The sequence below is a fragment of the Triticum aestivum genome, chromosome 5A (genome assembly GCF_018294505.1).
Source record: "Triticum aestivum cultivar Chinese Spring chromosome 5A, IWGSC CS RefSeq v2.1, whole genome shotgun sequence".
Taxonomy (NCBI): Eukaryota; Viridiplantae; Streptophyta; class Magnoliopsida; order Poales; family Poaceae; genus Triticum; species Triticum aestivum.
In genome coordinates, this window is record NC_057806.1 from 269,205,330 (window position 1) to 269,277,418 (window position 72,089).

The window sequence follows — 72,089 nt, forward strand, 5'->3', positions numbered from 1 at the left end:
CCGAGAATCATAAAGAGGTTTTGGAAGTTTAAGTCTATGACGAATCGGGGACTCCGAGCGCTCCTCACACAGAGTGGTTCGAATCTGACTTGATCAAATTTTGTGATGCAGCATGAATAGAGTTTGAGACGAGAAAAGCATATATAGCTAGAGGAGGTTCTTAGGCATTCTTGTCCATCCACTTGGCAAAAGAAAATAAAACCAAACAATCAAAACAACAAGTGGATGTCCTCGAATGAGTAAAATATGCAACCAGCATGCTCACACAATAAGATGGCAAATGAAATATGTGACAAGGCATGCACAACCAATTCTAGCAACTATCAAGCAATTTGCGATGACTAGGTCATCTATATATGAGTATATTGACTTAGGAGTCAAGTGAGAACACTTGATCATAGGTCATACTCATCGTTTAAGCTCAAGTGGGGTTACCACTTTTACATAAAGCATTGTTGTGTTCACATCTTTAGAGTTGCTTTAGCTCAAGTCTTAGAGTAAAGCTCCCCCTAGATGTGATACCCCCCTAAGAGGGATGAACTAACCTTGGGTTTTGTCGATGATGACTTCATGTAGATGTTGAAGATGTGGATGCTCAATGTTGATGTAGATCACTTGGAGCTATCCATTTGAGTGAATTGCACTTTCAATACCTACATGGGTTAGTCCCACAAGGAACAAACAAGGATATCCATAGACATAGAGTGATGCACACACAAGATGGTGTCCATGAAAACTTTTAGGTTACCTTGTCCCTTGTCTTACCAACAAGAGGGTTTGTGACTCCTTGAACTAGTGCAGGATGTGGAAGTTGATTGCACTTGTTCTTGCCAAAATGATAAGAGTGAAGTATGTTGGCGGAGTCACCCTCAAGAACTCTCTAGTTCTTCTTCTTTTGGATCCACATCATCTTGATGGGAATCCTTGGAGTTGTAGTCGTACTTGATGAAGTGGAACTTGAAGTAGGCTTGGGAATCCACTTGACTAAGGTCTTAGGAGCTTCTTCAAATGCGTCAATTTCCTCTTGAAGCTTGTCCTTGCCTTTTTGCTTGTAGTCTTGTGGTGGAAGATCATCTTGAGCTTGTGTCCCCTTGAAAGAAGTATCATACTTCTCTTGTTGAGGAACAAACTTTGTCTTGGGGTATTGATCTTCTTCCCACTCAACTCCATTGGCATTGAACTTTCGTTCAAAACCAACACCTTGATTCTTCCGGTGCATTCCTTGCTTGCGCACAATTTCCTCGAATTACTTGCTCCCGGCAAGGCTTTTGTACACTCCTTTCTCTATAATTCCCTTCAATATGCTATTTTCTTGCTCAAGTGTAACTTGGCTAAGAGAGTCATTAGTGGAATCAAGAGAACTACTAGAAGCAACAATATTGGATTTAGCATGATCATTGTTACTGCTAGAGGAAGAATCTTTCTTGTTCTTGTTACTAGACTTGACTTGAGGCATGTAAGTGGATAAGAGTAAACGCTTGGCAATGTAAGAAGAACTTTTCTTGCGGAGATCATCATTGATTGCTTTTAAGAACTCATGCTCTTGCTCAAGATTGAGCTTTTCAAAATGTAATTTCTCATGAGCTCTTAAAAGTTCTCGATGATCTTCGAAGATAGTTTCATGAGCTAACTTAAGAGTGTTTAGTTCTTTAGTTAGAGCCTCAATCTTTTCCTTATCATTGTCATTCGTTTTATCTTGATTAGCATGATTAATTGACATTTCATCATAGTATTCATCACTAGAGTTGTCAACAAGCAAATCATCACCTAACAAGTCATCTTCATCACTATTGAAATCAACATACTCGGGGTGTGTTACCTTAGGACCTTTGGCCATGAAGCATCTTCCAATTCCTTCATTTGGTGAGTCAAATATGTCGTAGGAGTTGGTTGACACAAGTGCTAGACCGGCAACACCTTCATCTTGAGTATCTTCGGAGTCGGAGTGATAACTTCTCTCGGACTGGCTGTCGGAGTCGGAGCATGATACCCATTCACCAACATGAGCTTGATGTCTTCGTCTTGTGTAGCTCCTTGATGATTTTTCCTTCCTTTCCGAATCCTTGCTTCTCCGTGAGTATCTTCGTTCATAACGATCATCTCTACTCCTTCTCTCTATTGGTGGTGATTATTTGCTTCTTCTTTTTGGAGAATATTCTCTTCTCTTGTAGGGAGTCGTACACTCATTGGAATAGTGTCCGGGTCTTCCACAACTATAGCAGTTTCGCTCTCGACTAGAAGATCTTTTGTCATTGTAGGACCTTGACTTGAAGCTTCTATCTTTGCTTCTACTCTTGTAGAACTTGTTGAAGTTCTTCACCATTAAGCTCAATTCTTCATTGAAGTTTTGTTTCTCACTTGATGATGTAGGGGCTTCACATGAGGCTTTATAGGCACCACTTGATTTGTTGTGAAGTTCCTCTTTATCCTTAAGTGACATCTCATGAGCAACAATTCTTCCAATCACCTCCGTTGGCTTGAGATCTTTGTAATTGGGCATCATTTGGATCAATGTGCACACGGTATCATATTTTCCATCCAAGGCTCTTAGAATCTTCTTGATGATGAATCTATCGGTCATCTCTTCACTTCCTAAGCCGGCAATCTCATTTGTGATGAGAGCAAGCCTAGAGTACATTTTAGCGACACCTTCACCATCCTTCATCTTGAACTTGTCAAGTTGACTTTGAAGCACATCCAACTTGGATTCCTTGACGGAGTCGGTACCTTCGTGCATATCAATCAAAGTGTCCCAAATTTCCTTCGCATTCTCAAGACGGCTGATTTTGTTGAATTCTTCGGGGCACAATCCGTTGAAGAGAATATCACAAGCTTGAGCATTGTATTGCAACATCTTCAACTCATCCGCGGTAGCTTCACGGTTTGGTTCTTTCCCATCAAAGAAGTCACCTTGCAAACCAACACACACAATAGCCCAAACGGCGGGGTTATGTCCAAGAATATGCATTTTCATTTTATGCTTCCAACTAGCAAAATTAGTACCATCATAGTAGGGACCTCTACGGTGATAATTTCCCTCGCTGGACGCCATACTCTCCTAGGTTGTGAAACCAAGGCTATGACTACCAAAAGCTATGGAGATCAAAGCAAATGGAGACCAAAGCTCTGATACCACTTATAGGATCGAAAGTATGTCTAGAGGGGGGGGGGTTATTAGACTACTTGACCAAATAAAAACTTAACCTTTTCCCAATTTTAGTTCTTGGCAGATTTTAGCTATTTTAGGACAAGTCAAGCAATCATCACACAATTCTAGCAAGCATGCAAAGAGTATATTGGCAGCGGAAAGTAAAGCATGCAACTTGCAAGAATGTAAAGGGAAGGGTTTGGAGAATTCAAACGCAATTGGAGACACGGATGTTTTTCCCGTGGTTCGGATAGGTGGTGCTATCCTACATCCACGTTGATGGAGACTTCAACCCACAAGGGTAATGGTTGCGAGAGTCCACGGAGGGCTCCACCCATAAAGGGTAACGGTTGCGCGAGTCCACACAAGGCTCCACCCACGAAGGGTCCACGAAGAAGCAACCACCCACAAAGGGTCCACGAAGAAGCAACCTTGTCTATCCCACCATGGCCATCGCCCACACAGGACTTGCCTCACTAGCGGTAGATCTTCATGAAGTAGGCGATCTCCTTGCCCTTACAAACTCCTTGGTTCAACTCCACAATCTTGTCGGAGTCTCCCAAGTGACACCTAGCCAATCTAGGAGACACCACTCTCCAAGAAGTAACAAATGGTGTGTAGGTAATGAACTCCTTGCTCTTGTGCTTCAAATGATAGTCTCCCCAACACTCAACTCTCTCTCATAGGATTTGGATTTTGTGGAAAGAAGATTTGAGTGGAAAGCAACTTGGAAAGGCTAGAGATCAAGATTCATATGGTAGGAATGGAATATCTTGGTCTCAACACATGAGTAGGTGGTTCTCTCTCAGAACATATGAGTTGGAATGGTGTATGTGTTTTGATGGATCTCTCTTCGAATGAAGAGGAGGTGGAGGGGCATATATAGCCTCCACAGAAAATCCAACCGTTACACACAGTTTTCCAATCTCGGTGGGACCGAATCAACAAACTCGGTCGGACCGAAAATGTAAACCTAGTGACCGTTAGAGATTTTCGGTGGGACTGACATGCAACTCGGTAGTACCGATATGGTTAGGGTTTGGGCATAACGTAATCTTGGTGAGACCGATTACACAAACTCGGTGAGACCGAATTTGGTAATTAGCTAACCAGAGAGTTGGTCAGGCAAACTCGGTGGGACCGATTTGCTCTTTCGGTGAGACCGAAAAGTTACAAAGGGGAAACACTGAATTTACATTGCAATCTTGGTGGGACTGATTCGCTCTTTCGGTGGGACCGAAAAGTTACGAAAGGGAAACAGAGAGTTTGCAATCCCATCTCGGTGAGACCGAGATCGGTAGAACCGAATTGCTAGGGTTTGGCAGTGGCTTATGACAAGAGAAACTCGGTGGCGCCGGATAGGAAGAATCAGTAGGACCGAGTTTGGCTTAGGGTTTAGGTCATATGTGGATATGGGAAAGTAGTTGAGGGTTTTGGAGCATATCACTAAGCACATGAAGCAAGAGGCTCATTAAGCAACACCTCATCCCTCCCTGATAGTATTGGCTTTTCCTAAAGACTCAATGTGATCTTGGATCACTAAAATATAAAATGAAGAGTCTTGAGCTTTTGAGCTTGAGCCAATCCTTTGTCCTTAGCATTTTGAGGGTTCCACTTTCACATCCATGCCATACCAATCATTGAGCTTTCCTGAAATAATCATCTTGGAATAGCATTAGCTCAATGAGCTATATGTTGTTATGAATTACCAAAACCACCTAGGGATAGTTGCACTTTCACCAGGGGGCCCACACCCTTCTCACGAGGGTGGGGCCCCCCCTAGGGCGCGCCCCCCCTAGGGCGCGCCCCCCTACCTCGTGGGCCCCCTGGATGCCCTCCGACGCCAACTCCAACTCTATATATTTGCTTTCAGAGAGAAAAAATCAGAGAGAAGAAATCATCGCGTTTTACGATACGGAGCCGCCGTCAAGCCCTAAAACCTCTCGGGAGGGCTGATCTGGAGTCCGTTCGGGGCTCCGAAGAGGGGGATTCGTCGCCGTCATCATCATCAACCATCCTCCATCACCAATTTCATGATGCTCACCGCCGTGCGTGAGTAATTCCATCGTAGGCTTGCTGGACAGTGATGGGTTGGATGAGATTTATCATGTAATCGAGTTAGTTTTGTTAGGGTTTGATCCCTAGTATCCACTATGTTCTGAGATTGATGTTGCTATGACTTTGCTATGCTTAATGCTTGTCACTAGGGCCCGAGTGCCATGATTTCAGATCTGAACCTATTATGTTTTCATGAATATATGTGAGTTATTGATCCTATCTTGCAAGCCTATAGTCACCTACTATGTGTTATGATCCGGCAACCCCGAAGTGACAATAATCAGGACCACTCCCGGTGATGACCATAGTTTGAGGAGTTCATGTATTCACTATGTGCTAATGCTTTGTTCCGGTTCTCTATTAAAAGGAGGCCTTAATATCCCTTAGTTTCCAATAGGACCCCGCTGCCACGGGAGGGTAGGACAAAAGATGTCATGCAAGTTCTTTTCCATAAGCACGTATGACTATATACGGAATACATGCCTACATTACATTGACGAATTGGAGCTAGTTCTGTGTCACCTTATGTTATGACTGTTACATGATAAACCGCATCCAGCATAATTATCCATCACTGATCCGGTGCCTACGAGTTTTCCATATACTGGTTCTCTCTTATTTACTTTTCCGCTACTACTGTTACAATCACTACAAAATACCAAAAATATTTACTTTTGCTTGCACTACTCTTTTGTTACCATTACCACCACTATCATATTACTGTGCTACTAAACACTTTGCTGCAGATACTAAGTTTCCAGGTGTGGTTGAATTGACAACTCAGCTGCTAATACTTGAGAATATTCTTTGGCTCCCCTTGTGTCGAATCAATAAATTTGGGTTGAATACTCTACCCTCGAAAGCTATTGCGATCCCCTATACTTGTGGGTTATCAGGACATCTTGAGTATCTAGTACTTGGAGTATCTTAAGTATCTCATCACTCTAAATTAATGTTGTTCGGTTGATAATTACCTTAATTGGGATTGAGTTGGAGGAACCTTCTCAATGATGTTTCAACTACCATGATAGTTAAATTAAAATCTATTCCTTTGTTGTAGGGAAAAATTGGCTTTTCACAAAAACTATAACCATAGAGCTTTCCACCAGCCAAATATGCATGTAGTGATAGCATTATTCTGTTCTTGCTCTACTGTGTTACTTTGCCAGCATATTCCATGTGCTGACCCGTTTTCGGGCTGCAACGTATTATGTTGTAGACTTTTCAGACGAGGAGTAAGGTTCATTAGGTCGTTGCCGTGCAGCTCGACTATGCCGTTGGAGTTGATGGACTCACTTTATCTTCCAAGCCTTCCGCTGTTATCGTATTAGATGGCCTTAAGCCATATTTATTGTAATAAGTTCTCTTTGGAGACATTCGATGTAATAAGTGTGTGATTGCTACTCTATTATAAATCCTCGAGTACTGTGTATGTCAGCATTACCGATCCAGGGATGACACTGAAGCACAGAGACTTGACCGTTTGAGGTCAGGTCGCTACAAGATGGTATCAGAGCACACGCTGAGTGTAGGACACGACCACTAAGCTAAAACCATAGATCACTATTCTCTTCTCATTTCTGACTCCTCTCATTTTCCACTCTTTAGGATGGCGGATGCAAGGAACAAATTTGCACAACCGGATGAAGAAGCACCTTTTGGACGACACTTGAAGGAAGTCACTAGGTACCTGAACATAGGAATACCAAGCTTCATCGGGACCTACAATGCCACTTTACCAGAAGAGGAGCGATGGATGATTCAAGTTCATGTTCCAGGAAGAACCTTCACGCCAGTCACTAAACCCATAGAGTTTTCCTTCGATGCACCAACCTGGAGTTTAGGAAAGAGTATGGCAGGTCACATCACCATGGGACGCATTGGAGAAGTTTACCAAAAGGAGCTTAAGGATACTATCTACCAGATCTGTGGGCACTGAGATGAGCAATGGGAGATGATCAGCACCAGGAAGGATAGATCAATTGCAGCTTTCATCCAGGAACTAAACCAGCACATTCGACGCCAGGAGAACCAGATGTGCGCAGGCATGATAGATCTGAAGAAGGCAATGACTAGGATCGCGGAACTGGAGGAAGAACTCAAGGCTACACATGAAGATTATGAGGAGGAAATCGTCGTACCAGTGAAGAAGAATGACGATCTGATTAAAAAGATCGGAATATTCATGGGAGACCCCACACCAGTAGAAGAAGACGAAGAACCCAAGGAGATTCGCCCGGAAGACTACATCATCATCGACGGCACCGACTCTGACCTTAGCGATGATGACTTTGAAGACGAAGCAGGAGCGGATATCATGGAGTCTGCAATCGAGGAATATTTTTAGTAGACCACCACATCAGTAGTAGTATTCCACCATGTAAATAGTATAGTCCGAGCACTTTTACGATAGTTAGACCGATTGTATGCCTTGCTTGATTGAGTGAGTGAAATGTTTGTGTTTGTCTCATGTGCATATGGGTAGTGCTTTCTCATTAGACCTCATTCTATTCTAATCTCTCCCCTCTAAACCCATCAGATGCCTCTGAGACGTGACCCCGGATTTGCTTTCCCACCGGAGCTCACTCAGTTGATCCAGCAACAGAATACCCTGATGCAGTTGTTAGTTCAGAACCAAGGCAAAAACAACAACAACAATAACAATCCACCACCACCACCAGTGGACAACTTAGCCGTTTTCTGAGGTTGCAGCCACCGGTGTTTTCCAGTAGCACCGAGCGTATAGTAGCAGATGATTGGCTCCGCAGGATCGAAAGGGAGTTAACCACTGCAGGATGTACTGATGCTGAGAAGGTGTGTTTTGCCGCACATCAGTTAGATGGACCAGCAGCATCATGGTGGGAGAATTACACCGTCACCTACCCTATAGCCACGGTGACATGGGACCAATTTCAGCAAGCCTTTCGTATAGCCCATGTCTCAACTGGAGCCATGAATTTGAAGAAGTGTGAGTTTTGCAACTTACGCCAGGGGAATCGTACTGTGGCTCAGTACGTGGATGAGTTTAGCAAGTTATCTCGCTATGCCCCTAATGATGTGGCCACAGATGCCGCAAAGCAGCAGAAGTTTATGGAAGGGCTGAATGATGAGATGAGTATGCAGTTGATGGTGACAACATTCACCAACTACCAGGAGTTGGTAGATAAGGCTCTTATGATTGAAGGGAAGCAGCAGCAGATTGAGAGCCATAAGAGGAAGTATGGACAAGGGAGGTATAACTCGGGAGCTCAGTAGAAGCCTCGTCTAACCCCGAACTCGGGAGGACTTGTTCATAACCATGGAAGCCACACCCATAATGGAGGAAGTAACCATAATCATAGTGGCCCTAGGAATGGGAATGGGAATGGAGCAAGCAACAATCAGAACCGCCCCAATCCAGCCACACCTACCAAGAGAGACCTAAGCCACATTACTTGTTTCAAGTGCGGGAAGACTGGACACTATGCCATGGAGTGCCCTGAAGGGAAGAATGGAAACAGAAATGGGAGTGCTGGGAAGAAGCCCAATCCATTCAACAAAGGACAAGTGAACCACGTTAACATGGAGGAGCTTGAAGAGCAGCCAGACGCGGTTATACGTAAGTTTTTGGTTAAGTCATTTACCGATCTTGTTCTTTTTGATACTGGTGCATCACATTCATACATATAAAGGGAATTTGTGGATAAGTTTAAACTACCAACCCAAACCCTTAGGACCCCTCTGTTAGTAAGCTCACCTGGAGCAGAGTATATGGCTAGTCGATGGTGCGACCAGATACCCTTAACCATTGGCAACCATGTTTTTCCGTCCGACCTAATTATCTTGGAGTCACAAGGATTGGATGTGATATTAGGAATGGACTGGATGTCAAAGTACGGAGGAAGCATTGACTGTGTTAGTAAGTCAATTTGTCTCACCACCCCGGAGGGAAAAAGGATCAAGTATGTATCAAGGCATGCACCAAGAAGTAGCCAAGTAAATACCCTCACGGGAGTTGTTCAGGAGGAAGTGCCTATAGTAAAGGATTACCCGAATGTTTTCCCAAAGGAGTTACCAGGCATGCCACCGGACCGAGATATTGAGTTTTTGATAGAGCTATTACCAGGCACAGGGCCGATATCCAAGAGACCCTATAGGATGCCCGCGAATGATTTGGAGGAGATTAAGAAACATATCAAGGAGTTATTGGAGAAAGGTTACATTCGACGGAGTTCATCACCATGGGGAGCCCCAGTGCTTTTGGTTGAGAAGAAGGATAAATCCCTAAGAATGGTTGTTGATTATCGAGCCTTGAATGAAGTGACGATTAAGAACAAGTACCCATTGCCGATGATCAATGATCTGTTTGATCAGTTGCAAAGAGATAAGGTGTTTTCGAAGATCGATCTGCGATCAGGATATCATCAGTTGAAGATACGAGAGAAGGATATACCAAAGACAGCCTTCACCACACGGTACGGGCTATACGAATATACGGTCATGTCATTTGGACTGACTAACGCCCTTGCCTATTTCATGAGCATGATGAACAAAGTATTCATGGAATATTTGGATAAGTTTGTTATGGTGTTCATTGATGATATAATGGTATATTCGAAGAATGAAGAGGAACACAAGGAACATTTGCGTTTAGTTCTCGAGAAACTCAGGGAACATCAGTTGTATGCCAAGTTCGGCAAATGCGAGTTTTGGTTGAAGGAAGTCGGATTCCTTGGACACGTTATATCAGGAGAAGGTATAGCAGTAGACCCCACCAAGGTTCAGTCAGTCACTGAATGGTTGGCACCCACTTCAGTTAGCGAGATCCGCAGTTTTCTTGGACTCGCAGGATACTGTCGGAGATTCATTGAGAATTTTTCCAAGATTGCGAAGCCAATGACGGAGTTATCGAAGAAGGATATCGCCGAGTATGTGGCCGTATGTGATGTATGTCAGAGAGTGAAGGCAGAGTAAGCCAGCAGGATTGCTACAGCCTATGCCGATACCCGAATGGAAGTGGGATAAACTTGGCATGGATTTTATCACCGGATTACCCAGGACCAAATGAGGATATGATTCTATATGGGTAGTAGTTGACCGTTTGACCAAAGTGGCCCACTTTATCCCAGTGAAAACAACTTATACCAGTGCAAAGTTGGCCAAGATATATATAACCAGGATCGTATGTCTGCATGGAGTTCCAAGGACTATCATATCAGATAGAGGAACCCATTTTACTTCAAAGTTTTGGCATCAGCTGCACCAGACTTTGGGAACAAGGTTGGAGTTCAGTACAACATTCCACCCGCAGACCGATGGACAGACCGAGAGAGTTAACCAGATTCTGGAGGATATGTTGAGAGCCTGTGCGCTAGATTATGGGTCTAGTTGGGATGACAGTTTGCCTTACGCGGAGTTCTCATACAACAATAGTTATCAAGACAGTTTGAAAATGGCACCATTTGAAGATCTATACGGCCGAAGGTGCAGAACACCGTTGATGTGGGATGAAGTTGGAGACCGACAGTTGTTTAGACCAGACTTGATCAAAGAGTCTGAGGAGAAGGTTAAACTGATTCGGGATAGACTGAAGATAGCTCAGTCCAGACAGAAGAGTTATGCAGATTCGAAACGCAAGGAGGTAACCTATGAAATTGGAGACATAGCATATCTGCGAGTATCACCTTTGCGAGGAGTGAAACATTTTGGAGTTAAGGGAAAGTTAGCCTCGAGATTTGTAGGACTGTATCATGTTTTGGAACGGATGGGAGAAGTTGCCTACAAGTTGGAGTTACCTGAAGGACTGTCAGGAGTCCACGATGTGTTTCACGTTTCTCAGTTGAAGAAGTGCCATGCTGAGATGGCCGACATACCGCTAAGAGATACCGTACCCTTGGAGGCGATTCAGTTGGACAATGACTTAACTTATAAGGAGAAACCAGTCAAGATTTTGGAGTTTGCGAGTCGAGTCACCCGCAACAAGGTTATTAAGTTTTGCAAAGTTCAGTGGAGCCACCATACCGAGGACGAAGCCACGTGGGAACGAGAGGTGATCTTCGCAAAGACCACCCACACCTATTTTCTAGCCAACCCGAATCTCGAGGGCGAGATTCATCTTAAGGGGGGTAGGTTTGCAACATCCCAAATTTTCAATTTGGAATGTTATACATAGATCATTCTTGCATATCACATTTTATTGCATTTCGTCTCGCGATCCTCGAAACCCTAAGCAACTCAAGGACCCTCGGAGAGTGATGAGGACATCAATACAATTGTTACACCCACAGCCCCTGCTGCTATACATACTGGACCAATTACTAGAGCTCGTGCACGCCAACTAAATTATCAGGTACTTTCGTTTCTTGGTAATGATTCTAATGTTCATGAGAATATGATGCTGCCTAAATTGGATACATTTGTTTTGCTTACAAATGAAGGGCCTAGCTTGGAGAAGGATGAACATTGGAGCAAGAACAAGCATGGAGATGATGGCATGCGCAAGGGGAACAAGAACGGAGTTACAAGTGATGATTTCAGGACTTTGAAGCCACCATAATGTGTGCATGAAGCCTTGGACGAAATATACAAGATGCCACTTCATAAATTTCGTTCCGAGGCTATTTTAGGTGCTGCGTCACCTTATTATTGGGCCAGGCCCATGTAATTTCGAAATACATAAGTATAGGCTATTTTTAGAGTCCGTATGTGTGGGGAAACAAGAGATAGGGTTGATTTCGGACCCCTCCACCAAGGGCCACGAAATTCCCCCCTCTTCCTCCATATATACAGCCCTTAGGGCATCGTTTAGACTTTGGGTTTTGTTTAGATTAAAAGTTCGCCATAGCTGCAACTTCGCGTACTTCGTTTGTGTTCAACAACCAGACAAAGGCGTCACAGAACCCCACCTTGATCAATAAAGCTTTCATCTTATATTCGCAATATCCAGATTGCAATCTCAGTTTCTTGCTTGTTCTTCGTTTGCTCGCAGGAAACAGACCCTCGTGGTCAGGTTGATCGTGCTCCGGCGTGGTCAATAACCTCTCGGAGTTGGTTTAGCGATTGCTAAGGCGCGACGTCCTCGCACGTTCGTAGTCGGATCGTCAAAGTCGACTTCCACCAAAGCGAAATCCACCATCTCATCGAAAGACGGGACACCTTTGCCTCTATCAAGTGGTATCAGATTTCCAGGTTGCTCGGTGAGATTTTACAGTTTTTCGTAGTTTAGATCGAGTCTGTTCTTCATACCTACAGTCCACGAAAAAGCCACAAAAAAATTAGGGTTAGTTCATCATATCCGAACCAATCTGAGCCTTTGCATAATCTTTTTAGGGTTTTGCTTTGTTGAATTTGCGGTTGCATCGTCGTGTCTAGTTGCTGGTCTTAGAGTCTAGTCTTTTAGAGTTTCGAGTTCTGGTCATAAGTTGTCACGCCGCCGCCGCACCATCATCATCGCCCCTGCCATCTACCACCACCGCTCCGAATCCGTATCCATATACCACCACCAATCCGTGTCCATATACCACCACCGATCCATATCCATATACTACCACCGCTACCACCACCGCTGCCATATACCACCACCATATATCCACCACCAATCCGAGTTCCTTGCTTATTAGGGTTGTTTTCGAGATCCATCTAGATTCTGATTCGTGTTTCCTTGCCGGAGTAGGTTTCGGAAAAAAAAAGAGTCGGGTAGCCACGCTCCGTTTAGGCCCAAAATTTTTCGAAAACGCATTTTTCGAAAAAATTTCTGGCTATCCTATTTTTAGGTGTTTCTGAGTGTTTTGAGACAGGTGCCATTATAGGAAGTTTTTTTTGACCCGTTTCCAGTTTTTGGGTCCGGGCAGTCGAAAAAAAAAAATTGGTCGAAAAATTTCGTGCCCATCCTGTCAGTTTGAGCTAGGAAGAGTTTTGAGACACTCGCCATTATAGTGATTTTTCGCAAAAAAAAAGCAGCGCAAAAAAAAAGAGCGCAAAAAAAAAGAGCGAAAAAAAATTCAGAGTGTGCTTTTCCCTTGTTTACGTGCCGCGCCGTGATTTTGTTGGTGTTCTAGGCTCGCGTCTCTAGCACAGTCTAGCCTAGGACCAGCACAGTACCGTCGTTGAGCGTTTATTCAACTTTGCATCTCTGAATTGATTATTGCTGACCCTTTTTGCTACCATAGTATAAGCCTTCCCAGCTCCACATACATCTACGTCGTGCGTTTGACTCTCCCTGGTAATCGCTCTATCCAAGCTTTGAGAGTTTTGACTACAACGGTTGCCGATCACCGCCTGTTGCTGGGTAAGAACTGGTAAGAATTTGAGTTTTGCTTGACGGATTTGTGACACCCACCACCACCACTTGTTCGTAGTCTGTAGGATCATATTCTTGTGTGTTTCTATTGCTGCTAACCATGCCAGGATCACAAGCCGACGAGATTGACTGGGAGAATTTATCGAACAAGGAGCTTCATGATAAGTTTCAGCAAATGATGACTGAACAGGTGCAAGATGTGCTGAACAATTTTGAAGAGGCCATGGAGAAGATCACTGGCCTTGAGAAGACGTTCGAAACAAAGCTCGATAACAGATTTAATGAATTGCTCGCGCGTCTTCCACCACCACCACCCGCTGCACCTAACGCACCTCTCCAACAACAACAACAACGTCTACCTCCACGTCGCGAAATAGACCTTCGCCGAGCGAGCCGTGTTCCTCTTGCGTTTGGCCAAACTGTTGGTGCTGCTGTTGATACTTCTGTGGCTCCTGCTACTGCTGTTGCTCGTACCCAGGAGGATGATGAGTATGCGGGCGATTATGAGGATGAGGTTGATCAAAATCAGATCTACGAGCAGCCACCAGCACCACCACCAGCAGGTCGACCTCAGGTATATATTCGTAATGGTAGGCCTGCACCACCACCTCAGGTACGAGATGATGTCCATATTCCTAAACTGAAATTGAATATTCCACCATTTGAGGGTAGATATGTTCCTGATATATATCTTACTTGGGAGTTAGAAACTGAACAACGATTTACATGTTTACAATATCCTGAGGAGAGACGAGTTGCTGCTGCTGTTTGTGCTTTCACTAGTTTTGCATGTGTATGGTGGTCTGAACATTGTAGATTATATCCTATTCCAACTACTTGGGCTGCTTTGAAAACTGCTATGCGTACGCGTTGGGTTCCACCATATTATCAACGTGAATTGCTTCAAAAATTGCAGCGTTTAAGACAAGGGAAAAATTCTGTAGAAGAATATTATCAGGAATTACAAACTGGCATGATTAGATGTGGTATTGTTGAGGAGAATGAAGCTATGCTTGCACGTTTTCTGGGTGGATTAAATAGAGAGATTCAGACCATTCTAGACTATAAGGAGTATACTAATATCACTCGTTTATTCCATCTTGCTTGTAAAGCTGAACGTGAAGTGCAGGATCGACAAGCATTGGGGCGAACTAACTTTTCTGCAGGCCGACCTTCATCATGGACACCACGTGCATCTTCTACTTCAACTGCACCAGCACCTCCATCCGGTGCCACCTCCAGCCGTGATACAAGAAAACAGGCACAACCACCATTATCTTCCAAGAGCGCACCTGCGGGTCCTGCACAGCGTTCTTCTTCTTCCATGGCATCAACAGGGCACACAAGTGATATTATTTGTCGTCGTTGTAAGGGAGGAGGTCATTATGCGAGGGAATGCAAATCTCCGCGTGTGATGATTGCTACCGCGGATGGTGGATATGAGTCCGCTAGTGACTATGATGAGGAGACATTGGCTCTTATTACACGTGAAGAACATGGTGGAGATGATTCTGATCATGAGACGCAATACATGGCTCCTGAAGACGCTGACAGGTATGAATGTTTAGTTGCTCAACGTGTTTTGAGTGTGCAGGTCACACAAGCTGAGCAAAATCAGAGGCACAATTTGTTCCATACCAAGGGAGTTGTGAAGGAACGTTCTGTGCGCGTCATAATAGACGGAGGGAGCTGCAACAACTTGGCTAGCATGGAGATGGTGGAGAAGCTTTCTCTCACCACAAGACCACATCCACATCCTTACTACATCCAATGGTTCAACAACAGCGGCAAGGTTAAGGTAACACGTACTGTTCGTGTGCATTTTAGTATCTCTACATATGCTGATTATGTTGATTGTGATGTGGTACCTATGCAAGCATGTTCCTTATTACTTGGTAGACCATGGCAATTTGATAAAAATTCTGTACACCATGGTAGAAACAATCACTATACTCTTGTTCATAAGGATAAAAATATTACTTTGCTTCCTATGACTCCTGATTCCATTTTGAAAGATGATATTAATAGAGCTAATAAAGCAAAACAGGAGACGAATAAGAGTGAAAATCAGATTGTGGCAAAAGAATTTGAGCAACAAATGAAGCCTAATAATAAACCATCTAGTGTTGCTTCTGAAATTAAATTGAAAAGTGCATGTTTATTTGCCACCAAATCTGATATTGATGAGCTAGATTTCAGCAAATCTGTTTGCTATGCTTTTGTGTGCAAAGAGGCATTATTTTCATTCGAGGACGTGCCTTCCTCTTTGCCTCCTGCTGTCACTAACATTTTGCAGGAGTTTGCTGACGTCTTTCCACAAGACGTGCCACCGGGATTACCGCCTATTCGAGGGATTGAGCATCAGATTGACTTAATTCCCGGTGCTTCACTGCCAAACCGTGCACCATACCGTACCAATCCAGAGGAGACGAAGGAGATTATGCGTCAAGTACAAGAGCTTCTCGACAAAGGTTATATACGCGAATCCCTTAGTCCTTGTGCTGTTCCTATTATTCTAGTGCCGAAAAAGGATGGTACATCACGTATGTGTGTTGATTGTAGAGGCATTAATAATATTACTATTCGTTATCGTCATCCTATTCCTAGGCTAGATGATATGCTTGATGAATTGAGTGGCTCTACAATATTCTCCAAAGTTGATTTGCGTAGTGGCTACCATCAAATTCGTATGAAATTGGGAGATGAATGGAAAACAGCATTTAAAACTAAGTTTGGATTATATGAGTGGTTAGTCATGCCTTTTGGGTTAACTAATGCACCTAGTACTTTCATGAGATTAATGAACGAAGTTTTACGTGCTTTCATTGGACGATTTGTGGTAGTTTACTTTGATGACATATTGATTTATAGCAGATCTTTGGAAGAACATTTGGAACATTTACGTGCTGTTTTTATTGCTCTACGTGATGCACGTTTGTTTGGTAACCTTGGGAAGTGCACCTTTTGCACCGACCGAGTATCTTTTCTTGGCTATGTTGTTACTCCACAGGGAATTGAAGTTGATAAAGCCAAGATTGAAGCTATTGAGAGTTGGCCGCAGCCCAAAACGGTCACACAAGTGAGGAGTTTTCTTGGCCTCGCTGGATTCTATAGGCGTTTTGTGAGAGATTTCAGCACCATTGCTGCACCTCTCAATGAGCTTACAAAGAAAGATGTGCCTTTTCTTTGGGGTACCGCACAGGAAGAAGCCTTCACGGTATTGAAAGATAAGTTGACACATGCTCCTTTACTCCAACTTCCTGATTTTAATAAGACTTTTGAGCTTGAATGTGATGCTAGTGGAATTGGATTAGGAGGTGTGTTATTACAAGATGGCAAACCTGTTGCATACTTTTCTGAAAAATTGAGTGGGCCTAGTCTGAATTATTCTACTTATGATAAAGAATTATATGCTCTTGTTCGGACTTTAGAAACATGGCAACATTATTTATGGCCCAAAGAATTTGTTATACATTCTGATCATGAATCTTTGAAACATATTAAAAGTCAAGCTAAACTGAATCGTAGACATGCTAAATGGGTTGAATTCATTGAGACTTTCCCTTATGTCATTAAACACAAGAAGGGAAAAGAAAATGTTATTGCTGATGCATTGTCTCGTCGCTATACTATGCTTTCACAACTTGACTTCAAAATATTTGGTTTGGAGACCATCAAAGATCAATATGTGCATGATGCTGATTTTAAAGATGTAATGCAGAATTGTAAAGAAGGAAGAATGTGGAACAAGTTTGTTGTTAACGATGGATTTGTGTTTCGTGCTAACAAGCTATGCATTCCAGCTAGCTCCGTTCGTCTTTTGTTGTTGCAGGAGGCGCATGGAGGAGGATTAATGGGACACTTTGGCGTGAAGAAGACGGAGGACGTACTTGCTACACATTTCTTTTGGCCAAAGATGAGACGGGATGTTGAGCGTTTTATTGCTCGCTGCACTACATGTCAAAAAGCTAAGTCACGACTCAATCCTCATGGTTTATATATGCCTTTGCCTGTACCTACTGTTCCTTGGGAGGATATATCTATGGACTTTGTTTTAGGTTTACCTCGAACAAAGAAGGGGAGGGATAGCATATTTGTTGTCGTGGATAGATTCTCGAAAATGGCACACTTTATACCATGTCATAAAAGTGATGATGCTGTTAATGTTGCTGATTTGTTCTTTCGTGAAATTATTCGCTTGCATGGTGTGCCAAATACTATTGTTTCAGATCGTGATACTAAATTTCTTAGCCACTTTTGGAGATGTTTATGGGCTAAGTTGGGGACTAAACTGCTTTTTAGTACTACTTGTCACCCCCAAACTGATGGACAAACTGAAGTAGTCAATAGAACGTTGTCTACTATGCTTAGGGCTGTTTTGAAGAATAATAAGAAAATGTGGGAGGAATGCTTGCCTCATATTGAATTTGCTTATAATCGTTCATTGCATTCTACTACTAAGATGTGCCCTTTTGAAGTTGTGTATGGTTTCCTACCTCGTGCACCTATTGATTTGTTGCCTCTTCCATCTTCGGAGAAGGTTAATTTTGATGCTAAACAACGTGCTGAATTGATTTTAAAAATGCATGAGTTAACTAAGGAAAACATTGAGCGCATGAATGCTAAATATAAACTTGCTGGAGATAAGGGTAGAAAACATGTTGTGTTTGCACCTGGAGATCTTGTTTGGTTACATTTGCGTAAGGATAGATTTCCTGATTTGCGCAAATCAAAGTTAATGCCACGTGCTGATGGTCCCTTTAAGGTGTTAGAGAAAATAAATGATAATGCATATAAACTTGAGCTGCCTGCAGATTTTGGGGTTAGTCCCACTTTTAACATTGCAGATTTGAAGCCTTATTTGGGTGAGGAAGATGAACTTCCGTCGAGGACGACTTCATTTCAAGAAGGGGAGGATGATGAGGACATCAATACAATTGTTACACCCACAACCCCTGCTGCTATACATACTGGACCAATTACTAGAGCTCGTGCACGCCAACTAAATTATCAGGTACTTTCGTTTCTTGGTAATGATTCTAATGTTCATGAGAATATGATGCTGCCTAAATTGGATACATTTGTTTTGCTTACAAATGAAGGGCCTAGCTTGGAGAAGGATGAACATTGGAGCAAGAACAAGCATGGAGATGATGGCATGCGCAAGGGGAACAAGAACGGAGTTACAAGTGATGATTTCAGGACTTTGAAGCCACCATAATGTGTGCATGAAGCCTTGGACGAAATATACAAGATGCCACTTCATAAATTTCGTTCCCGAGGCTATTTTAGGTGCTGCGTCACCTTATTATTGGGCCAGGCCCATGTAATTTCGAAATACATAAGTATAGGCTATTTTTAGAGTCCGTATGTGTGGGGAAACAAGAGATAGGGTTGATTTCGGACCCCTCCACCAAGGGCCACGAAATTCCCCCCTCTTCCTCCATATATACAGCCCTTAGGGCATCGTTTAGACTTTGGGTTTTGTTTAGATTAAAAGTTCGCCATAGCTGCAACTTCGCGTACTTCGTTTGTGTTCAACAACCAGACAAAGGCGTCACAGAACCCCACCTTGATCAATAAAGCTTTCATCTTATATTCGCAATATCCAGATTGCAATCTCAGTTTCTTGCTTGTTCTTCGTTTGCTCGCAGGAAACAGACCCTCGTGGTCAGGTTGATCGTGCTCCGGCGTGGTCAATAACCTCTCGGAGTTGGTTTAGCAATTGCTAAGGCGCGACGTCCTCGCACGTTCGTAGTCGGATCGTCAAAGTCGACTTCCACCAAAGCGAAATCCACCATCTCATCGAAAGACGGGACACCTTTGCCTCTATCAGAGAGAGTTGGGGATTTTCCCGGTTTGCAAATTTGATTTTATCAAATTTTGAAACGAGGATTTTTGATTTTAATTATTTTTCTCTCCGAAAGTATTTCATAATAAAAATATATGAGAGGAGATAATACGAATTCTCCAAAATAATTGAAATATTGGAGGAAAAATATTTAAAATCAAATGTTTGTTTTATTTGGATTTTATTTGCAATTTTGTTTGCATTAGAAAAAAATTGCACGTTTTTAAAATTGCATTTTAGGGCCAAGAAAATGTCCATTCCTTTTTAAATATTTCATTTAGATGGTGAAAATTTGTTTTGACATTTTTAGATTTTTATTTTATTTTCTAGGATTTTTTTAGTTTCGGCGGAATTTATTTAAAAAAGAAAAAAAAAGTTCGCAGGCTAACTGGGCCGAAGCCCAGCCGCCGGCCCGCCTCTCCCGCGCACCGTCTCCTTCCAGGAGACCGGCCATGCCGCCGCCGCCCTAACTCGGAGGAGTCCGAGTCGGACTCCATCCCCGCCGCCCATTGCCCCCTCCCCAAGGCACCCCCTCTCACCTTTATATACGCCCCCCCGCCGTCACCACCACCCACCACCACCGCCTCGCCCTGCAGCCCAAGCCGTCGCAACCGCCACCCAAGCCGCCGCACCGCCGCCGCCTGCCGCTGCCACCGCCTCGCCCGCTACCGCGCCTCGCCGTCGCCGCCGTGCCTCGCTGGACCGACGAGGTAGCCACCGTTTTTTAAAATAAAACCGATCCGTTTTTTTAAGAAAACCCTAACTTGTTTTTTTAGGTTCGTCGGTTTTTCTTTTTAGCAGACGTTCGTACGTATGTTCATTTTAACAAACAGTTTTCGCCCGTTAGTTACAGATAACGAACGCTCGTTCGTTAGCCTGTTCATCAGTTTTCTTTTATCGGATTTTTTCCGCGGTTATTTCTGATCGCGATTTCTGATCTGATTTTCGTTCTAGTTTATCTTTTCGCTCGTTAGTCGAAATCAGGCGATTCAAGCGCCTAGATCTTCGTCTCGAGACCCTCTTTCCGCTTAACCAACTTGCACAAGTTTTTGCTACTGTAAGATTTGACCTAGGTCCAGATTAGTAAACGGATCTTGTTTCTTTCGCCGTTTGAGTTTCGTCGCTCCGTTTGATTTGATTCTTTTTGCAAACCGGAGTTCTTAAGTTGAACTTTCTGGTTAGATCTTCTTATTTGAGTTTTACCCGTGCTTCTTTGCTTGATTGCTTATGTATGCTATTGTTTGTTTGCGATATAATTCCCGGAGTGTGAAGCGTGCTATTTGGAGTCTCTAGGTTACGCGGATCGTCAGCAAGGCAAGTAACACTTTGATAATACCCCTTTATCATCCAGTTTTTATGCATTAGTTCCAATCCACAAACATTGCATGGTTAGGATGTCATTAACATGTGGGTTGGGAAGTAGTTGATGAGGTAGAACCTATTACCCTGTTACATTCAAACCCTTGGGAGTTACTTCTACGTATTGCTTATATTGCTATGCTATGCTCGTAGACGAGGTTTGGGTGAGTGAAATCCATGACAGATATGAGATTGATAATTAATGGTTGGCAACTTAAATACGCATCTGGGTGGATTGAGGCACCTGGAGTACCCAGTGTTGCCTGTATTTTTGGAAATCCCGGAGTACCCGTGTGATCTTCCTATGGACCGCCACCCAGACTCAAAGGGAACTGAGATTATTCATGCTAGAAACTTCCGTGTGCAACCACAAGCTATTATGGGCTCTATCATAGTTGAGTAAGTTACGTGAAGCTCTTGAAGAGGTGGATCAACAGGTAGTGGGTTGTAGGTTTGGTATGGTCTGCCCGGAGTAGAGAGTTAATATTTCTGAAAGACTGTGTCTCGGTCATCCGTTTCTCAAACACCATGTAGTGCGAGAAATCCAACGGAGACGATCGAGTCTTGTGGGGAAAAGTGCGCAAACCTCTGCAGAGTGTACAAACTAATTATGGTTAGCCGTGTCCCCGGTTATGGACATCTTGAGTATCTAGTACTTGAAGTATCTTAAGTATCTCATCACTCTAAATTAATGTTGTTGGGTTGATAATTACCTTAATTGGGATTGAATTGGAGGAACCTTCACAATGATGTTTCAACTACCATGATAGTTAAATTAAAATCTATTTCTTTGTTGTAGGGAAAAATTGGCTTTTCGTAAAAACTATAACCATAGAGCTTTCCACCAGCCAAATATGCATGTAGTGATAGCATTATTCTGTTCTTGCTCTACTGTGTTACTTTGCGAGCATATTCCATGTGCTGACCCGTTTTCGGGCTGCAACGTATTATGTTGCAGACTTTTCAGACGAGGAGTAAGGTTCGTTAGGCCATTGCCGTGCAGCTCAGCTATGACGTTGGAGTTGATGCCAGGAATCTCACGCGTTGAATTTCTCGTCTGAGGCTGAGATTGCGGGACTGTTTGGATGGAGTCCTAATAGGCAGCTCTTTACTCAGGCAACGTTCCTAACCTCACGCCTCCATCCAACATCTGAGATTGGTGCCTGAGGCCCTGTTTGGTTCGGCTATGGATTTCTAAAAATAGCTGTAAAAAATCTGTTGTGAAAAAATAACTGTGAAAAATCTGATGTGAAAAAGATGTAGGTCATTTGACAAATTAGCTGATACAACTTTTTCAAAATTTGGTCCACAGCGAAATCAGATTTTGGAAAGCACGTCCTGAGCTGCTTCAGCTTTTGATTCAGATGTTGGCAGCGGATTTCTGGAATCGGGTTCTGCTGAGTTCGTCCTTTGGTTCAATCCATCAATAAAAGCTGAATCAAACAAAGCATGAGTCACGTAGATTTTTATGGAAGCCAATAAAAGCTGAATCAAACAAAGTATGAGTCACGCAGATTTTTATGGAAGCCAACCAAACAGCCCCTACTGCCTCCAACCAAACAGGCCGTAGGACCTGCCCTGCCCAGCCCGGATCGGCCCGGCCTTTTGCAAGCGGAAGCACCCGACACCTCTATTGACCCACCTGCCTCCTCGACCTCGCCTCGCCCTCCTCCTCGTCGCTCCCCCCCCCCCCCCCCCCCCCCCCGCGTCGCGCCCTCACCTCGCCGCGACAACCGCTAACGCCGCCGCGCAAAACCCCGTCCCACTCCCCAGCGCCCCAACCCCTATCCACCCCAACCAGATCGATCGGCGGCACTTTCTGCTCCCAATCCCGCGGCATCGCCCCTGAGACTCCCACCGCTGAAGCCCACACCGAGTTCCTCCTCCTCCTCCTCGTCTGCCGCTGCCGTCGCCTCCCGCCGAAGGACGCATGCTACGGGGCTCGGTTCTCGCGTACTTTCTCCGCTGATCCCGTCTGCTGCTCCTGGACTGGCGCGGACCTCCGGAAGGGACGCGATCCCTTTTGCTGGTAAGGAAGCCCTAGCTTGCTCAGATTATCGCGTGTTTTGTCTTCGCGCAGCGAGCAATTGAATCCAGCCAGATCCCTTTCTTCAAGATCGGTCTCAGTTGACCCTATTCTCATCGCTAGGACTGTCAAGGCCCCATCGCCCATGTATTTCGGCCCCTGAACTAATACTACTTTGAGATCCTGAACAATACCACTAGCACCAGTTTATTCTCCCCATGCCCCTGTGCCGGGGTGGGGATCGTTTATCAGTGTTCGAAGAGGCGGATGCCTAGGCGTGGGCAACACCCTCCTGCCTAGGTACCTAGTGCTGGCGTGTCTTCTGACTAGCGCCGTGGTGAATCATGGTACTTTGCCAGCTTGTTTTGCTACATGTGGGATCATTGATACTTCAGTTCAAAACTTAATAGGAACTATTTAGTTTTGATGGGGAAAAGTAGGGGTCAGAGTGACTTACCATTGTCTGGTCAAGTGAGTTTTCGGTAATATGTGAAATGGTGCTTCCTGTTTTGGTGTTTTTCCTTTGAACCAGTAATCAAAAGGAACTCTATATGTCTGTGATTTTTATAGCAGTAAATTCAGTGAATTGATTTGTGTAACTTCGAGATTTTGCATCTCAATTATAACTGTTGCTAGATGCTGCATTTTCTTTTGCTCCAAAATTGCCCAATGTTATGTCAACCTGCCCTGTCAGGAAGCTTTATTAGCATACTGGAGATTATGCAATCTCAAATTCTTTATAAAATATCCAGCATCGATTCATCCATGGTTAAATTGAAATAATTTATCGCTGGTTTTGTATGTTAGGCTACTGCAGTTTTTGATACATATCCACCTTTCAATGCATCGTGTCGGGAGTGCTGGAAACACAGCTGGTTCAAGTCGACCGAGAAAGGAGAAGCGCTTCACATATGTGCTCAATGATGCTGATAATAAAAAGGTCAGCCCCGCTTCAGTATTAACTAGTTGTTCTTAGGTATTGTAGTTAGCTTGAAACAGTTCTTGCTACACCCAAAAGTCCTCATGCATTTCCTTCTGCTTGTTTTTCAGCATTGTGCTGGAATCAACTGCTTGTCGTACCTGAATGCTTCTGCTTCTGGTACAAGTGATTATCTTTTTACTGGGAGTCGCGATGGTACCTTGAAGAGATGGGAATACCAAAATGGGGACGCAAACTTTTCAGCAACCTTTGAGTCACATGTTGATTGGGTATGTTTTTCTATGTACTCCTGCTCCAGCTGATTTTACATTTTGAAACCGCGGTATTGTCTCTATTTGAATTGCCATTGGATCATTTTCTTTTGTAATTTATTAGCTCAAGAGCATCAAACTAGATTTCAACATCAAATAGAGGGTGTTGTCATTACATTTTGTTAACATATTTATAGTTCGGTACAATCAATTCATTTCGGTTGTTCTTCCATCTTTGCCTTTTTTGGATATATTTTTTATTGTGCTGTTCGAGTCTGAAATTCTGTGTATCCTTTGTAAATGGGTGGGAGGCCATCCGGAGTTCTGGACAATACTTGGGAGCAGGGCCAGTCCTGTAACCTTTGCATATTTGCTAAATTATTTGTTACTTGTATCCACGTGAAACAAGATGGGCTGGATGGAAGATTCTCCTAGTCCTACATAGTTTTATTGTCCAATTATGAAAGTTAGGCAGTAGATTCTGTTAGTGGATGGAGAAATAAATCCGTCAGGACTTTGAACTGATACTTGCTTCCTGCTTACATGTGTTGACTCTCTTGTATCACTGCTGAAGTATTGCCTTGTTTTACAAGCTGCTATCTTTATTGTGCAGGTTAACGATGCCATTATTGTTGGCCAAAATCTTGTTTCCTGTTCCTCAGACACCACATTAAAGGTTTGTTGTTTCAGTGGCCCCTGTTTTTAGATATTTTTTGTCGTGCCTGCATGCCTTTTTGTTTCCTTTTTTTTTGGTTGCCTAACCAATATATGTTTGTGTGGCTATTTTTTCACAGCGTTATAAAATAAATTTGGCAGGCATGTTTCAGAAACCCCAAACTAAGCCCCAATACTTATTTTTTACAGGTGTGGAATTGCTTAGCAGATGGTGCTTGTACCAAGACTCTCCGCCAGCATTCTGATTATGTGATATGTCTTGCTGCGGCTGAAAAGAATGTATACATTGCCAGACCTATGACTATGTGGAAGTATTAGTTCTATATCTACTATATTTTATATGCTTTTTGTGCCTTCATTGTAGAGCAATATTGTAGCCTCTGGTGGCCTTGGTGGTGAGGTCTTCATATGGGATCTTGATGCTGCTATTGCACCTATAGCCAAATCTGTAGATGCAAAAGAGGATGAGGTTCCTAACGGAAACTCTGGACCTGCTTTGTCAACCTTGTGCAATGTAAATTCTAGTGGCAACATTGTTTCTACCAACGGAAAATCACATGGGTACTGTCCAATTGCTGCCAAAGGTCATAAGGATTCAGTTTATGCATTGGATATGAATGATACAGGGACATTGCTTGTCTCTGGTGGTACTGAAAAGGTATTGCACTATTCATTTTCAAGAGCAAGCATGTGATCCTTTAACTGCCATTTTATTTGGACCTTTTCTTATAGACTTCCTACTGGTTTGATATAGGTTGTTCGTGTTTGGGATCCCAGGACAGGTTCTAAGAACATGAAATTGAGAGGGCACACTGACAATATCAGGGCTTTGCTTATTGATTCCACTGGAAGGTTTGTGTTTAGGCATCATCAAAGTTCTCTCATAGATTCATCTAAGATAATGCATTGTCTGCAGATGAGTGGTTATGATGACATTAGATGTTTCAAAAGTGAATCATAGAACAGCTCAGACAATATTGTACCCATTTATGTGTTCCATATATACAACTTTGTAGACCATAAATTATCATCTGTACATGTTCCTGGCCTAGCATTTTTAGTTTCCTATAGTTGCAGTCAACAACAAGCCCTTTATATTTTGGAGAAAGGTTACTGCTGAATCATTATCTTTTGCAAATAATTATCCACTATCTTTTAAGTTGCATTAGTCACGTGATCAGTAGTTCAAAAGCCGTAACTTCACCACTGAAATCGATTGACTGCCCAAAGGGGACATTAATTGGCATGGTCATCATGCTGGTTACCATCCTAGTGGCAATGGTCAATGTCAGCCACTTCTATGTGTTATTAGTTGATGAGATGGAAATAACTCACATGGCAAAAAAACTGACTAGGATGCAGATGTTTGTTTGTGGGAGCTGATGTGTCATATTTGAAAGGAACATGTGGTTTTTGATGATTAAATTACCGATTTTGGCTGCAAGGTTTAAAAAATGGTGTTGACCAACACTAGATAATGTTGACAGGCTTTGTGGAACTTTGTTGAATCCCATCTATTTTCATTAGAAGTTTGAAACTAGTTAACACTGTATAACATATTTTTCCAGGTATTGTCTATCAGGCTCGTCTGACTCAATGATAAGGTAAATACAAAGTTCATATTTTCTGTATTTGGTCATGATGCCAAGTAGGGATGCAGGCGGATGCGTCCGTGAACGTCCACATGAATATTATTAACACATCACGATTATTAAAGTAACAGTGCATTAACTAATTTCCGGCATCGCGGACAATCACTGCGTCGCGGGCATGTTAGCCTGCATGCATAGATTCTGCAAATAATTTTTTGCATCTTGTCTAAATATGTTCATACTTTGCAGACTATGGGATCTAGGACAGCAACGCTGTGTGCATTCTTATGCCGTTCACACTGATTCGGTTTGGGCGCTCGCAAGCACCCCTTCATTTGGTCATGTTTATAGTGGTGGAAGAGATCAGTCCGTGAGTAAAATATCTCATTTTGTTGAATAATGCCTACAGTTCTAAATCCTGAACTTCTCTGTTTTCCGTTGGTACAGGTGTACCTGACAGACCTCTCCACACGAGAGAGTGTCTTACTATGCACAAATGAACACCCAATCCTACAGTTGTCCTTGCAAGATGATACAATATGGGTTGCAACAACTGATTCTTCTGTTTATGGATGGCCAGCTGAAGGGCAAACCCCACAAAAGGTTTTTCAAAAGGGAGGCTCATTCTTAGCTGGGAATTTGTCATTCTCAAGAGCAAGAGCTTCTTTAGAAGGATCAGCACCTGTAAGCATGACAGTTGCCATCTTTTCATCTGTTACGTTATTTTATCAGACACGTTATGTTCTGGCTTCTGAGCAGTGACGTCACATTTCTGAGATGCGCCATAATAATAAGTTAATAACTCATTATTTCCGAGACATGCAATCTGTGATGATAGTTTCATCTCCTATGGCTGACTAGTAATCGTGTACCTGCAATGCACGTTGCTATTATTTTGGATATTGGTTGCACGTTGATACTAGGTAGGATATTAACTGCGCGTTAATTACGTGGTTAGCACTCACCTAGATATTATGTATGATATTAATTGAATGCTAAACATGTTTGAGTGCTCAACGTTGGAGTAATCTAGGTTGTTTGATTGGCATGGTTTGATGGTCGAGATTAGTTGGATCTGCCCCTTTGAATCTTTATATTTGTATAGTTGGAGGACTTGTTTCAATAGAAACTATTTACATGTCTGTTAACTTTGGGGCAAATTATTCAAGATCTATGGCCATGTAATATTAACTTTGAGGTCTTGTTTTTCCCATGTTAACCAGCTATCTGTTTTTTCTCAGAGATGATGGCAAATAAACACTGGGTTTTTTTTTGCTACGTAATTTCTATGTTTATATTCTACTTTGGGCACTATTCAAAATTAATGCCAGATACACGTCAGTTTTTTTTAGCCTTTTGTCTTATATTATGTGCTTATGATATCAATGTTTCATTGATCTACTCAACTCTATACCTGTTTTTGCTTGACTGATCAGCAACAGTTACTTTTACTCGGTCATCTTGCACAGGTGTACATGTTAATAACTTCTATTTTCTAAACCACTCTAGGTGCCTGTATACAAAGAGCCATCTTTCACTATTCCTGGAGTTCCAGCTATAGTTCAACATGAGATCATGAATAATAGAAGGCATGTCCTGACAAAGGTGATTATAAGATATTTTCAAATTTGTCTTTGTTGTTATCAAACGCAACAAGTGGCATCATCCACCTTCATCCTATTTTACAGGATACTGTTGGTTCTGTTAAATTATGGGAGATTACTCGAGGAGCTGTTATCGAAGATTTTGGCAAGGTTCCTATTCCCTCTCGATGACTTGAGTGCACTTTTCCTCATGGATAATATACAAATGTTAAGAGCTAGCAGCATTGCTAGGTCGTATCCAAATTTGAGAAGCTCACAGTTCATATGGATCTCTTTGAACAAATTGGAAGGTTTGCTAGAATGTTAAGCCACTTCATTTTGCTTGCAGGTTTCGTTTGATGATAAGAAAAAGGAGTTATTTGAGATGGTATGACTGCCATTTTTTGTTTATGTTTTATTTAAAGATGCTCTTCATATTGCTATGTCACATCCTTCTCTATTTTAGGTTAGCATACCTGCATGGTTCACCATGGACGCTCGATTGGGGTGCCTGTCTGTTCACCTGGATACTCCACAATGCTTTTCTGCAGAAATATATGCGGTTGATTTGAATGTTACTGGAGCACAGGAAGATCTTAAGGTTTGCACGAAAACATATCATAATGCGGACTATGGTTATTTTTTGTTTTAAGCTTACTGTTCAGAAATTAGTTGGATCAGTAGTTCATCTATGTTCTTGAGTTGCAACGGAAATATCTTGTTATTAATATTTGTCATTTCATTTTTACTGTAAACCTTTCATTACACATATTAAAGAAATTCACTTTGCCATAGTATGGGCCACTAGCAAGTCATCTTCTGAACAGTTGTCCAAAAATTGTGCAGATTAATTTGGCTCATGAAACTCTTCGTGGTTTGTTAGTTCATTGGAGTAAACGAAGGCCGAAACCAGGCCCACACAGCTTGTCCAATGGTGATTCTTCAATAGGGAAAGATGTATCATTGAAAAACTTACCACATCCAAGATCCGACGTCGACGATGGAAGCGAAAACCATGCAAATAATGTGCTTCCCTCGTTTGAGTTCTCCACGGTTTCGCCTCCATCAATTATCACGGAAAGTTCTAGTGGAGGGCCTTGGAGAAAAAGAATTACCGATTTGGATGGAACCGAGGATGATTTGCCATGGTGGTGTGTGGACTGTGCTGAGAACGGCCGATTTCCAAAAGAGAACACAAAGTAATTTATCATCTCAACATGTTTTTATCCCGAGACGATATTTTTATTTTATATCTTTGAAACATGTTTCCCGTCCTTGGATATAGCTACCTTAGTAATTGGAGTAGCAAAGCATTTTAGAAGGCGAAACACTTTATTGCAGTAGTTTGCAAGCCCGTGTTATTGTGATGATGCTTAACTTTTAAATTGTTGCAAGTTTTTTGTTCTGGCCATTTTCTTATGACCTTCCAAGTCTTGAACCCAGTCAGTCATGGTATGTTTCCATACATATATTTTTCATGTAGCAGTGACAATGAATTTTGGAACTAAAACGATGATATATGATTTTGGTGTGGAGTGATTATCCATCCTTGAGCTCAAATATGCTAGTATGATTTTACTGTTTATTTATCCTTGAACTTCCGTGAAGCTGTATTACCTTCCCCAGACCCCACCTGGTGTGGGAGCTTCTAGCACTGGGTCTGTCTTTTTTTATTTCCTTCAGTTAATGATGTGATTATTTGTTCTGCAATATACCCTAATTGGGAGAACCACTTGCAGACTGAAAATTCGATCTCTCAGTAAATATGTTCCTGACACTGCTTCTCCTTTTGAAATGTAGGTGTGGCTTTTATTTGCATCCAGCCGAAGGCTCACCTGCACCAAACATAACGCAAGGGAAACTCAGCGCTCCACGGATACTGCGAGTTCTCAAAGTAAGATGTTACTGAAATCAGTTATCTAGAACAAAGTTAAAGATTTAAGTTGCAAAGGGTGAATTTCTCTCGACAAAAAAAGTGGCATAAGATGAAGGATGGAAGCAGCTTTGGCGATCCATGGAAGTACTATATGTCAATTGGTTACATACTCTCTCCGTCCCAAAATAAGTGTCTCAACCTGTACTAAGGTTGAGACACTTATTTTGGGACGGCGGGAGTACATGGGAAGAAACGTGGAGATAGCTAACTAGCTAGTTTTTTCTTATCTGCCTTTGTTTTTTGAGCACCTAACTACCTCGACAATAGGTGTCAAACGCTATTTTTCAGTACCCTAGCTGAATCATACAAATATTGATAATACGATACAGTCACATATTATGAACAAGTTATTGCTGTTGTTATTTATCATCTTATTTTATGTCATGTATTAAATTTGTTTGTGTGTACAGGTTGCTAACTATGTTGTTGAGAAGCTTGTTCTTGAGAAACCATTGGATGGAAGTCCGGACAGCACATTTGCCATGGGTTTGACCTCTGGCACATCAGCCCTAGATAGTTCTTCACGGCTTGGACTAAAGCCATGGCAAAAACTGAAACCTTCTGTCGAGATATTGTGCAACAACCAGGCAAGTATTCGTAAGGCATAATGGAAGCCCGCATTACATTTTGTGGTTTGAGAGCAAACTTATCATTGTGCAGTTGTGTTAAAGAATACTTTTTGCAGCAGGTTCTGTCACCTGAGATGAGTTTGGCGACGGTGAGGACATATATTTGGAAGAAGCCGGAGGATTTGATTCTTAATTACAGAGTGGTCCAATCAAGATGATTGCAACCTAAAATACATCCGCTCGTTTGGTTCACCATAGGTGCTGAGCATATCTGCATTGGAGACGGCATCGTTGAAGATGACCATATGACCTATAGGATGCAAGTGTTCCACTCTTGTGCTGCTCTTTGGTGCCGTTCCCAGAACTACAGCAACTTAATTCCTCTGTAAAGTTTTCCTGTGAATCTTGTATCTCCAGGCTTCTAGTAAGATTGTATCATAGCACAGGTGTAATGATCTGCTGGCTACCAGGCTTGTATATCTAGAGATTTGGATTTCTCAATAAAGCTTCTAAATGGGATAAAAGAAATTATTTGTTCCCCCTCCACGTACAAAATGATTTGATTGTAAGAAAACATTTTTTTCCGCTCCTGGACTTAACCCTGTTTCCATCGTCTTGGGATGAGGTGTAAGAGAATAAAATTATTCCAGGTAACTTTTTTTGCCTTCTGTTTTGCATTGTTCACTTGAAAGTCTGCAATGCTGTGTGCCGGGGCTCAAAATATTCAGGGCATTTGTCAGGTTGGTCAATTGTTGAAAAAGAGAATCTGAGTGTGTTTGGCATTGTAACAGATTGTCATGATAATTGAATATAGTCCAGCATTCAGGCCCTCTTTCTTTCCAATAAATTACATAGGAATCTTGGAGGAATCGAACTTATATGGCTTGTTTCATTGTATATTTGTATTACCTCCGTCCAAATTACTCCTAGATTTGTTTACTCTTAGATACGGAGGGAGTACTATTTGGATACACACTAGTAAGCATGCACGTGCAATGCACGTCTTGACTGAAAGCATGTTATACTATGGAACATAAATATTTCTATCATAACATAGAATAATTTTCTTATAGGATTTTAAATTTGATGCAAGGTGGATAGAATTCCCAAGTCATAAAGACGTGTCAGATTGTTTATGAACCAATGTGCCTCATACCCAAATAGGGAAACGTCAGGCGTTAGCTGGGCGATCACATTCAGCGACCACCCCCCTCCTGAGTTGTACGATCAGGACATGTGCGTCGTTGGATTTGCCCAACTACCCTAGCTCCCGTGCCCCCTCAGCACCACTTGTTGCGCCACTTCCCAATAGACGTCGGTCTCCCGCATCACTGCTTGCAGTGCCCCACTCCACAGCTCCATCGTAGTCGACGTTGGTCGCCCCGCGTCACCACTCGCATCAATGAAACACGGTGTTTGCAGCACCACCTCACTCGACACAGAATAGCTGTCGCCGGCTCACCAGTGCTTCTCGCCTCCCTCGCAGAATGGTGTCGGTCCGCTCGCAGTAGCAAACCAGCATGTTGCATTGATATCACATCTTTATCACCAAAATAAGGCTACTCATTACCTACAACTAATGTGGTTCAGTGGCTAGCCCTTCCCGGGCCATACTAAGCGACTACCCATACATAACCTGTCAGGTTTCCCGGGCCATACTAAGCAAGGACCCATACATAACCAAAAACCAAACCTGTCTAACAGACAATGCAGATGCCTAAGCTGGTGAAATATTATGTGGAGATCCTGACCAATAATTTGACATCATTTAGGGTTCATTCTTCCATGGTCAGGTCCTGACCAATGGAGGTATAACAAAATTTGCAATGTATCCATTTTAAATAGAATGTGCATCCTGTAACTTTCACAAAAAGTACAGGCATGTCCTATACCCAAATAAGACCAGGTCAACAAATTTTCTGAAAAATACAGGTAGTCATTCGAGATTGTAAGTCTATTAGTAGCTCTTCGATGACAAAATCTAATAGTGATCAGGATGGACATCCATCGTGTCTCTAATTTGGGGCTCTACTTAGCCTTTGTTTGTTTCGTATGAATTTAGGTGGTCCATCAAATTTTCATCTAAGCTCAATAAAACAGAGCCATGCATAGCCAGTCATTACACGGCCAATAGCAATTGTACACAAAATAGCTCACCCTGAACCGACAAAAGCATCAACTATGATCAGCAACGCATGTGAAATCACATCCTAAGTCCTAAAAGTATATGGCTACTGAATATCAGGGAACATGAAAGCAGCAAGGCAATGACAAATGGACCAGTTCCATGGCAGCATGATATCTCTGCCCTCCTATCCTTGTGAATCTTGGTTATTGGCAGGGAAAAACTTCTGAGTTGCCTTCCTTGGTTTGTGGGTATAGACCCCTGCAGTGTACAACTTTCTGTAGAAAAATGTAAAATGTTAACACTGTTCTAAATGGATTTGCTAATAAAACTCTAAATTCAAGTAGGTGTGAGTGCAAACCATGCAGAACCATTCTTTCAGCCAATCAACATCGTTTTAAAGCAAAAGAAATTGAGAAATAAAGAACACATCTACGCAGACCATGGCAAGTTGTCTCTGCATAATATACCGACAAACTTTGCAAACATGTATAGAAAAAGGACCTTATAAATCACGTACATATGAATATGTCTTCTCTAAATGTAGGCCCTAGTTGAGAAGCAAGCCAGATCTGGACATTCAGTAACTAAAGCCACAAACTTATCCACCTCTTCATCCTTGATCAACATATTCTATAAGATAGTAGTATATCTGTGTATGCAGTGAACAAGGCCCGTATGTTGCAACGGAAGAACACTCATGAATGTAATCAACTGAACTAAAAATTTTGCTAATATGTCTAGCATCACACACCTCTCCTCCTCGTTCTACCTCACCACAATTGCATTACATATTATGGTTATACATATCCTCAAACGTGTAAGAACTAATATTTTCTTTCTCACGTGTATGAAGAAATACTTACATTTACATGCTAGAAACAAATAGGATGAAAAGTACATATGTCGTTCATTGTTGTCCTTGTATAAAAACAGTACAAACAAAGACATAAACTCACTAATCCTTGTTGTCTGTCTTTATTTACAGAGCATTTAACCTCTGCCTCATTGAAAGTATTCAAAACACAGATTTCCGCAAACTATAGGTAAAAGCTCCAATTTCCACTAAAACAGGAACCAAATATTGCAGCATAACATTTTATCACTTAGTAGTTAGAAAGAACAAAAATTGAGCTATTATACCCAGTGAGTATAGTAATACCTTCAATTCTTCAAAGAACAAAAAATGAGCTATTATACTCGGTGAGTAAGCATATAATCATTCAAAGTAACCAAGGTCAGAGGTAAGCAGAAACTATAAATACCATGTGCTCTCGCTTCTTTCTGTACAAAAATACGCACCATTTTATACAAAAAACTGTACATGGTCAGGATTAAACTAATTGTGAACTCATAATCTGAACTTCAAAGAACCAAGTTTTCTTACTCTAAGACAAGAGTGTAAATAATGATATGTAAATGAATAATCATAATCTAAACCAAGTTCTCGTATGATGTGCAGGAGTTACATTTCAAAAACAGTTTGTAACGCATGGCAATACAATGTGATAATCAGGCTTCAGTCATAATGGGTGAAGAATGCCTACCAGTATATCTACATCTCAGGCCTAATAAGAAACAATGAAAATGCAGTCAAGATGGTGAACAAGCTAACTTTCTTTCCCATTGCATCTTTGATATAACCACGGTAGTGCGAACCAATGACTTTGAGCTTGTCAAATGGATGCTTCTCCCATAGTTCTTTATGCCCCCTTCAATACTTGTTCTCTTTGCTGCCTGCACATAGGAGCGGTTTAGATACCAAGACAACATAAGATATAATATATATCCATTCCGAAGCTTTCGACTTTAGTGGTGATACAATCTAGCTGCTATGATTACTCTAGTGGACATATAAACAGGACAAATGACAAGCCCTAGACATCAAATAAAGACTTTGTGGGAGGTAACATCCTTCTCGATATGATTTCATGAAAAGTCCCACATAGGGTTTATAAGTCTCAGCATGCGGCATGTACCTTTTGTCGATGTCAACATACTCAAATAGGAATAGGTCTTCTTCACCAAGTTCCAATGTAATAGGCTGTTGAGAAAAAAGATGCAATACCAAAAGTAAGAACGGTCTCTTGGCCAGTATATTCTGATAATTAGTCTAAAGGAGAAAAAACGCATAATGGGTGATAAATTAGTACAAAGATAAATAAAATTATAGAAATGTGGAAGAAAACCTCGACCTTAGGAGTTGCGGGAACCATAATCATTTTACCAGTTTCATAGCTCCCAATAAATGCAAACTGGGAGTTCATCCATCTCATCACCTGATGACCTCTTGGACTTAAGTAGAGATGATTTCTGAAACAAAATGTGAGATGTTTAACCTTGGCCTCACCCAAACACACTTCTGTACTTTCTTCCACAAATATATATTCAAATAGCTTGCATATAAATTGGTGTCAAAAAAGAGCCAACTTAATCAAATGGCCTTGCTGCATATAATCAATAACCTTCAAGGTATTTGGAAGTATATATTTGTTTTATGAAAACCCGTAATAAAGTTCTTTATTTGCATCTCTTGTTATAACCCAACTGAAATTTAATAAAATCTCTGAGGTGAAAAACATATATAAAATAACAGACAAAAATAAGTAGGATTGAGCACATCCCATGTGTTGTGTCAAGGGTAATTGTCAAGATTTTTAAGGACGACCCATCATGATCCTGCACAATGGTCTAGTTTAGTAAAGAAAATCAAAGTTCAGAAGCATGTTAACAAATAGCTGAGAAAGCATCTTGAAGCAGAGGAAATATCATGAGAGCTTGATTAACATTGTTCTCCACAAGTTGACTACTCCTTTTTTTTCAACATTGACCTCCATATGAAATATCTTATAAAGCATTGCAAGCTAGAAAATATGTAAGACACACTGGCAGAATAAAAAGAATGTACCTTGAGGCTCTTCTCATCCTTTTCTGGAATAGCTCTTCTCATCCTTTTCTAGAATAGCTTTTTTTTTAGCATAGTGCTTACCCGATGTTCTAGAAAAATCACTAATAACAGGAACAACAAAGATTACATTGCATCAAAGAAACAAAAAAAATGTAGCCAAGTAATTCTAGCATGGTACTACTTCACTATTCAGCATGCTTTTGTATCAATCTACACTTGTGCCCCACTAAAAATCCTTTGTAAATCACCACTTCAATCTAGTGTTGGGATAAAAATAAAATGTCAAATATAATCCCTCAACAGCAATATACACATGTGCCATCCACTTATCCACCTGCAAAGCAAAATCATCGGCATCAGTAGGATGTCCAGAGCATGCTATAGTCTAGCCGTCCCGAACTTTTCTATGATTTTGAAAACAAAACTATGATTTCGAAACGGAAGCATCAGCTTTTGACTCATCGATTAATCCGGAGATATAGAAACTGAGAAATAGCAAAGGGCAATGCTTTGGTCAAGAGAATTAGGAAAGACTAATCACCGTACTGTACCAAAGTAGCAGTCGGGTATGGTGTTCAGTACGAGTGTATATGGGGAGATGGTGATGGATGCTCTTGTTTGACAGGCCAATAAAATGCCAAGATAATTAGCAGAATTCAAGAGGAGATGGAGAACCTGATGGCCGCCTCGCCGGATGCCTTCTCCGCAGCTTGACACCATGCCGCCGACGCCAGTGTGTGCACACGCTCCTAGCCTTATGGTTCCATTCAATGCGTGATGCATCATCTTACTACAACGACATGTGGCCGCTGAAACTAATCACACACACGCATGCATACAAACCAGATCAAAGATCAGGTGTTGCCGGCAAGCCCTTGCGACCTGTTCGATCCAGATTGGTGGCTCAAGACTACTGATGCACATGAAGCTTATAGACAGACATTGGGTACAGAGGAGGACAACCATGGAGATGGAGGCCGATGTGGGAGGCACAAGAAGGTGATGCGCCCCGGTGGTACTGCCGTCCAAATCAAGGGCGCGTACGGCCTCGGCGCGGAGGAGACGAAGCCGGGGCTATGCAGATGGATGAGGGTATGGACGCGGGCGACGACGGTCTTGCGGCGGCCCACCGGCGGCGACGTGGGAGCGCGCCGGTTGCCAGCTACTGGATGGCGGCGAAGGGGGTGGCTCCGGCGGCTCCGCCAAGCTGAGCGGCGGCGGGAGGGGGGGGGGAGGGAGGGAGGGAGGAACGGCGGGGCGGCGAATGGCCCGTGCGGGAGGAGGAGATGGCGAGAGGTCGTGCGGGCGTGGAGGAACGGCCCGTGCGGGAGGATGCAGGGGGCGAGAGATCGTGCGTGCGTTGTGGGTAGATTTTTTTTAACCGCGGAGCAGGGTTAGCGATGGCCTCAATACGTGGCTTGTAGCGTCAAACATAGAAGAATTATGGACCATCAGATTGTTGTAAATGAACGGACCTGATTGTTTGGATCTGCCCCTCTCTTCCTTTTATAGGGGTAGTAGATGGCATGGTGGGTAATTAAAGCGTAAAACGCGTTTAGTATGCTGGAGGGATGTAGACCATCAGATTGCAGGTTTCGATGGATAGGATGATCTGGTTCTTCGCCCTCTCTTTCTTTTATAGTGGTAGTAGATGAATAACTAACAAAAAATGAGCATTAGGATGCAAGAAGCTAATCTTCAAAAAAAATGATATGGAAAGTAGACGATCACCTCATTTATATTGTAGAAAGTGGTTCCCATATATATCCACGGGGGCAGCACTTCTACTGAAGAAAGGAAGTTCATCGTTTTAAATGTACTGGAGCAAGGAAATTTTCAGGAAGATATTCTATTAGCCCCTGCAGTTTGGAAGAGCATCAATGATCAAAGAAGAAAAGTTATAACATGTGTTAGGGGTGGAATGAGATAATGACAGGGTGAACTAATGCAACATTTATCTGTTTCAAGAAGAAAAGGGTAAACAATTGTTTTCCTCACAACAAAAGGATACACCAAATAAATTGGCTAGAAGAGGAAATGCATGGTACCTGCAAATTGGAACTTGATTAATGAAAACCACTATATATATGGCTTCCTACAAAACTGAACTTGATGAATAAATACAAAAATGGATGAACCCTGAAACGTGCTTCCCTGAATGAATGACAATTCTCATGGAGACATCTACTGAATACCAAACAAAATACATGTACTACCTGTCCATGTTCTCGTAGCTATATCATGAAACAAAATGGGTGCGTATGTGTTCATGTGAATATTATGTTTGACCTCATTTGACAACAAATCCTGCACATATGAGTGTGTACATGAATGCTAAATTGCCAGGCTTGCAATCTTTATCTCAGTTTTGTTCTCATTCCTAATTGTTGGTATTGAACGACATTGTAGCACAAATAGTTTGATGATACAAGGTCAGTCACTTACCATTGTTGAAGATGCATTCCAGTAAACACATCGTAGCACAAATGAGCTTTGGGTCTGGAAGTCCTCGAAGCCAGGAAGGACCACCGCGTGCCATGGGGATAGTGGTGATGATGGGGACGACTACCACGCCCAAGTCACCTGCAGCCGTGACGGAAGGCGACCTCACTGGATCTCAAGGGTAGTTGTGACGGTAGACGACCTTGCCAGATCACGTGGGGCAGAGGCATCTCCGCCTATGGCCGGCATCAACGGCAAGCGAGGAGAGCGGACGGATCCCGCATTGGTGTCGATGCGCCGGCGCCTCGCCTCGGTGTTAGATTGCGTGGGCGGCAGCACCTCCGCCTATGGCAGTGTCGACAGTGTGCGAGGAGGGGAAACGATCCCGCGACGCGCGGCGAGCCGAGGAGGCGCCGGTGCAGGGCGGTGCAGGAGAGGCACCAGGAGCAGTTGTATGGGGGAGGGAAGATGGGGGCGGTGAAGTCAGAAGAGGTGGAGGGAGGTTCTGCGATGCGTGTGAGAGGTTAATTTGGTAACTGGGAGTAATTAGTGGGGGTGCGGTGCCGAGGGTGCTAATAACAACCATGTTTTAGTTTAAACATCGGAGTGATATGGACCATTGGATCAAGTTGTTTGAATGGATGAAATTGTCTGAATCTCCGCCTCTCGTGCTTTTATAGGGTAGTAGATTCCTTCTATCGTTTACTTTGTATGTAAACCCACTAACTCAATTCTCTTGGCATGCAACCATGTACCCCACAAAATTTAATCTATTTGTGTCAACCTGCACACATCCGACCTCTCCACACATGCCTCCCTCATCAAGGGCCCACTCAACATGCATGGGAAAAGATTTTCTATTCTATTATTCTACTTATATTCAATAGATATTTTTCAACTGTACACTAATCAAATAAAATATACAATATGTATTTTAGGTTCAGTTCATATATTATTAATCCAAGTATTCACGCCAAGTACAACCAAATCATTAAAATATATTGCAAACTACTTCTACTAAGTATATAGAAAAAAGTGATAAATTCATGGTACCAAATCAATATCATTGAAAATGTCCCAGCTCAATATGCAACCAAGCATGCAAAGAGGCTCGAATGTTTTAAATATGCTACCTATATTCAAAAAATATTTATAGTTATAACATAATCACATTTACTTCCACGTTTAGTTCTTACATTATTAATTCAATGTTCATATTACCAAATTTCATTTACATATATTGCAGCAATTTCCGTAGCAATGCGCGGCATATCATCTAGCTTTTATGGACTATGGTAATTATGACATGTATCTAATCCTTTTGAAAGGTTACTTACTTGTGAGGTCGCCTAAAATGCATTGTCCGAATTAGGTTAAGTACCTAAAGGAATGTATAGCTAGGTGTATCACCCTCCTTTAGAAGCACTATATTATCTTATTTAAGGGACACTATCTTCGGTTCAGTAAAACTACCCAAGCTATTGGATCTTGCTCTTGTTCAGTTAGAACTCAGAAAAGATCCTTTGAAAATGTGCTTTGAGACAGAGACACCGGCTTGTAGACCAGAACAAGGAGATTGGCTTCTGTTGTTAGGAATGATAACTTGTCAATCTTCAATCTCGTAGAGGTTCAATTGTGATATAACCAATTTTGAAGTTGGTGCTACTAAGAAAGGCCTCCATGTCGAGGAGTTAGGGAACCTTGCCGTTTAGGGTTGGCCTAGGTATTTGGCTTCTCTCCGCTCCTGTTAACGGTTGGCTAAGTCCTATGTTTCGCTCTTGGTTTCATTTGCTTTGCTTGTTTTGGTATTCTGTTCTAGAATTATGCATTGTTGAGCGAAACTATTGTCGGGGTTACTTCTGCTGCATCCGGTTATCCCTATGTTGTTCCAGGGATCCAAATCTTTGATGCTTTGAGTTGACATTATCGAGAAATTATTATGTAAGGCTCTATACAATAGACCATTGATGTAATGTAAGTGCACATGATTAGTTGAAGCGCGGTTCATAGGTAGTATTGCAACCCAGTTTATGTGTCGAACTAGGGGAGCCAAAGGAAGCCAACTATTAGCCCGACAACTACGTTGCCACGCATGCAATTATGCTTGCACTCAAACCTTAGTTTTGAATAGTCTATTCTATCGGTTCATATGAGTGTGGTAAATAAGAGAATTAACTAAGTATGAATTAGAATGTAAATTAAATACTAAGACTAAATGAGGAAGTAACTAAAGAGGTTTAATGCAGATGAAGGAAGCTGTAATAAGGCTAAAGACATTCACATGGAGTCCGGATTCACCACCGTTAATCATAATCTACCATTTGGGTAGATACATAATATTTGGAATATGTGTTATGTGAGAAAAGATCCAACAATAAGATACATACTAATGCCTTAGTCCCGCATCATGCACAAACCAAATTAACCCTTCAGGACCGCTGCCAAAATACGATAATGATTAAGAGTCTCCCCATGGATGTGACATAAAGCATATTGGTCTTCGATATTCGACTACCAATGGTCTGCTAAGGAGAAAGGTAATTTCTATCACCGTTGTACCTCTAACCCCGCTTTGTAATGATAATAATATCCTTCATGTCCATGAATGGTAAAATATTATGAAGTCAACTTTCGCACAATAACATGAAGACCATTGCCACAAACCATATAACACAGACTAAATATCTTATTTGCATTCACCTCATATAAATACTTGGACTCCTACACATCCCCGGGAAGTAGGAAAACTACTTAGACATCTAAGTAATGAACATAAAGGTTAGAGTCAATTTACAACCCAACAACATGTTGGCGAAGGAGAGAGTCATGGTGGTGATGGTGATGGAGGCAGTGGTGCCGAGGTGGAGATGTTGGCGCTAGTGGAGGAGAGGGCACCGGCCCTCCGCCCGGTGCGGGGCTTTGGTGGAGACTCCCTCTTCCTTCTTCCTTGTCTTGGTCTTTCCTTTATGATGAAGATGGATCTTGGTGTTGCAATGCAGGTGTGGTGCCCCGTGATGGATTCTTTGGCGATTGATGGCAGCCATGGGTCCTTGATGCGGATCATCCCACGGTCATCCCCATGGACCTACCTTCGTCTCCCCAAGTTCCAAGAGGACCGATGACACAAGCATGTGCAAGAGGCAAGAGCTATCGAGACCGAGGTGACATCTCTCCTTAACGAGCTTCCTTATGAACAACGTGAGACATGGCTACTACCTCAGTTGGAAATGCTATGTGTTCTTAGGTATGAAGAAGGCCACCTCAGAGACGCTTTGAATGAAGACCAAGTCCCCATGGAGGCGCATGGAGGAGCACGACGAAAGGAATCGCTGAAATGCTACATCGGCGAGACATCCGGCGCCTGAAGGCTCGAGCAATAGCAACAAGGCAGCCACTGCAAAGCTCCAGGAGCCGGACATCCGGCCCGACAACTCCGGACATCCGGCCGAGCCACGGAAATCTGGCTCCCAGACACCAGTTCCGCGACCAGTCCCCAGGCCGGACATCCGACCCCGATCCTAGAATCCAACGACCCACGAAGCCCCGGACATCCAGCACCTGCGCATGCCTAATCGGGCCAGAGACCCATGTATCCCCTCTCCTCCTCTTCTATCTCGTGGAACACTATATATAGACCCCCACCTCCCCCTAGTTTGGTTTAGCAAAGTATATTGAGATATTATAGAGAGCTTTGCTCATCTACCCCTCCTCTTGGAGATCAATACCTATTAGGAGAAGGCCCCCAAGTGGATATCAATACATCCTCTTGGAGAAGACTATCATCAAGACCTTGTCTCCTTTGGCTTTGGGAAGAACCTTACCTTTGTGCTATTTTCCCTTGTTTGTTCATGTTATGCTTGTGGATTTCATGTATGCTATTCTAGTGGATGTGTGATTTGGGTTTGTTTGAGTGGTTCCACTTATTGTTCTTGTTGATTTACCCTTCCCCCCTCCAAGTGTGGACAGATCATCAAATTAGGTTTCCACCCTACATCTTGGTATCAGAGCCAGCTTGCTCTTGACCGTCTTGGATCAGAGCAAAGTTGATTTACATCTAGGAGTCCCTACCCCCACTTTCTAGCCTAATTTTGTTTGTTTTTGCCCAATTCCGAAAATCCCCACTAAAAGAACCATACCTATTTTTTTGTAGTTTGTTGGTTTTACGATATTTTGTTGATTTTGATCTGTGGATTCGAAGTGTTTCAGGTGGATCTAGCTTCTACACACATCCCCCACCATTTCCATCCACGAAATTCGCTCAATTTTGCCAAAAAATTGTCCCCAAATTCATCACCAAAGTTCATCCATGGATCTCACCAGCCGGACATCTGGCCCGACCCCCAGGCATCCGGCGCCGTGCAACCAACATCTCCACCCCTCCAAAAATTTCCCAAGTTTTGACCGATTTCCCACCATTTCTTCTGCAACCACCTCCGACTTCCGCAACCACCCACAATTTTGCCAAGTTTGTCATTTATAATTTGAGTTTGCGGTTTCCGTTTCCTAACGTGTTTCGGCTACTTAGGGATGGTTCGTCATCGACATTACCACCACTCAACTTCATGGCGGACTCGATATCGACAACGACCACTTCACCATTTTGACACCCCACCATAAGCAAGGACAGTAACCTCGATGACATCATTCTAAATTCTCCTTTCCTTTGCATTGTTAACCCCGAGCCATTTTGCGTCATGTTCCTACCGAGACTAGTCATTGAGTATTGTCGGGCAACGCTACTTGTGCACTTTAGTGATATGCGTTCCACATAGCTTTCATTGCGTGCATATGTCATCATATCGTCTCTTGTGTCATCAAATTGTTCCCGCATATACATAATTGCTATCTTGGTTTGAGCATTCCGCATAGTGGCCATATCCAAAAAAAGAGATAAAATCTTTTAAGAAAAGAGAAAACAAAGATCTTGTAAGCAATAGCCATAGCATCACACTACATTGCATCAAATATTCGATCATCTTGGATCATCGTGTGCAAGTTCACCTCGAACCATATATACATACCATACTTGGGATAGAAAGTCGATACGTTTTGTATCTCATAGGTTGTGCACAAGTTGCGTATCTCGCCTTTTGAGCACGATTGCTAGTGTCAATCTAGTGTTGTGCAACACGAGCGTTTTCCGTGGATTCCACATTTTGTGCTCATTCCTTGGTTGCACAACCCCAATTATCTATCCATGTGTGTGTTTCCATGTTCCACTTGTTGCTATTGGTCTACTTGTTTCACTTGTGAATTTTTGAATCTCTGTTAACATTATTGATATCTTGCTAACAATTGCATCAATTTTGTGCCACTTATCCTCACCAAGCTGCTCTATAAGCTTTACTTTTGTAGGTGTGAGAAACAAACCCGGTACCAGTTCTCCTATTACATCATTACATTGAGTGATACTCAATACACCCTCAATCTTTGTAAAAGGTAACTTTGGTTTTGTTCTCTCATTTCCTACTCACCTCTACTTGACTATGATGGGTAGGCCAAGAACTTCTTCCAACCCACTCTATGATGAGCAAGACGCACCGAATGACTACGTCTCAAAGGTTCAACTCTTTGGCGTTGAACGAGCCTTGCATCAATAAAATGATGTTTTGGGAGACCGCATCGAGCAACTCGCAACCGACTTGCACCAATCCGAAACAAGAACAAGATACTACCTTGACAACAAGCTTACTACCCAAATGGAAGAGTTTCGTGCCATGATGGTCAACCGCGCTTCTTCCACATCTTCTTCGTCAAGAGGATGCCATTCAAGGCGACATTCTTCAGATACATCATCGGATGCAAGTCTTCCACGAGCTCGTTCTTATATTTGAGATGACCACCAAGATCATAAAGCTTCACAAAATCCATTCCATCGCAATGGTTTGCAAGACCTTCTTTGTGAGCGCGAACGACATCATCGTCAAGAACAAGATGCCATGAACAAGGAGCAAGCCCGACAACGTCAACGCCAAGAAGAGCAAGATGGCGATGCACTACGACAAGAACAACATCGCCGTGAGGAACAAGCACTTGAAACATAACGTGCTCTCCAAGAAGCCCCTCGCGCTGTCAACGAGCGCAACCGTCGTGTTGGCAAAGAAGAAGAGGCACGCCATCAAGTGAGCCAATAGGAAGCCGCGCATCTTGAGGAGTGCCAAGAAAGGAGGAACCGAGCAAGAATCCCTCGCCCTCAACGAGAAGCTAATCAAGCGGAACAAGAGGAGCAAGAGGTTGAAGACCCTCCTCCAAGACAAGAGTGGCGACAATATCAACATGATGACAAGAAACGCTACGGCAAGCTCAAGTTCAATATGCCTAAATTCTCCGGAGGCACCGACACTGAAGACTACCTCTCATGGGCCTTAAAAGTGGACAAGATATTCCGTCTTCATAACTACGATGAGGAAGAGAAGGTAGCCATGGCATCACTTGAATTCCAAGATTATGTTCTCATTTGGTCCGAGCAAGTCATCGAGCGGCGCCAAGAGAAAGGCGAACCGCCAATCACAACTTGGACCCAAATGAAGGATGTCATGACAACTCATTTTGTGCCTACACACTATAGTTGTGATATCTTCAAGAAGCTACAACTCCTCAAGCAAGGCACACAGTCGGTTGAAGATTACTATGAAGAAATGGAGATTGCCATGATTCAAGCCAATGTCAAGGAAGATGACGAGCCAACTGTGGTGTGTTTCTTGAATGGACTCAACCATCCAATCAAGAAAATTGTGGATTTCCATCCGTATTCCAACCTCCTCGAGCTAGTCCACCAAGCGACCAAGGCGGAGCGACAAGTGCAAGATGACTTCAAGTACTCCAAGTACTCTTCCAAGACCTACGACTCATATACTCAAGCTTCCACAACTACAACACCTCCAACTACTACTCGAGCTACACCCACAATTGGCGACAAGTCAAGTTCCAAGCAACCTATGACTTCTTCGAGTCGTCCTACTACAAACAACTACAAGCCAAGAGCTTCATCATCAACTACTCCAGTGGATGCTACCGCCAAGACAAGTTCCCATGGCCACAAGACATACCAATGCCCCAAAAGGCGCACAATGATTGCGAATGATGACGGTACCTATGACTCCATGAGAGAAGAAGAAATGGAAGCACTTGAGCGCGTGGCCATCCATCGACAAGTGAATGGAGATGAAGACGCTCAAGTCTTTTGTCACAATGATTCGAGTCCCGCTCTAGTTGTCCGCAAGATCTTGACACTTCAACACCAACAAGATAAATACCAATGATGCCATATCTTTCATACCAAAGCGGGCATCCAAGAACGTTCCATCAGGGTCATCATCGATGGTGTTGCCACAATTTGGCAAGCGAAGAGTTATGCTCAAAGCTACAATTGGTCAAGATGAAGCATCCTCACCCCTACAAGGTTCAATGGCTAAGTGACTCTAGAACCATTCAAGTGGAGCACACTTTCAAGTCTCCTTCAAAATCGGAGCACGGAGACACCTTGGAGTGTGATGTGGTTCCTATGTCCGTGTGCCATATCCTCCTAAGAAGATCTTGGCAATTCAACCATGGCATCATCCACAATGGAGGGACCAATCATTATAGCTTGAAGATGAAGGGAAAGGAGTAGATGCTTCGACCAATATCACCAAGTCAAGTCATCATCGACAAGAAATCATCAAGCCATTGTGGAAAGACTAGTGAGAGAGGGAACCACCACAAAGAGAGTGAGCGCCAGAAGCCAAAATTGAACGACTCCACGATGAGTGACAAGAAAAACCTAGTGCTTTTAGCCACCAAAAGAGATACGAGGGATGTGAGTGAAAACCCATCGAGTGTACTTCACTTTGTACTTGTGTGCAAAGATGAAGCGGTGAGGACAAATACTCCACAACATCTACATTTGGTGTCGTCTCAATTATTGCCGAAATTCACGGATGTCTTCCTCGACGAGCTACCTCCGGGACTTCGTCCACTTCGCGGCATCGAGCACCACATCGACCTTGTTCCCGGCGCACCCCTAATGAACAAGGCACCATACCGTGTCAACCCCGGCGAGACAAAATAAAGTCAAAGGCAAGTGCAACACCTTCTCAAGAACGGGCATGTACACGAGAGCATAAGTCCATGTGCCATCCTGGTTATTCTTGTTCCTAAGAAAGATGGTAGTTTCCACATGTGCTCCGATTGCCATCTGATTAATGCTATCGACACCCTATTCCATGCCTTGATGACATGCTACATGAACTTAGTGGTTCCACCATTTTATCAAAAATTGACCTCAAAAGTGGCTACTATAAAATTCGCATGCAAGAGGGTGATGAATGGAAGACAACTTTTAGAACCAAGTTTGCTCTATATGAATGGCTAGTCATGCCTATGGGATTATCTCAGGCGCCTAGCACATTTATGCGCGTCATGCATTATTGATAATCCCCAAGTGCAGGGAATCATCATAGCAATTCCCAATGGTGGAAGTGATAAGTATGGAGTGTCGAACCCACAAGGAGCTAAAGGTAAGATCAATATTATCTCAAGCCCTATCTGCCACTGATACGACTCTACGTACACCCAACGTTTGCTTCCAACTAGGAACGAGGAATAAAACTACGTTGTGGGTATGAAGAGGATAACTTTGCATGATATCGGAGAGCTAAAATACAAAAGTAGGTGTTGTTATCATAAAGTTAGAATATATTACTAAATATTATAAATAGCGAGTATGGAATAATGACGGGTCGGTATGCGGAATTATCCTAGGCAATCGTTAACAAGACCGGTAGTTGTCATTGCAATTTCATATGAGGGAGAGACATAAGCTAACATACTTTCTCTTCTTGGATCATATGCACTTATGATTGGAACTCTAGCAAGCAGTCGCAACTACTAAAGATCATTAAGGTAAAACCCAACCATAGCATTAAAGCATCAATTCTCCTTTATCCCATACGCAACAACCCCCTTACTCGGGTTTATGCTTCTGTCACTCAAGCAACCCACTATAAGCGAATCATGAACGTATTGCAACACCCTACAACGGGAATCCCTCATGCTTGCGTGACACGGAGGGCACAATAGGATAGCACCAAAATAAAACATACAACTCATACCAATCTAGATCATCAATCAACCGAAAGACAAAGGATATCTACTCAAAACATCATAGGATGGCAATACATCATTGGGTCATAATATGTGGCATAAAGCACCATGTTCAAGTAGGGATTACAACGGGGTGGGGGAGAGTGGACCGCGTAAAAGAGATGAGGATGGTGATGATGATGGTGATGTTGATGAAGACGATCACCGCGGTGATGATTCCCCTCCCGATGGCACTCCGGTGCCACCGAGAGAGAGGAGGAGAGGTTCTCCCCCTTATGCTTCCTCCTCCATGGCCTCCCCCCTGGATGGGGAGAGGTTCTCCCTCTGGTCCTTAGCCTTCATGGTGATGATGGCCCCTCGGGATCCTCCTCCATAGCCTCCGGTGATGATGGCCCCCTCCGGCAGGGTGCCAAAGAGGGCCTAGATTGATTTCTCGTGGCTATAGAGGCTTGCGGCGGCGAAACTTCCGATCTAGGTTATTTTCTGGGGGTTTCTGTATTTATAGGAATTTCTGGCATCGGTTTCATGTCAGGGGGGGGGGGTCTCCGAATCGTCCACGAGATAGGGGCCCACACCTAGGGGGTAGGGCGCGCCCCCACCCTCGTGGACTGCCCGTGACTCTTCTGGCCCAACTCTTTTACTCCGGGGGTTTCTTTTGGTCCATAAAAAATCGTCAAAAATTGGCACATCAATTGGACTCCGTTTGGTATTCCTTTTCTGTAAAACTCAAAAACAAGGAAAAAACAGAAACTGGCACTGGGCTCTAGGTTAATAGGTTAGTCCCAAAAATCATATAAAATAGCATATAAATGCATATAAAACATCTAAGATGGATAATATAATAGCATGAATACTTCATAAATTATAGATGCGTTGGAGACGTATCAACATCCCCAAGCTTAATTCCTGCTCGTCCTCGAGTAGGTAAATGATAAAAGAAATAATTTATGAAGTGTGAATGCTAGTAGGTCCACAAGTTTGATCAATGATAATTTCAATCACCTTTTCTAGCATCATTATATGTCATAACAGTCGCTCATCTCATAAAACTTTTCATGATCAAGTAACAAGCTATTCACATGTTAAAGTATAGATCATAAACTTTATTGAAAACTAACAAACCGTGCTCTTAGTCATCAAACAATTGCAATTCATCTTATTTTCGGGAAGGGTCTATGTAAGAGCTTTGATTCAGCAAACTCCACATACTCAACTATCATTTAATCTTTCACAATCGCTAACACTCACGTGATATTTATGGGTTCAAAGTTTTAATCGGACACAGAGAAAGATACGGGCTTATAGTTTTGCCTCCCAACCTTTTACCTCAAGGGTAATGTCAACAATAATAATTTATGAAAACCTACATCCAAGTGGATATATATATCCGGATCGCTCCAACACAAAGTGCTTGCCAAAGGAAAAAGTGTAAAAAGGGAAAGGTGATGATCACCATGACTCTTGTATAAGGGTAGAAGATGAAAGTAAAAGATAGGCCCTTCGCAGAGTGAAGCAGAGTTGTCATGAGCTTTTATGGTTGGATGCACAAAATCTTAATGCAAAAGAACGACACTTTATATTGGCACTTGTGATATGGACCTTTATTATGCAGTCTGTTGCTTTTATTTCTTCCACATCAAAAGATCGTATAAAGCTTATTTTCTCCACACTAATAAATCATACATATTTAGAGAGCAGTTTTTATTGCTTGCAAAAATGACAACTTACTTGAGGGATCTTACTCAATCCATACGTAGATATGGTGGAATCTCATGGCAAAACTGGGTTTAAGGATATTTGGAAGCGCAAGTAGTATCTCTACTTGGTGCAAAGAATTTGGCTAGCATGAGAGGGAAAGGCAAGCTCAACATGTTGGATGATCCAAGACAATATAACATTTCGGATATAGGAAAACATAACCCATTAAGTTGTCTTCCTTGTCCAACATCAACCTTTTAGCATGTCATATTTTAACGAGTGCTCACAATTGCAAAAGATGTCCAAGATAGTATATTTATATGTGAATCTCTCTTCCTTCAATATTCTTTCATGAATTGTTCAAGTGACCAATTCTGCGTTTGCTAAGTTCCAATAAGTTTACTACCTATACTTATTATGTGTGAAGTCATTACTCCCTATGTTGTAAGCATATGAAACATATATAAAATTCAGATTTATGATATTAAATTCATTCAACCATTTACTCATAGGATATATGTGAAGCACGTGAGTAAATGACAAACTACTCCAAAAAGATATAAGTGAAGAATACTGAGTAGTCAAATAATTAAATAGCCATGGGAGGATTATTTTTCATTCAAGATTTCAGATCCAATGATTTTATTCGAACAACAAGTAAAATTGAAAATACACTCCAAGCAAAACACATATCATGTGACGAATAAAAATATAGCTCCGAGTAAGGTATACCGATAGTTTTGAAGATGAAAGAGGGGATGCCTTCCGGGGCATCCCCAAGCTTAGGCGCTTGAGTCTTCCTTGAATATTACCTTGGGGTGCCTTGGGCATACCCAAGCTTAGGGTATTTCCACTCCTTATTCTCCTCATATCGATATCTCACCCAAAGCTTGAAAACTTCAATCACACAAAACTTAACGGAACTTTGTGAGATAGTTTAGTATGACAAAGAGTAAAGCATTCACTTTGGTACTGTCAAAGACAAGGCTCATAATTTTTTCTCACACAATGCCTATTGTACCATATCATTTCTACAATTTATATTGAGAAATAAGCCATAAAAACAAAAAACAAGCAAACTATGCAATGAAAACAGAATCTATCAGAAACAGAACAGTCTGTAATGATCTGAACACCAACCATACTTCTGCTACTCCAAAAATTCTAAAATAAATTGGTGGACGTGAGGAATTTGTCTATTAATCTTCTGAAAAAAGAATCAACTCAATCTCACTCTTCTCTAAAAAAAAGTCAGCTAATCTCATGAGCGCAAAATTTCTGTTTTTTACATCAAGATCACATTAACTTTCACCCAAGTCTTCCCAAAGGTCTTACTTGGCACTTTATTGAAAAATGCTATAATACATGATTAATACAGTAGCTTAATCACGAGAACACACGAAAACAGTAAGGGTAAATATTGGGTTGTCTCCCAACAAGCGCTTTTCTTTAATGCCTTTTAGCTAGGCATGATGATTTCAATGATGCTCACATAAAAGATAAGAATTGAAACATAAAGAGAGAATCATGAAGAATATGACTAGAATATTTAAATCTAACCCACTTCCTATGCCTAGGGATTTTGTGAGCAAATAATTTATAGGAACAAGAATCAACTAGCATAGGAAGGAAAAACAAGTATAACTTCAAAACTTTAAGCATATAGAGAGGGAACTTGATATTATTGCAACTCCTACAAACATGTATTCCTCCCTCATAATAATTTTCAGTAGCATCATGAATGAGTTAAACAATATAACCAGCACATAAAGCATTCTTTTCTATCTACGAGCATAGAAATTTTACTACTCTCCACATAAGCAAAATTCTCCTCATTCGGAATAGTGGGAGAAAACTTCTTCTAAATCCACTTTAGAAGATAGTATTATTCATACTCCAAAAGATATGAGGTGAAGTTCATGGAGAATTCTACAATTAATATAGACTAACCAATATTCAAGGTCAAAATATATAAGTGAAGCACACGAAGCATTCTATAAAACCATACTCAAAAGATTTAAGTGAAGCACAAAGAGTAATTCTATAAGATCATACTTAAAAGATATAAGTGAAGCACATGAAGCATTATATAAAACAATGAAGGGATATCTCATACTAGCATGGTTCTTAAAGGAAAAACAAAAAACATAAAGGACACAAATCATGTGAACAAAACAAAAACCAAGGTATATCGATAATTGTTGAAGAAGAAAGATGGGATGCCAACCAGGGCATCCCCAAGCTTAGATGCTTGAGTATCCTTAGAATATTTACTTGGGGTGCCTTGGGCATCCCCAATCTTGAGCTCTTGCCTCTCTTTATTCTTCTCACATCGATAACTCCTCGTTCTTCGAACACTTCATCCACACAAAACTTTAACAAAAACTTTGTGAGATCCGTTAGTATAATAAAGCAAATCACTACCTTTAGGTACTGTTGCAAACTCATTCAAATTTCATATTAGAACTATATCTACTGTATTCCAACTTCACCATGGTTCATACCCCCCGATACTACCCATAGATTCATCAAAATAAGCGACCAACACATAGAAAACAGAATCTATCAAAAACAGGACAGTCTATAGTAATCTGGAAGTTTAGTAAACTTATGTAACTCCAAAAAATTCTAAACAAATATGAAAATTTAAAAAAATTGTACAGAAGTAATGTTCAAAAAGTTTCATACCCATTTGACTTTCCAGTAAAAAATGTAAAATCACGCGCTACAGCCAAAGTTTCTGTTTTTGTACTGCACAAAGTAAACAAGCAATCTAATCATCCTAAAACCAAGGCTTGGCACATTATTTTTATAATACAATGGATATATACAAGGGGATAATTATTTTCATAGAAGCTTCCATGGAATTTTTTACATTGTTTCCATGAGCATGAACACAAGTGTTCAAGGTCGACCCTCATTTATCCAATGCATAACCTTCCAATCACTTCTCTTATTGAAAAACTTTTTAGGTATGAGAGGCAAGTAATTTTTTTTGTATTTTCATTCTTTTAATTTTTTGTATGTTTCACCCACAACTAAAAAGAAACAAAAATTTAAAACAAAATCTACTTAGTGAAGAAAGCAAACAAGCATACACAAGAATATCAACCCCACGCTATTACTCCCCGGCAACGGCGCCAGAAAATAGCTTGATAATCCCCAAGTGTAGAGAATCATCGTAGCAATTCCCAATGGTGGAAGTGATAAGTATGGAGTGTTGAACCCACAAGGAGCTAAAGGTAAGATCAATATTCTCTCAAGCCCTATCTGCCATTGATATGACTCTACGCACACCGAACGTTTGCTTCCAACTAGAAACGAGAAATAAAACTACATTGTGGGTATGAAGAGGATAACTTTGCATGATATCAGAGAGCTAAAATATAAAAGTAGGTGCTGTTATCATAAAGTTATAATATATTACTAAATATTATAAATAGTGAGTATGGAATAATGATGGGTCGGTATGCGGAATTATCCTAGGCAATCGTTAACAAGACCGGTAGTCGTCATTGCAATTTCATATGAGGGAGAGGCATAAACTAACATACTTTCTCTTCTTGGATCATATGCACTTATGATTGGAACTCTAGCAAGCATCCGCAACTACTAAAGATCATTAAGGTAAAACCCAACCATAGCATCAAAGCATCAAGTCCGCTTTATCCCATACACAACAACCCCCTTACTCGGGTTTATGCTTCTGTCACTCAAGCAACCCACTATAAGCGAATCATGAACGTATTGCAACACCCTACAACGGGAATCCCTCATGCTTGCGCGACACGGAGGGCACAATAGGACAACACCAAAATAAAACATACAACTCGTACCAATGTAGATCATCAATCAACCCAAAGACAAAGGATATCTACTCAAAACATCATAGGATGGCAACACATCATTGGATCATAATATGTGGCATAAAGCAGCATGTTCAAGTAGGGATTACATCGGGGTGCGGGAGAGTGGACCGCGTAAAAGAGATGAGGATGGTGATGTTGATGAAGACAATCACCGCGGCGATGATTCCCCTCCCGGTGGCACTCCGGTGCCACCGAGAGAGAGGAGGAGAGGTCCCCCCCTTGTGCTTCCTCCTCCATGCCCCCCTGGATGGGGAGAGGTTCTCCCTCTGGTCCTTAGCCTTCATGGTGATGATGGCCCCTCTGAGATCCTCCTCCATAGCCTCCGGTGATGATGGCCCCCTCCGACAGGGTGCCAGAGAGGGCCTAGATTGATTTCTCGTGGCTATAGAGGCTTGCGACGGCGGAACTTCCGATCTAGGTTATTTTCCAGGGGTTTCTGTATTTATAGGATTTTTTGGTGTCAGTTTCACGTTAGGGGGGGTCTCCGAATCGTCCACGAGATAGGGGCCCATGCCCAGGGGGGTAGGGCGCGCCCCCCACCCTCGTGGACAGCCCGAGACTCTTCTGGCCCAACTTTTTTACTCTGGGGGCTTCTTTTGGTCCATAAAAAATCGTCAAAAATTGGCACGTCAATTGGACTCCATTTGGTATTCCTTTTCTGTAATACTCAAAAACAAGGAAAAAACAGAAACTGGCACTGGGCTCTAGGTTAATAGGTTAGTCCCAAAAATCATATAAAATAGCATATAAATGCGTACAAATTGTAACGCCCTCGATGCGGCTATATCTCCCACGTGTTGAAGCACGACTTAGAGGCATAACCGCATTGAAAGCAATGTCGCAAGTGAGGTAATCTTCACACAACCCATGTAATACATGAAGGGAAAGAGATACATAGTTGGCTTACAATCACCACTTCACACAATACATGAATAAAGCATTACAACATCCAAATACAATCAAGGTCCGACTACGGAACCAAAATAAAAGAAGAACCCCAAATGCGACAAGGTCCCCGATCGACCCCAACTGGGCTCCACTACTGATCAACTAGAACGAAACAACATAAAGGACACGATCTTCATCGAGCTCCTCCTTGAGCTTGGTTGCATCATCTGCACGGACTCATCGGCACCTGCAAGCTGGTTTTGGAAGTATCTGTGAGTCACCGGGACTCAGCAATCTCGCACCCTCGCGATCAAGACTATTTAAGCTTATGGGTAAGGTAAAGGTATGAGGTGGAGCTGCAGCAAGCGACTAGCATATATGGTGGCTAACCTATTCGCAAAAGAGAGCGAGAAGAGAAGGCAAAAGCACGGTCGAACAACTATGATCAAGAAGTGATCCTAGAAACAACCTACGTCAAACATAACTCCAACACCGTGTTCACTTCTCGGACCCCGCCGAGAAGAGACCACCACGGTAACACACGCGGTTGATGTATTTTAATTAAGGTCAACTTTGGGTTTTCTACAACCGGACATTAACAAATTTCCATCTGCCCATAACCGCGGGCATGACTTTCGAAAGTTCAAATCCCTACAGGGGTGTCCCAACTTAGCCCATTACAAGCTCTCACGGTCAACGAAGGATATTCCTTCTAGCGGGAAGACCCGATCAGGCTCGGAATCCCGGTTACAAGACATCATCGATAATGGTAAAACAAGTCCAGCAAGACCACCCGATGCGCCGACATCCCGATAGGAGCTGCACATATCTCGTTCTCAGGGCAACACCGGATAAGCAATCTGCACAACTAAAACCAACCCCCGAGTTTCCTCGAGGTGGCGCTGCAAGGGGCTCTAGTTTGGACCAACACTTAGACAAGCACTGGCCCGGGGGGGGGGGGGGTTAAAATAAAGATGACCCTTGGGATGCATGACTCCCAAGGGAAAAAGGCTAGGTGGTGAATGGTAAAACCAAGGTTGGGCCTTGGTGGAGGAGTTTTATTCAAGGCGAACTGTCAAGGGGTTCCCATTATAACCCAACCGCGTAAGGAACGCAAAATTCGGGAACATAACACCGATATGACGAAAACTAGGGCGGCAAGAGTGGAACAAAACACCAGGCATAAGGCCGAGCCTTCCACCATTTACCAACTATATAGATGCATTAATTAAATAAGAGATATTGTGATATCCCAACAAAATATCCATGTTCCAACATGGAACAAGCTCCAATCTTCACCTGCAACTAACAACGCTATAAGAGGGGCTGAGCAAAGCGGTAACATAACCAAACAACAGTTTGCTAGGAAAAGGTGGGTTAGAGGCTTGGTTCAACAATATGAGAGGCATGATAAGCAAGTGGTAGGTATCGCAGCATAGGCATAGCAAAAGAGCGAGCAACTAGCAAGCAAAGATAGAAGTGATTTCAAGGGTATGGTCATCTTGCCTGAAATCCTGCGAGGAAGAAGAACGAGTCCATGAAGAAGACAAACGGACATAGTCGAACAGGTCCTCACAAACGCATGTTACCGGAACCAACCCGAAGAAGCAACACCAGAAAGAAGCACACAACATAGTAAACAAACAACACATGAACATGGTATGATATGCGGGATGCGGTATGCGGTGCATATGCATGGTTTGCAAAGGGATGATTGAACCTGGCCTCAACTTGGAAATCCAAGAGTTCCACTGGAAAGGTGAGATGATTTCGGTTGAAATCGATATAAAGATCACCGGAATCGGATGCACGGTTTGGAAATGGCAAGCAAAACAAATATGGCACCGGTCTGCGATAAACAGCAAGTAGCCATCTAAATGCAACAAGTTGAATATGCTACAACACTCAAACATGAAAAAAAATACATGGCAGGGATCCACTCAAGATGCTTGACAAAAGATGAACACTGAGCTACGGCTAATTAACTCATTAACAGGTTCAAACAAGCATGACAAAAGTGCAAATGATAACAGGTTTCAGACTTAGTGAAATTAACACAAGTCTGGGATTTATTATCAGGAAGCATACTTTGGAGCATGAAAACTATATGCTACAGGAACTTAACATGGAAAATCAAGGCATGTCATGAAGCTACTCAAAGCACTTAACAAAAGTCCCTTAGTGACCTTGAGCCAAAAGGGATCATAAAATACAATTGCAAGCATGTGAACATGGCAAAAACATAAACAGATTCAGACTTAGTGAAAAACTGGAGCATGGCAAAACAGTTAACGAGTAGGCATGTTTACAAGCTCGATGCACTCACTACAGAGCATGGCATGACAAACTAAGCATACACCCATCAAGAATACATGGCATATAAGCTAGACATGACAAGAACTACATCATAGCATGCACGGGCCAATAGCAACAACCTCGGCAAAATCGCTAACATGTCAACGATCTGCCAGGAACATTTTATAGAAAAAGTAGAGCTTGATTGACTCAAGCTAGGGTGCTCCATAAATGCAAACAAGGACATGTATGGATAGAGCAACACAATGTTAACAAAACATCCTTACTGATCATCCTCAAAAGAGGCACGGATCACTAGGAAACAACATGAACATATGGCATAACGACAAAAACAGAACAAGGACTTAGTGAAATTCTAAGTCCCTGAAATCAGCATTACCGATTACGCTACTTTGCAAGCTTGTGCTAGTCACCACAAATATCACAAAAATATAAGGCAAGCACCTTTATAAAGATGGCATGGCATTCTACAAAACACATGTAGAGCTCAGGATCATAGCTTGCACACATTAATCATGGCAAAAATGACAAAATGCCATTTGCTGAAACAGATCGGACAAATTCCTCACATAGCCCTCTTTCAACAGTATTTCAGGCATCAAGATGAGCTCAAATGAAAATTATGCAATGAGATGAAATGATGTACTCATCGAGACGAACATTTTGATATGCTACACGCACGAATCGGAGCAATGATGACAGAGTTATGATGCCTGGAAGAATGCAAAAATTATCAGGGAAAAGGACTTAGTGAGAAAACAGAGTCAACCTGCATCAGAGGGTTTCGGGGTGCGGTCCACGAGGTTTGCCGAAGAAGACTTTCGCCGGAGATCTAGCCGGAGACGGAGAAGGAAGGGGACCGGAGTAGTTGGGGCGCCGGATCCGAGGCGGATCCAACCGGCGAGGTCCGAGGAGGAGGCCACCGGAGTTTGTGCCGGCGCCGATGCGCGAGGGCGGCACGGTCGGGTCAGTGGCTGGCGCCGGTGTTGCGGGGCGGCGAGGCCGAGGCGAGCGACGGTGGCGCGGCGAAGGGCGCATAGAGGTGGCGCGCGGCCCGGTGTCGAGGAAGGACGGCAGCGGCGGTACAGAGGGAGGACGGCGGCGGCGATGCAGAGGGAGGACGGCGGCAGCGATGCAGAGGGAGGACGGCGGTGGCGTGCTCCGGTCGCCGGAGTTGATCGCCGGCGACGAGGTCGAAGGCGCGCGAAGATCCGGCGAGGTCGCGGGCTCCCTCGGGCCCGGCGCGGCCCGGGACGGGTCCGATCTGTGCTTCACGGGCCCTGGCGGCGAAGTGGGCGCGGGTGGACACGTGGCGAGCGATGGTTGGCCAGGGAAAGCGGGGCGGACGTGTCCGGCCGGCCGATTTTCGTTCGGCGGCGCAAGGAGAGGAAGGGGTCTAGGGTTTGACCCGTGAATTTCTGAGGGGGTCTAAATATATAGGTAGAGGGAGCTAGGAGAGTCCAAATGAGGTGCGGTTTTCGGCCACGCGATCGTGATCGAACGACCGAGAGGATGGAGGAGGTTTAGCTGGGTTTTGGGCCACTTTGGAGGGGTGTTGGGCTGCAACACACACGAGGCCTTTTCGGTCCCTCGGTTAACCGTTGGAGTATCAAACGAAGTCCAAATGGCACGAAACTTGACAGGCGGTCTACCGGTAGTAAACCAAGGCCGCATGACAAGTCTTGGTCCAATCCAAAAACATTTAACACCCGCACACGAAAATAGGTAGAAAGGAACACCGGGTGACATAGGAGCACCGGATTGCAAAATGGACAACGGGGAAAATGCTCGGATGCATGAGACGAACATGTATGCAAATGAAATGCACATGATGACAAGATATGCAATGCATGACACACAAGCAATGACAATGCAACAACAATGAATAACTGGAAGACACCTGGCACATCGGTCTCGGGGCGTTACACAAAACATCTAAGATGGATAATTTAATAGCATGAATACTTCATAAATTATAGATACGTTGGAGACGTATCAATTATGTCCTTCACAAATTTATTGGCATTTGTGTTGTGGTATACTTTGATGATATCCTTGTGTTTACTCAATCTCTTGACGATCATATCAAACATCTTAGAGATGTCTTGCAAGTTCTTAGAAACGAGCGACATTCTGCTAACATGGAAAAATGCACCTTTGGTGTTAATAAACTTGTTTTCTTGGGCTTTGTTGCTTATAATTAGAACTTGCATGACATCTTTTGTCCTATCCTCCTATGGCAGCGGGGTCCATAAGGAAATCTAAGGGACATTAAGCCCTCCTTTTATTAGATAACTGGAACAAAGCATTAACACACGGTGAATACATGAACTCCTCGAATTATAGTCATCCCCGAAGAGTATCCCAATTAATGTCACCTTGGGTATATGGATCAGAACAATAACAAGTGCACACAACAAGTAGATAGGATCAAGAACTCAAATAAATTGATGATAACATAGAGGGTTCAGATCTAAAATCATGGCACTCGGGCCCCAGTGACAAGCATTAAGCATAGCAAAGTCATAGCAACATCAATCTCAGAAATAGTGGATATTAGGGATCAAGCCCTAACAAACTGACTCGATTACATGATAAATATCATCCAACTCCATCACCGTCCAGCAAGCTGATAACCACATGTACAGGGGATCACGACAGTCTTTGAGGGTAGTATTTCACCCAAATTTATTGATTCGACACAAGGGGAGCCAAAGAATATTTATGAGCCTTAGCAGTTGAGTTGTCAATTCAACCACACCTGGAAAATAATATTTCTGCAACAAAGAGTTTAGTAGCATAGTAGTTTGATAGTAGCTATAACAATGGTAACAGTAACTGGAACAATAGTAGTTTTGTAGTCATTGTAACAACAACAGTAGCAGTAGTAACTTAGCAAAGACAATATGAGAAAAGCGTAGGCATAGGAACAACCATGAATATTTGTGTTGGATGACATTCATCATGTAACAATCACAACCTAGAGTGATAGACAATAGCTCCAATTCATCAATTCAATGTGGGCATGTATTCCATATATAATCATACCTGCTTATAATAAGAACTTGCATGGCATCTTTTGTCCTACCCTCCTGTGGCAGCAGGGTCCATAAGGAAATCTAAGACATATTAAGGCCTCCTTTTAATGGAGAACCGGAACAAAGCATTAACACATAGTGAATACATGAAATCCTCGAATTACAGCCATCTTCGGAGAGTATCTGATGTGGAGCATCCTACGGACATCACCATGTCAAGAGTCCATATGGCAAGTTATACGTGCGACATCTACTTCACATACACAAAGCTGGATCATCTCTTTGTACATGTTCACTTGACCCCTTAAGGATGGTATACTACTCGACACTCCACTCGTGTACATGTATAGGTATTACTGGAGATCCACCATCGACGAGGAGTGCGAGAGCATGTGTACGTCTACACCATCCGCGTGGGAAATGTGGAAGAGAAGATGGAAGAAATGAGAAGAAGATGAAGCAGTGGCCAGAGCCAGTCTGTACATCCGGGTCCCCATCCGGGTCATCCGGGCATCAGCCGAACATTTGGGCCCTCTTCTGGATCATTCGGCTACAGCATCCGAAGACAACCATAGGCCTCCCGATAAGCCAGATCATCCGGAAGATGCCGAATCATCTGGGACCCTTCCCGGATCATCCGGCCCTGCCTGTGTGCATGAAGGGTCTTAGGACTTCTATCTATATATCACTTTCTCCTTCGTGGCTTGGACTATAAATAGACCTTCTCCACCTCCTTCCTAGGGTTAGAAAATATGATATCTCATCTTAGTTGATCTTTGCCCCTTACTTTCTCTTCTTGAGAAAGAGACCACTCCCATGGAGTTCAAGACCTCCATGTGAGCATGTGAGAAGATCTCAAGGGATTAAAGACCCCCTTGCGGGAAGGATCTATCTAGATCATCAAGACCCCATCTGTAACGCCCCGTATGTAACCTGCCATATTTGTATCCCAACTCTTGCCATTTCCGGCACTAAGTTATGATATTTCCTCGTTGTTGGGTTTCGTCTTCGTTTTGCATTTTGTCTTGTCATGCATCTCATATCATGTCATCATGTGCATCGCATTTGCATACGTGCTTGTCTCATGCATCCGAGCATTTTCCCCGTTGTCCGTTTTGCATTCCGGCGCTCCTATGTCCTCCGGCGTCCCCTTTTGCCACTTTTCGTGTGTGGGTGTTAAACGTTCTCGGATTGGACCGGGACTTTCCAAGCAGCTTTGGTATACTACCGGTAGACCGCCTGTCAAGTTTCGTGCCATTTGGACTTCGTTTGATACTCCAACGGTTAACCGAGGAGCCGTAAAGGCCTCATGTGTGTTGCAGTCCAACACCTCTCCAAAGTGGCCCAAAGCCCAGCTAAAACCCCTCCATCCTCTCGGTCGTTCGATCACGATTGCGTGGCCGAAAACCGTGCTCAATTTGGAGCCTCCTAGCTCCTTCTATGTATAAATAGGCATCTCCCCCCAAAATCCCGGATCATTTCCACCCCTAACCCTAGCCTCTTCCTCCTCCCGCCGCCGGACGCGTCCGATCGGGCCAGACACGTCCGCGCCGCTGCCACCGACGAACCGCAAGCCGCCACATGGCCGTCATCGCGTCTCTCCGCCGCCCGGCCCGCCAGGCCCGAGGCTGGCCCCCGAGGCCCAGTCGCCCGCGCCGCCGCCTATCACTTCCTCTGCCGCCCGAGCCTCGCCGGCCACCGTCCGCCACCGACCGCCGCCTCCTCTCCGCTCACTGCTGACCCTGACCGCGGCCGCCACCCTAGCCGCCGTGGAGCGCCGCGTCGCGCCGCCCGGAGCCGCGTCGCGCCGCCCCGACGACTCCGGTGGCCGGATCCGGCGTCCCCCGCTCCGGCGACCTCGCCGGCCCTCTTCCCCGAGCTCCGGCGCCGACTCCGGCGAGCTCCCCGTCCAACCTCGTCAACCGTGCCCGATCTAGATCCGCCGCTACAGTAACCCTAGAGGTTGACCCTTTTTCTGCCTAAGTCCCCAGTATTTTTAGCTAACTTCATCATGTCATATCTTTGCATCTGTGGCCCCGTTTTGGGCGTGTAGCATATCAAATTGTTCGTCTGGATGTGCACTTCATTTCATTCCATTACACCATGTTCATTTGAGATCATCTTGACGCCCTAAATGCTGTTGCAAGAGTGCTATATAATGTTAGCGTCTGTCTCTTATCAGTTTATGGACATTTGTCATTTTTGCCATGTTTAATGTGTGCCTCCTATGAACTTGAGCCCTACATGTGTTTTGTTGTATGCCATGCCATCTTTATAGGGGTGTATTCCATGTATTTTTGTGATCATTGTAGTGACTAGCACAAGCATGCAAAGTAGCTCTCATGATGTTGCTGATTTAAGGGGCTTAGAATTCTTCTAAGTCATTTCCCTGATAATATTTTTATGCCATGTATTCATGTTGCTACAAAGTGATCCATGCCTCTTTTGAGCATGTTCAGTAAGGATGTTTTGGAGATATTGTTATGCCCTATCCATCCATGTCTTTGTTTGCAATTATGGAGTACCCTAGCATGACTCAATCTTGCTCTACTTTTGCTATAAAATGTTCCTGGCAGATTGTTTATGTGTTAATCAATTTTGCCGAGGTTGTTGTAGTTGATCCATGCATGCTGTGAGAGTGTTCTTGCCATGGTTAGCTTATTTATCATGTCTACTTGCTGGGTGTATGCTTAGCTTGTCATGCAATGCCTTGTGGTGAGTGCATCGAGCTCGCAAACATGCCTACGTAATTCTGTTTTGCCATGTTCCAGTTTTTCTGCTAAGTCTGAATCTGTTAACGAAACTTGCTATTTCACATGGTTGCCATTGTATCTTATGATCCTTTTTGGCTTATGGTCAGTAAGGGACTTTTGTTATATGCTTTGTGCAGTTTCATGCCATGCCTTGCTTTGCCATGATATGTTCCTGTAGCATGTTGTTATCTTGCTCTAAACATTGCTTCCTGATGTTAAATCCTGCCATGTTATTTTCACTAAGTCTGTGAACCTGATATCTTTTGCATTTTTGCCATGCTTGTTTGAACCTGCTTTTGTGTGAATTAGCCGTAGCTCAGTGTTCATCTTTTGTCAAGCATCTTGAGTGGATCACTGCCATGTGATTTGTTGCTATGTTAGAGTGCAGTAGCTTATTTTTCTTGATGCATTTAGATGGCCTCATGCTGTTAATCGCAGCTTTGTGCCATTATTGTTTTGCTTGCCATTTGCAAACCGTGCATCCGATTCCGGTGATCTTTATATCGATTTCGACCGAAATCAACTCACCTTTCCAGTGGCACTCTTGGTTTTACATGTTGAGGCCTGGTTCAATCTTTCCTTTCTGAAGCATGCATATGCATTGCATATCACATCCCGCATATCATGCCATGGTTTTGCATCATGTTGCTTGCGCATTGCACCGTGGTTGATTGTATCTCCCTTTGCTTGTGTTCTTGCTTTGGGTAGATCCGGGAGACGAGTACGTGATCGAGGAACCCGTTGATAATGTTTACGTGGATCAAGCTTACGTCAACTCGGAGACCTTTCCAGGCAAGATGACCATACCCTCGAAATCACTTCTATCTTATTGCTATGCCTATGCTACGATACTTACCAATTGCTTATCATGCCTCCCGTATTGCCATGTCAAACCTCTAACCCACCTTGTCCTAGCAAACCGTTGTTTGGCTATGTTACCGCTTTGCTCAACCCCTCTTATAGCGTTGTTAGTTGCAGGTGAAGATTGGAGTTTGTTCCTTGTTGGAACATGTTTATTGTTGGGATATCATTATTATATCTTGTCTACTTTAATGCATATATATACTTGGTAAAGGGTGGAAGGCTCGGCCTTATGCCTGGTGTTTTGTTCCACTCTAGCCGCCCTAGTTTCCGTCATACCGGTGTTATGTTCCTTGATTTTGCGTTCCTTACACGGTTGGGTTATAATGGGAACCCCTTGACAGTTCACCTTGAATAAAACTCCTCCAGCAAGGCCCAACCTTGGTTTTACCATTTGCCACCTAGCCTTTTTCCCTTGGGTTCTGCGGACTCAAGGGTCATCTTTATTTTAAACCCCCCCGGGCCAGTGCTCCTCTGAGTGTTGGTCCAACTTGTCAGCCGCCGGTGGCCACCAGGGGCAACTCTGGGCTGGCCTACCGGAAGTTTGGACAATCCGGTGTGCACTAAGAACAAGATATGTGCAGCTCCTATCGGGATTTGTTGGCACATTTGGGTGGCTTTGCTGGTTTAGTTTTACCATTGTCGAGATGTCTTGTAACCGGGATTCCGAGTCTGATCGAGTTGTCCTGGGAGAAGGAATATCCTTCGTTGACCGTGAGAGCTTGTGATGGGCTAAGTTGGGACACCCCTACAGGGATTTGATCTTTCGAAAGCCGTGCCCGCGGTTATGGGCAGATGGGAATTTGTTAATGTCCGGTTGTAGAAAACCTGAAACTCTACTTAATTAAAATGGATCAACAGCGTGTGTAGCCGTGATGGTCTCTTTTCGGCGGAGTCAGGGAAGAGAACACGGTCTCGGGTTATGCTTGAACATAAGTAGACTTGGATCACTTCTTGATCATACTTTCACAAACGTGCTTTGCCTTCTCTTCTCGCTCTCATTTGCGTATGTTAGCCACCATATAAGCTAGTTCTCGCTGCAGCTCCACCTCATACATTTTCCCTACCCATAAGCTTAAATAGTCTTGATCGCGAGGGTGTGAGATTGCTGAGTCCCCGTGACTCATAGATTACTTCAAAACTAGATTCAGGGACCGATGATACCATTCTAGGAGATGCGACTGAGCTCAAGTGGGAGTTCGATGAGGACTCAGGACGAAACTACATTTCCTTTCCAGACGATCAGTAGTGGAGCCCAGTTGGGGCGATCGGGGACATTATGCATTTAGGGTTGTCTTTATTTTGGTTCCATAGTCGGACCTTGATTGTATCTGGATGATTGTAATGCTATATTTATGTATTGTGTGACGTGGCGAGTGTAAGCCAACTATGTACCTTTTTTCTTATTCAGTACATGGGATGTGTACAGATTACCCCTCTTGCGACATTGCCTACAATGCGGTTATGCCTCTAAGTCGTGCTCCGACACGTGGGAGATATAGACGCATCATGGGTGTTACACCATCTCCCTTGGATTTGGGATGAACTCTACCTTGTATATTTCCCTTTGATTGTTCATGTACCTTGTGGATCGTGTGTGGATTTTATCTAGTGGATGTGTGATTGGACTTGTTCTTGAGTGTTCCTCTTGTGATTTCTGATGACCCACAAGTATAGGGGATCAATTGTAGCTCTTTCTGATAAGTAAGAGTGTCAAACCCAACGAGGAGCAGAAGGAAATGACAAGTAGTTTCTAGTAAGGTCATGTCTGCAAGTGATGAAATTATAAGTAGCAAAGTAGTTTGATAGCAAGATAATTTGTAACGAGCAAGTAACGATAGTAGTAACAAAAGTGCAGAAAGGTAGCCCAATCCTTTCGAGGCAAAGGACATGCCATAACGGTCTCTTATAATAAGCAAAGCGTTCTTGAGGGTACACGGGAATTTCATCTAGTCACTTTCATTATGTTGGTTCGATTCATGTTCGCTACTTTGATAATTTGATATGTGGGTGGACCGGTACTTAGGTGTTGTTCTTACTTGAACAAACCTCCTACTTATGATTAACCCTCCCACAAGCATCCACAACTACGAGAAAAGTATTAAGAATAAATTCTAACCATAGCATTAAACTTTTGGATCCAATCGGCCCTTTACGGAATAGCGCATAAAGTGGGGTTTAAGCTTCTGTCACTCTTGCAACCCATCATCTAATTGCTACTCCACAATGCATTCCCTTAGGCCCAAATATGGTGAAGTGTCATGTAGTCGACGTTCACATGACACCACTAAGGGAATCACAACATACATACTATCAAAATATCGAACACATATCAAATTCACATGATTAATTGCAACATGATTTCTCCCGTGACCTCAAGAACAAAGGTAACTAATCACAAATGATAAACATACTCATGATCAGAGGGGTATTAAATAGCATATTGGATCTGAACATATAATCTTCCACCAAATAAACCATATAGTAATCAACTACAAGATGTAATCAACACTACTAGTCACCCACAAGTACCAATCTATAGTTCCGGTAACAAGATTGAACACAAGAGATGAACTAGGGTTTGAGAGGAGATGGTGTTGTTGAATATGTTGATGGAGAATGCCCTCCCCAAGATGGGAGAGCTGTTGGTGATGATGATGACGATGATTTCCCCCTCCGGGAGGGAAGTTCCCCAGGCGGAATCGCTTCGCCGGAGGGCAAAAGTGCTCCTGCCCAAGTTCCGCCTCGAGGCGGCGGCGCTTCGTCCCGAAAGTCCTCCCTTTATTTTTTCTAGGTCAAAATGACTTATATACCAAAATATGGGCACCGGAGGTGGGCCGAGGAGGCCACAACCCCCCCAGGGCACGTGAGGGGGCCCTGGCGTGCCCAGGTGGGTTGTGCCCACCTGGTGGCCCCCCTCTGGTAGTTATTTGCTCCAATAATTCTTATATATTCCATAAAAGATTCCCGTGAAGTTTCAGCTTGTTTGGAGTTGTGCAGAATAGGTGGCGTGACGTAGCTTTTCCAGGTCCAGGTTTCCAGCTGCCAGAATTCTCCCCTTTGGTGTGTACCTTGCGAATTATGAGAGAAAAGGTATTAGAATTACTCCAAAAAGCATTATTATGGATAAAAACATCATAAATAACAGTAAGAAAACATGATGCAAAATGGACGTATCAACTCCCCCAAGCTTAGACCTTGCTTGTCCCCAAGCAAAAAATCGAAATTGAAAAACATGTCCACATGCTTTGAGAGGGAGGTGTCGATAAAAACAAAATACGATCATAGAAGCATCATGTTGATTATTATAACAGCAACAAAATTAAACATATGACTTTTATCATAGAACTTTCATCATATAATTCTCATGAATAAGTAATAGTTCATCACACAATCAAAGTATAAAGCAAAAACTCTATTAGAAACCAACAAACCATGTTCTCAATCAGCTTTGCAACTACAATTCACCATCTTTTCAGGAAGGTTCACGTGGCTTCTATGATTGCTAACACTCATCTCGTACCCATGAGTAAAACATTCCAACCGGACACATAGAAAGATAGGGGCTTATGGTTTCGCCTCCCAACATACTCACCTCAAGGGTGATGTCAACAATAATAACTCATTCCACCCATATTCAACTGGACATATGTGCCTAGACCTTTCCTCACTACATGATGCTTGCCAAATGAGAAAAATAAAAAGGAATAGAGAGAAAAAACTTTGACTTTTCCATAAAGTAAAAGATAGGCCCTTCGTAGAGGGAAGCAGAGGTTGCCATGCACTTATTTGTTTGTATGCTCAATCCCTCAGTGCAAAAGAACGTCACATTACATTGCCTCTTGTGATAGCGACCTTTATTATGCAGTCTGTTGCTTTTATTCTTCACCATCACAAGTTCATGCAACGCTCAATTTTCTCTTACACTAAATGATCTCACACTTCAAGAAGCAATTTTTATTTCCTTTTTGCACTGATGACAACTTACTTGAGGGATCTTGCTCAATCCCTTAGGTAGGTATGGTGGACACTTGAAAATAGATTGGGTTTAAGGGTTTTTGGATGCACAAGTAGTATCTCTACTTAGTGCAGAATTTTTGGCTAGCAAAGATAGGGGGCAAGCACCATATGTTAAAGGATCTATGACAATATGACTTCTGTCTGAATAGGAACAAAAATAAATCATTAAGTTGTCTTGCTTGTCCAACATCAACAATTTTGGCATATAATATTTTGATGAGGGCTCACAATCACAAAAGATTTCTAGGATAGTATATTTATATGTGAATCTTCTCTTCCCTTATTAATTCTTTCATGAGTTGCATCATTGACTAATGCTATGTTTGTCAATCTCTAATAAATTTTTTTACTTATAATTTTCCTTATGTGGTGCCATCACCTACCATAGAATCAGTATATAATCTTTTCTTTATTTAATTCCTTTATTTTATTTGTTTCCTTTCTTATTTCTTTTCTTTTATTTGCAACATGAAAGTAAAGAAAGCAAAAACTCATACTAAACTTTATTATATAACCCGCACACGATTACAAGGATAGACCACTAAGCAAATTCTCAAACAGGAAAGGATTGAACTAAACTTTTATTCATCTAAAGCAAAAGGATCGAACTAAAATAAGTAAAAGCAAAAAGATAGTGGGATGATACGATACCAGGGCACCTCCCCCAAGCTTGGCGGAAGCCATGGGGAGTGCCCATACCCGATACTCAGTTCTCCTTTCATGGTGAAGATGGTGGATGGTGATGAAGTGATCCTATCTTTAAGGATTAGAAGATTCTCCAATCGAAGGATGACGCTCCTGAGGTGGGTGATGTGCTCTTGATGCAGAATATTCTCACGAGTGAGATACTTATTTTGTATGCTAACTATTTCAATGATGTGAAAGGCTGCAATCTCAGCAGGAGTAAGATGAGTAAGGTGAGGTTTAAGGATATCTTCCTTCTCCTCGTAAGCTGGCAGTGCTTGTTCGAAGACCGGAGGCTGGTCTACAGTAACCTCCTTGCTCTCGTCTCCTCTGACAGCTCCCGCGGGCTCTTCTCTCTTTAGCTCGATCTTCATCAACCGAGCATCCTCTTCCACGACGTTGGAGGAAGAAGAAGACATGATGCCTAGCCCAACAGATCTAACAGAAAAATAGCAAGAAAAGAGAACAGAGGGTTTCTCCGCGATACGGTGATCAACAGGTTTGGGAAGTATATATAGTTTTTTTATCTTGGAGGACAAGTATATGGTAGAAAAACGGAGTACGGAAGGTGTCCCAGGTGGGCACAACCCACCTGGGCAAGCCTGCCTGGCGCGCCCTGGTGTCTTGTGCACACCAGGGGACACTTCCTGAATGTTTCTTTATTCCCAAAATTCTAAAATATTCAAAAATTGATAAAAAATATTTTGTGGATTTTTCGGAGTCTGTTTACTTACCGTATCACGTACCTCCTTATTCTCACGATTCCGGAGTGTTCCGGAAGGACTCTTCTTTGTGTTCTTCCGGTGTCATAGTTTGGATAATATTACTTTCAATATTAATAGGCGTACCTGAGATATAATGCTTTATTCATTGCCCATTGACAACCTTCAGGTTAGTACCTTCAGAATTATTTATTTTGATGGCTCTAGACCGGTAAACCTCCTCGATGACGTATGGGCCTTCCCATTTTGAGAGGAGTTTTCCTGCAAAGAATCTGAAACGAGAGATGTACAGATAACATATTCTCCGACTTTAAACTCACGCTTTTGAATTCTTTTGTCATGCCATATTTTTACTTTTTCTTTAAATAACTTTACATTTTCATAAGCTTGGGTTCTCCATTCATCTAATGAGCTAATATGAAATAACCTCTTTTCACCAGCAAGTTTGAAATCATAATTGAGTTCTTTGATTGCCCAATATGCTTTATGTTCTAACTCAAGAGGCAAATGACAAGCTTTTCCATAAACCATTTTATAAGGAGACATACCCATAGGATTTTTATATGTTGTTCTATAAGCCCAAAGTGCATCATCTAATTTCTTATACCAATTCTTCCTGGACCTATTGACAGTCTTTTGCAATATTAATTTTATTTCTCTATTGCTAAGTTCAACTTGACCACTAGACTGAGGATGATAAGGTGATGCAATTCTATGGTTAACATCATACTTGGCGAGCATTTTATGAAAAAATCACCATGAATAAAGTGTGAACCGCCATCAGTCATTAAATATCTAGGGACTCCAAACCTTGGGAAAATAACTTCCTTAAGCATTTCAATAGAGGTGTTGTGATCGGCACTACTAGTTGGAATAGCTTCTACCCATTTAGTAACATAATCAACAACGACCAAAATATGTGTATACCCATTAGAGGAAAGAAAATGTCCCATGTAATAAAATCCCCAAACATCAAATGGTTCAATAGCAAGTGAATAATTCATAGGAATTTCTTGACGCTTACCGATATTACCTATCCTTTGACATTCATCACAAGATAAGACGAACTTATGGGCATCTTTGAAGAGAGTAGGCCAATAAAATCCAGATTGCAATACCTTGTGAGCAGTTCTATCTCCAGCATGATGCCCTCCATAAGCCTCAGAGTTACATTTCCGTAGGATTTGTCCCTTCTCATGCTCAGGTACACAACGTCTAATAATACCATCGACTCCTTCTTTATAAAGATGTGGGTCATCCCAAAAGTAATGTCTTAAATCATAGAAGGATTTTTTTCTTTTGTTGATATGTAAAGCTAGGTGGTAAATATTTAGCAACAATGTAATTAACATAATCAGCATACTAAGGAGTACTATGAGAAACATTTATTCTAGCTAACTGCTCATCAGGAAAACTATCATCAATAGGTAGTGGCTAACAAGCACATTTTCAAGCCTAGAAAAATTATCAGCAATTGGGTTCTCAGCTCCTTTTCTATCAATGATATGTAAATCAAATTCTTGTAACAAGAGAACCCATCAAATAAGTCTAGGTTTAACATCTTTCTTTTCCATAAGATATTTAATAGCAGCATGGTCTGTGTGAACAGTTACTTTGGAATCAACAATATAAGGTCTAAATTTATCACAAGCAAACACAACTGCTAAGAATTCCTTTTCAGTAGTGGCATAATTTCTTTAAGCACTGTCTAGAGTTTTACTAGCATAATGAATAACATTAAGTTTCTTATCAACTCTTTGTAATAGAACAACACCAACAGCATAATCACTAGCATCACACATAATTTCAAAAGGCAAGTTCCAATCAGGTGGTTGAACAATAGGTGTAGAAATTAAAGCTTTATTAAGTGTTTCAAAGGCTTCTAAACAATCATCATCAAAAACAAAAGGAATGTCCTTCTGCAAGAGATTAGTAAGAGGCCTAGAAATTTTTGAAAATTCTTTGATAAATCTCCTATAGAAACCAGCATGACCTAAGAAACTACGAATACCTTTTATATATTTAGGACATGGCATTTTCTCAATTGCATCAACCTTAGCTTGGTCCACTTCAATACCTCTTTCATAAATTTTATGACCCAAGACAATGCCTTCATTAACCATAAAGTGGCACTTCTCCCAATTCAAGACAAGATTTATTTGTTCACATCTCTGCAAAACTCGATCAAGATTGCTTGAACAATCATCAAATGACTTCCCATAAACAGAAAATTCATCCATGAAAACCTCAACAATATTTTCACAAATGTCAGAGAATATAGCAGTCATACATCTTTGAAAGGTAGCAGGTGCATTACATAAACCAAAAGGCATACATCTATAAGCATAAGTTCCAAAGGACAAGTAAAAGTGGTCTTTTCTTGATCATGTTGAGAAACATGTATTTGTGAAAAGCCAGAATATCCATCAAGGAAGCAAAAGTGTGTGTGCTTAGATAATCTTTCAAGCATTTGATCAATAAAAGGCAAAGGGTAATGATCTTTTCTAGTTGCTTTGTTTAATTTTCTAAAATCAATTACCATTCTATAGCCTGTGACAATTCTTTGTGGAATAAGTTCATTCTTATCATTAGGAACAACAGTTATACCTCCTTTCTTAGGAACACAATGAACACGACTTACCCATCTACTATCAGCTATGGGATAGATTATACCTGCTTCCAGAAGTTTTAATATTTCCGTTCTTACCACTTCTTTCATCTTCGGATTTAACTGACGTTGGTGATCAACAATGGGTTTAGCATCAAGTTCCATATTAATTTTGTGCTGACATAGAGTGGGACTAATGCCCTTTAAATCATCAAGAGTATATCCAATAGCAGCTTGGTGCTTCCTTAGAACTTTCAATAATCTTTTTCTTTATGTTCTGAAAGGTTAGCAGTAATAATAGGATATATCTTTTTTCATCAAGATAAGCATATTTCTAAGTGTCTAGCAATTGTTTTAATTCAAACACAGGATCACCTTTAGGTGGAGGAGGACCTCCTAGAGTTTCAATGGGCAAATTATGTTTAAGCAGAGGACATTGTTCAAAGAAAATTCTATCTATTTCATTTCTTTCATGCATATGTAAATCATTTTCATGGTCTAGCAAATATTGTTCTAAAGGATCAGTAGGTGGTACATCAATAGAAGCAAGACTCATCCTTACTAGGCAATTCTTTTTCATGAAGATTTCTACTAAACTTGGAAAAATTAAACTCATGAGACTCATCACCAAAGCTAACACCAACAGTTTGTTTCTTACAATCTATCTTAGCATTAACTGTATTCAATAAAAGATCTACCAAAAATAACGGGACAAAAGTCATCTTGTGGGGAACCAAGAACAAGAAAATCAGTAGGGTATTTTATTAGCTAGTTTAATAGTAACATCTATTTCTTCTAACTCTGCAGGTGCTATGTCTTTCATAATTTCTTGATATAAGGTGTAAGGAATAACACTCACACTAGCACCCATGTCACATAAACCATGATAACAGTGATCTCCTATTTTAACTGAGATGACAGGCATGCCAACAACGAGTCTATGTTTATCTTTCTTATCAGGTTTGGCAATTCTAGCAGCTTCTTCATAGAAGTAAATAACATGCCCATCCATATCTTCTTCGAAGAGATCTTTAACCATAGCAATACTAGGTTCAACTTTAATTTGTTCATCAGGTTTAGGTGTTCTAATGTAGCTTTTGTTAATCACAGTTCAAACTTTAGCATGTTCCTTTATCCTAACAGGGAAGGTGGTTTCTCAATATAAGCAGAAGGAACAACTGGATCACCATTATAAAGTATAGTTTCTTCTTTAACTGGTACCGGTTCTTCAATTTCTTCTTCAATAGGTGGGTGATATTTAAACCACTTCTCCTTAGGGAGTTCAACATGAGTAGAAAAAGATCCACAAAAGGAGGCTACTATCTTAGAGTCAAGTCCATATTTAGTGCTAAACTTTTGAAAAGCATCAGTATCCATAAAAGATTTAACACAATCATACTCAAGTTTAATACCTGACTCTTTACCTTTGTCGAGTTCCCAATCTTTAGAGTTGCATTTAATTCTTTCCAAAAGATCCCACCGGAATTCAATAGTCTTCTTCATAAAGGAACCAACACAACAAGTATCAAGCATGGTTTGATCATTACGAGACAGCCGAGCATAATTTTTTTGGATAATAATTTCTCTTGAGAGCTCATGATTGGGGCATGAATATAACATTGACTTAAGCCTGCCCAAGCTAGGGTGATACTTTATCCTTCACGAGGCCAAACATTATATATATAATTCCGATCACGATGAACTAGATGCATAGGATAATTTTTTTGGTGGAACTCCAATTTCAAACGATTCCAATTCCATGATCCAATATCATCGCATAGCCTATACCATGCCAATGCTTTTCCCT

General features: G+C 42.3%; 1 protein-coding gene and 1 long non-coding RNA gene across 12 annotated transcripts; one reads left to right on the forward strand and one right to left on the reverse strand.

Annotated features, from left to right (window-relative positions):
• Positions 1 to 22,384: 22,384 nt before the first annotated feature.
• Positions 22,385 to 30,865, forward strand: LOC123102940 (WD repeat-containing protein 48). Its single transcript, XM_044524425.1, has 18 exons — positions 22,385 to 22,723; positions 23,528 to 23,660; positions 23,771 to 23,929; positions 24,525 to 24,587; positions 24,776 to 24,865; positions 24,951 to 25,244; positions 25,341 to 25,438; positions 26,155 to 26,190; positions 26,428 to 26,548; positions 26,626 to 26,862; positions 27,688 to 27,783; positions 27,867 to 27,932; positions 28,111 to 28,149; positions 28,228 to 28,362; positions 28,608 to 28,960; positions 29,562 to 29,655; positions 30,108 to 30,284; positions 30,386 to 30,865. The coding sequence occupies exons 2-18, from the start codon at positions 23,562 to 23,564 to the stop codon at positions 30,482 to 30,484; spliced, it is 2,256 nt and encodes a 751-aa protein (XP_044380360.1). The 5' UTR covers positions 22,385 to 22,723; positions 23,528 to 23,561; the 3' UTR covers positions 30,485 to 30,865.
• A 1,316-nt stretch (positions 30,866 to 32,181) lies between these two features.
• On the reverse strand, positions 32,182 to 38,289 carry LOC123102941 (uncharacterized). Of its 11 annotated transcripts, XR_006449517.1 has the most exons (6): positions 37,745 to 38,282; positions 37,031 to 37,347; positions 36,775 to 36,958; positions 34,587 to 35,633; positions 34,371 to 34,435; positions 32,182 to 34,128 (listed from the first exon to the last, which is right to left on the reverse strand). It is a non-coding gene; the product is annotated as an uncharacterized lncRNA (long non-coding RNA). The 11 variants fall into 11 exon arrangements; XR_006449518.1 differs by having other exon boundaries at positions 34,587 to 34,704; positions 35,300 to 37,347; positions 37,745 to 38,289; XR_006449515.1 differs by having other exon boundaries at positions 34,587 to 35,070; positions 35,300 to 37,347; positions 37,745 to 38,287.
• Positions 38,290 to 72,089: the final 33,800 nt, after the last annotated feature.

What these genes read in the sequence shown, in the direction of transcription:
- LOC123102940 (XM_044524425.1), top strand. Translation starts at nt 23,562, where the DNA reads ATGCATCGTGTCGGGAGTGCTGGAAACACAGCTGGTTCAAGTCGACCG. An exon ending in TTTCCAAAAGAGAACACAAA is followed by an intron (nt 28,961 to 29,561) that starts GTAATTTATCAT and finishes TTTGAAATGTAG; the next exon opens with GTGTGGCTTTTATTTGCATC. An exon ending in GGATACTGCGAGTTCTCAAA is followed by an intron (nt 29,656 to 30,107) that starts GTAAGATGTTAC and finishes TTGTGTGTACAG; the next exon opens with GTTGCTAACTATGTTGTTGA.